Source organism: Bombus pyrosoma, linkage group LG4 (assembly GCF_014825855.1).
Source record: "Bombus pyrosoma isolate SC7728 linkage group LG4, ASM1482585v1, whole genome shotgun sequence".
Taxonomy (NCBI): domain Eukaryota; kingdom Metazoa; phylum Arthropoda; class Insecta; order Hymenoptera; family Apidae; genus Bombus; species Bombus pyrosoma.
In genome coordinates this window covers 3,824,503-3,886,609 of record NC_057773.1, presented here as the reverse complement: position 1 = coordinate 3,886,609, position 62,107 = coordinate 3,824,503, and the positions used below count along the sequence as shown (strand labels likewise).

Here is a 62,107-nt window from a genome sequence, read left to right as displayed (position 1 = left end):
ACATACGTTTGTATAACGTGATACCTGACAGAAGGATATTTCTTATATTATTGAAATAAAGGCATATACGAATACTTTTTACTCCCACTGTATGTACGTTACGCGGTATATACAGATCTACCAATTCCACAAGAAGTTACAAAATCCATGTCACGAACGTGGCATAAATCAGTCGTAAGTCAAATAAAAGTCTACGAATTTCAATAATTATATCGATAAGATAGCATTGGTAAGAACAGAACCGCGACGTGTTTTCCATTATATCCACGACGATCGATAAACGGTCGATCGGCATGAATAATTCATCGAGGCGTATTAATTCGAACGCGTCACGTCGATCGAGAGCTGTTCATCGGCGAATTAACGCAGCGATCGATCTCGATCCGATGATAGCCGAACCGTTTAACGGCGAGAGAGGTTCGATAAGCGCATCTTTCGCGGTATTCCGATTAGAATCGATAACGGATCTCAACTTTGAGTTGCCAGCTTGTTAGGCGACGATAGCTCGGACCACGTCATCGTATTTGCCCATCGAATGAAATTCTTTTTTCATATGAAGCGTGACGAGTCCGATGTTCGATGCACGTGACGAATCGATATAGAGACCCAGAATTTTTCACGCAACTTCGAATAGTTCGGTTCGGTTTAAACCTATGTAGAAGTAACAAATCCGTCATTCACGACAGATGTCGGATTTTCCTGTCTTCGTAATTACCACACTGCGGAGTATTATTCTCTTTCGTGGATTTTTATGAAACCGAAAGGTATAATGATGCAAACAATGCACATGTATAATATGGAAAATGGTATAAATAAATGCAAAATATAGTACCCATTAGAATATTTAGTAAATAAAACAGTCGCCTATCTAGGTTCTATATATCTTTAGCTATATTCATAGAATTACGAATTCGCATACAAATCCATCGTCTGCTAATTAATTAATTAGAAATTAAGTATCTAAAAATCCTCCAGATATTTCTCATATTCGAAAGACGAAATTTACGATCTTCCGCGGCCGAAGAAACAAAAAATTGCTTGACAAATTACTTATAGTTTTATATACTAGATAAGCTATATCTACGAATCCTTTTCGTCATATTTCTTCACGGAATCGAGAAAAGCAAAACTTCGCCCAACAGATATCTTATTCGCGAAAATCTTTCACCGATAGAATCAGAGACCTGACGGAACAGTTTAATTCCTCGTTAATCATCGACCAACTGAAAATATACCAAACTTTCAATTTCCCAAGTTTGTACGCGCGATCGTGATCTCGATGCAATTTAGATAAAACCGTCGGCTTCTCCAACATTGCTGGAGTGCGTGGCGCGTATAAACGCGTTAAGTTTGCCGCTAGAACGAGTGTTCCGGTTTTACTCGGATCGGTAGATCACCGAAAATAAAGTGGCCACGGTGGCACGCAGGCGCCACTGTATAACCAACACGATGGCGCGTATTGTGCGACATAAGGGAGGTAAAAATATACATGTGCATGCATATGGGAGAACGGGTGGCTCGATTTTTGTCCCACGATTACTCGTTCGCTTCTTTCGAATCGAATTCGTTCGAGGGGTTCGTCCCCTATCGTTCAACGAGTATACAGGGTGTTACAAAAAAAGTAGGAGATATTTAGAAGGTGTGATTCTAAACATAATGATAATGTATAAATACGAAAACGTCGTTTCAGCTTTACTTTTCCAGTTATGTTAATGTACATGGAGGTACTCGTTCTCTGTATTTAGCATTTGCCATTTTATTGTAGGTTACGGTGACTGCGAATACTTCTGGCTGTCATTACGACGGATATGTTAGACCAATCGAACGAAGATCTTTCGTAGACAACGCTGTAAGTGCAAATGTTAAAAAATGCCGTTTCTTTGATCGTGTAATGTCCTGCGTGCTTATGGGAATACCGTAGTATAGAATTTAAGAGCAATTTCTATTTGTAAGTAATTACTGGTTGCGTTAAAAGGTAATACCATCGGTACGTTCAATATCTTTCTATAAAACAGCGTAAGTTCCATTAAGCTGGAACTCGTGCATATTAAATATCGGTAGGAATTTTATAACAATTCTTAGTCGCAGCATTACAAAATATTCTTTTCTAATAAAAATAAAAAAGAACATCTTGAACAAATATATGTTTTGTTTTTATATTTACATATAATGCTTGCAAATTTAAGCGAATGACACGTTCGATTTTCTCAACAATCAAGAGGTAGCACGTACAGACTTTTCTACAAATACAATTCTTGTTCCGATGAACTTTGGCTATATCGTATAATAATGAAAACAAATGAAATTTTGAAAATAATTTTATAGTCAGAGAAGCTTTTTCTCTCCGTTTTCACTCTACGAACAAATTCATACTTCAAATACGTAACAGTGACTGGAAGAAGTCTTGACACATAGTATCCATTACAGGATTTACATAACTAAATAGTACGTTGTATATAAAGCAAAGTGTAACAAGTATTAATCGACCAATTTTACTTATTTATTGTTGCTATTGTTAGAAAGCACACACGCATAAACATAATACGTTATTAATGCGAAAAGCGGGAGGTTGGAAGCTCAAAATTCGATGAAATTAAAATAACCTCGGAATATCTAATTCACAATCAGGCAACGTATTTAATTTAACCGGTAAGCTACGCCCGGTAAACGAACTTAAATTTAATCTCTCTGGTGGAAAACGGGGCAATTTAAATTAAAAAACTCCGTGCATTGTTTTCCGCGCGACTTTCGCTAGTAGTTTTCAACTAAAGCGGAAGGATAAAACGAATCACACGTTCTACGTCGATACGGGACGAACGAAAATTTCCAGGCGTGTCGCAAAATTTCGCCTGACGTTTTAGAGATTTTAGAGTCGATGGAGTTGGTGGCTGCCGTGATTTCACGCCGCGGAACGCAAGGCAGCGAACGCGACCAAATAATAATTGTAAACATGTTTCGCTCATTACGGCCGCCTGGATTTCACGATCGATATAGACACGTTTGAACGGAAGCCATTGTAATCGGTATGAAAGCTGCCATAGATTTTCACAAGAGAGAGAGTCGCGCCACGACGTTTCGTCTTCACTGACACGGATAGAGAATCCGGGTGCAGCGGCAATCCTTTTTTTCATTCTCTCTTTTTCCTTCTTTTTCTCCTTCTCCACGGTTACCCATGCTGATCGAACCATTTTTACATACTTTCCAAAGGTACCTCTTGTTACAGAATGTTCGAATGGTAGCCATACGCCGTTTAGTACGTGGTACTTTTCACGTTTCTCGTATCTTTGTGTGTATTTATGGTGCTTCTCGTGCAGGTTAATTGATCGATGCACATTGGATACCGTATGTTCTTCAAACGTTTACTGGAAGTTGAAGTAAATTTTTCGAATTAAAACTATCGTCACTGAAAAGATTAACATCGATATTGTATCGATCAATGCGCATGAAATATCATTTAGCGGCCAGATTTCCAATAGAACTGTAAAACTTTCTCGAGTTAAAGTAATTACCATAAAAGGACTAATAATTTTTTACCGACCAATGCACATCAAATGATATTTACTGTTCAGATTTCCAATAAAACTCTACAAATTTCTCTAATTAGAATAATTATTAAAAAATCGAATATATCTAGATTATCTTCTACCTAGCAATGCACCTTATATGTATTGTTTACCTAAACTTCCAACAAAAGCCCTAACGCTGTTTCGAAGTGGAATAATTAAATCTCGAAAAAAGATAGCGACGCCGATTGTTCCAAAGGTTCCAAACGATCATTCCAAAGAGACGTACAGATACGAAAAACGAATGTAAAAAAGGGACTCGCACATACTTCCGACGAAAATACAACCTATATAACAGTATCCATTTCTCAGCGGCGCTTGGTCCATTTTTACTTTACATCCAGAAAAATGCCTAGAAAGACTATTTCCCGGCTGTCCTCCCTTTTCCAAATAATCACACGTAATGAGAAACACGTGTCTTGTCCCTAAATTTAGCGTAAGTTCATCGACGGGAACGCGCGAGGCGTAACCGGAAGAAAGAGCAGTCGCGTACCAGCGAAAGAGTTGTCGTTCTACGAGAAACAAAGTGCGCGAGTTGTCGATCGCTCGGAGAAAGGGCCGCGTCGATCGGTATTCTCTGACAAAAGCGGACGTTTCCGGCGAACCGGAACCACGAGGAGACCAGCGTCACCGACCGAGCACGCTATTTAAGAAACGACGTGTGTGGAGGAGGAAGTGCGCCGGAAGTCGAGGAGCAAGGGTCTCCTTCGTTCACAAACGCCGCGTGGCCTTGTGCTATAAACGACTTTTAAAGAAAAAGAAGCTGAATGAAGGGAAGGAAGTGTTGGTAAAGGGAATCGTGGGGTGAGAAAGAGTGGAGTTCCCGAACGATTTCTTGGGTTTTGTGAAATAGGATTTGGAATTTAGGAATTTAAATAGCCTGAAGGAAGCTTTGACAATGAGAGTTGCTTACAAGCAGATGGCAAGAACTGTGAAATCTCGAACGAGGTAGATGTATGCGCGTCCGACGCTTTAGGTTGCTGGAAAACAACCCCAAAAAGATTCATCTTGCCCTTTCTTTTCGACAAATTATCCGAGAAATTACGCACTTGGTGTTTCCAGATTCTTATGTTTGAAATGTTTCTGTTGTAATTTCTATCTGTAAAATTGTAGAAATATGAGAGTAATACGATAAGTAAAAACACGCCATACGTCGAAATTCTTTCGGTGCCGTTTTACCATCGACCTAAAGCATCTAATGGCACGTTGCACACACAGCCAGTTCATCCGAGATTTCGCAGCTCTTGCTATCTCCGTGTTAGTCAAATATTTTTAGAAACTGGAATCGCGATGTTTAACGTATTTTCTATTTTTGTAATTACCGAGATACGCAAATGCTGCTAGCAAAATTAACGACGGCTTTTATACCGAAACAGCGATATAAAATAATTCTTAGAAACTGGAATCACGACGTTCAACGTGTACTTTTGCTTTTCAAGTTACTGGAATACGCAAGCGCTGTCGCAAATTAACGAGCACTTTTATATTGAAACAGCGATATAAAGTAATTCCTGAAAACTGAAATCGCCACGTTCGGCGTGTCTTTTTTTTTTCCTTGTTTTCGAAGTTCGCTGAAATATGCAAATACTGTTGCAAATTAATGACGACTTTTATACCGGGACAGCGATATAAAATAATTGCAAATTTTTATTTACATCCATGATACATCATTTTCATTAATCACAGTCATTTATATAGTACAATACATCGAAGAGCGTATTACAGAGGCCGCTCACGAAGCTCTCTTCGTACGTCAGCGAAAAATTGATACTTCGCATTTGAAATGCAATCGTAGATTTTTTTTTATGAATACTAATTTTCAATTTTATTGCTGTTAGGAGGCATTAGAAAATCGTGAAAATCGTCAAATTATTCGATCACGATCTTTTCTCTCGTTTTTAATTTTCAAAGCAGCATCGTGATTTATTCGCAGCACACGTCTAACATGTAATACCGCAAATATGTCCATCGTTGCAGCACACGTAGAGAACCAACAGGCTCGAATACGTGCGATACTTGTCGCGCATGTCCGTCTTCACGTTCCTTCACCTAGGTGCGCAATGTGATCGATACGATTTCGTTGATCCAAGAAAGGATCCGCACAAAGACGTAGCGGTATCTTTCGTTAGCCTTACGTTACTAGAATGGCGTGTTCGTTTCGCACATTTTTACGCTAGCAATTTTTCTTCTTAGCTCTGTTACGATCAACGAATTTCAACAAACTTTTAATCTCTCGTGCATCAAGATAGGGTAAAATTCCAACGAGAGATGCACATTTTTGGCGCGATTCTCTCATATTTTTCTTAAATTGACGAAACTTTTTCAACGACAAAGTAATCGAAACTATCGAATCGAAAGTAACATAAAGAATATAGCAAGAAGCTTCGTCCCATCTGAAGAAATACTATCCTCAGATTTTTGATATCCTGGTATTTTACTATTTGCATTTTTTACATTTTACTATTGGAATTTAATTTCGAACACTCTTCTGTTGTTTTCTACGGCAAAAATTTCGACTTTTGTGTCCCGCCAGAATTTGAATGAAAAATCGCTGAAAGGAAAATCGCTGGAGCGTCGTCTGCTTTTGTGTCTTACAGCTTCTTCCAACGTATTACAACGTCATTGCGGAAGGTTGGGGATAAAAAAAATGGTGGATGCATGTTGTACGTTCTGTTCTGGCGTAAAAGTCAGCTCTCTTTTATTAGTCTCGCCGTCTAAGTGACTCCTTTCACTGAAATAATCGTACGACACCGAGTACCCTTCTAAAACGGCTTCAAATAACCCTCATCCTTTTAAGTAATTTTTCTGAAAGGGGTTCTAAAACTCGCCTATATTACTCGTATGCCTAATTCCACTACTTTTGCCGTAGCATCTCGATTCTGTAAGAACGCGATTCTCGTCGCTTTCCCTCGTTCAACACTATTTCCCGTAATTTTCATAAAATTTTGCTTCTCGAGCCATAACGATTCGCTCTTAAAACGAACAAGAAGAACACACTTTTGCCTCTCAGATGCAATTAAACGCGTGAATAATATTTATCTTTACGTAAGAAAGCATCGATCGTTTCTTTTCCAATCGAATTTCTCTCGATGTTAAGAAAGAGATTTATGTAAGAGTGCGATAAAGTAAAAGTTACTTTCGAAAGGGCAGTTCAGAGGTGATGTTGAAAAATTCGCTGACGTTTCGGCTCTGAAACGTTGCTTTCGTGGCATCTATGAAACTCCAAAATATCGACCTAAAATTAAAGTAGACTTTCATGTTCTTTGAAGAAATCTGCACTACGTCTAAGAACCATTTTTATATACGATATATAATAATCTAAAGAAGAAAAGGAAAATAGATACTTTGTGATTAATTTATAACGAAGCCAGATGTACGTAATCGTATGACCAACATGATTGTGTAACTGACGTGACTTCAAGTAAACATACGATCTTGACTTTTTCTCATTCTATGCTAAACTGAATATCACGGTAATTATACGAGATTACGTACGTCTGAATTCATTATAAAGTAATTATAAAATACAGATAAAGGCATAATTATAGACTAAACCGAGAGTTAACTTAACCATAGACTCGACGACAAATATTATTCAGTAGATTCCGTGAACAATCTTCACGCTTCAGAAATCTGTCCATCTTAAATATACAAATATTTATGCAAATCCCCAATATATCACATGACGGATAACGGAATTAAACAATTATTTGCATATTCGCTAAGCGATGATTTACGATTGAAAAAATTAACTAAGTCGATGAACAACTAACTCAAACCAGATAGAACGAAATATCAAACGTGACTCGTATCTCAAAGTACCCGATACCTGTAGTAGAATAGTAAAAAAACTATTAGATCAGAAAACATCTCTGAAATCTCCTGTGATTCCCACGGAACCCTGGAAAGCTATCGGACCATCGATGTCAGACACGTCCAGCATAGCTGATCGAATCCGGGTGAAAAAGCGAAATAGTATCTATGGATGACAGAAACGTTCGTTGTAGAAACCGACGTCGATCGAGAGGCAACGCTGTTCTATCCGAGTAATGCTAATCGAGCACGCAGAGAGGCCCGGCGTATTATGGTTCGCGTGGAAAAATAATAGGCCGAGCAGGTCACTATGGCGACATTATCCCGTTAGGCTTGAAAGTATATTTTCTACTTGTTGTGGCAATGACTGCGCCGCTGGTTGGTGTGCCGGGCCTCTTTGCAGGCCGCCAGGACAACGTCGAATACCGACACCAAGCCGAGATTACCGCTCCGGTACCTGAGCCTTATTCGGTTAAGTCGTCGACTACCACTTGATGGTCATAGGCGATCCACGTTACGAAATTTTGGAAATCGATGGAAATAAGATAAATCGTCGTGGACTGAAATATGTTCAAAATACCGTGAGTGGCATAGATAGGTCGTTCGAGTCAGATTATTAGAAAAAAGGTAAAAAGAGCAGATGTAATATTTTGTTAAAATTAAACGTTATGATACAGTTCGTTCTAGTGGAGTTTCTCGAGTGAAATATTTAAAATTTGTCGAACAGTCGACGCTTATGTTCATAAGTATGTATGGACATTTTGGTCGATTTTTATCGATATTTAAAGAAGTATTTATGAATATTCATATTCTTATGAATACAAGCAGAGAAATTTGTAGATAAAATTGTATATCGTATAAATTAGAGAATAAAATCAAGATGAATTTTTGGATCTGTAATTAAATTACGTTCTGTCAAATACGTCCGCATACTTTTGAACGATAGCGTGTAAAATATGTAGCTGGTTGCACGCTCCATTCTCGTTCGTATCTACGTTCGCGGTGCATGCATAGAGACGTTAATAAATAATTTTCCTCGGATTCGTTTCGCGTAGTTAACACATTCGTTACCTGAATTCGTCCATACTGAATGCTATAATACACGCACATGCTTATAATGGCGTGCGCTGTCGATGCAACTACTTTGCGTGGGTGAACTTTATGGTCAGAGAATGTGTTCGCGAAGATATTAACGAAATATCCTTCTCATTTTTCTCGAAGTATAATTACAACTCTGTCTTGAACTTTCTAACAGTAGCAATTGCTGCTTTAACGATATTCTTTTATGCGAAGTCATTTGAACGATCGCTTCTTCTTTAAACGATACAAAATTGAATAATAAAAGTAATGCAAAAATTGAACTAACGCGATTGAAATAATTCAAATAATTCAATTTAAATCTGAATAAATTTTGATCTAGGAAACTGGATTATTCTAAATCGACTGAATTTTTTCAACGTGTCGTCAAAATACTTGAACGATGATCGGTCTGCGTCTGTATATTCTGTACATCTCGATCTGCGAAACAGGAAGAATTCATAATAAAAGTATGTACACAGGGGAATCTGTTCCAACGCATCTTGCTACCAAGAAAGATTGTTGGAACACAAAAAGAAAAATGTTAGTAATTCAAAAATAAAGTAAAATAGGGCACATGGATTTTATTATCGTTCTGCGTCCATTCTTCGGCTTAGGTTCACGCGTTACAACAGAGTTTGTATACTTAGAGCTATATTTAAATTACTTCCCAAAAGTCTGTCTCTCATAAAGTCTTCTAAGACCCGCATGTTTGGCGTCTTCTGTCATAATTCCAAGTACCTACCATAACAATGGATACATCCTATTCACGATGTCTCTTGCTTAAGTTACGTTTAGAGGCTTCATCGACACCTTGATATTAATCGCTAGTAGTCACTGTATTAGCAAGAAGTGGCAACATTGAAGGAATTCAGTCCCGATATTGCACGTTCCAAGATACATTCCAATTAGACATTCCATTCTCACAGACGAATACCTATCTGCTGAAGATAGCAAAACAATCCATCGCCGTAAATCCGAATCTGCGAACGTCCATGTACCTAATACCAGACATCCATCTGGCCAATACCCTAATTTCTTTAAATAATTCATCCATCATATTCTATTTTTAACAGACGAACCAACTAAAAATAAGCCCTCTAAATAACCACATGTCAGTTTGCCAGAAACAGAATCGAAATTCACCATTGAATAATTCAAAGTTCTTGCTTTAGGAGACGATTAACTACGTTTGAAGAGAATATTTCTAGAGTATCTCGTAATTTTGTTAAATAATCCTGTGACACGGAAAAAGATATAAGCTGGATATTTCGTTAGAAAAATAATTTACATTAAAACGATGTCAAAATATACTTCTTTTAATCTTCTCTCATGGCTACGCATTGATAAAAAATGAATGCATCGATTAGAAAAATAATTGTATGAATAAATTAAAATTTAGAGGTACTGAAGGATTAAAGCTATCACCATTACATTGTTCAAAGTTTAACGAATATTTCTTATGTTTATCACTATTATAGTTGACTTTTATTATTATTATTATTATAGGTGATTATAATACATTCTGCTGTATACATATACGTTACATATGATTGTAATACGTTAGATACAATGGCGATAAATGTTTCATAATTTCCATGTACATTTTCAGATTGCTTTTAAATTTAACCAATATAATCACCACGGTCGTGTCACATTTCAGTGGCAATGAAATTTCAGAACGTCATAAGTGTTCAAATACTTTCGCGAGCCAGTGTAATTAGCAAAACGATGAGAAGATAAGACCAGAAAATACACGAGCAAACAAACGATGTTACCTTTAAGAATCGTTGCAAGCGGACTCAATGCATGGTGTAATTTAATGTAAAAAAAAGAAAAAAATGGTCCGCGGAGATTATTAACGGGTCGCATAAACGGGTTCTCCGGTCGCTTTCGCGAATGGTCGCGCGACTTCTTCCTCTTCGAGCTTCTTTCCAGCACGTCCTCCTCTTCCTACATTCCCTCCTTGTCAAGCGTTTCCCCGGAACCCGTGTGCACAGCGTACACGGTCTCCTTTCGAAACGAGCCGAGCGGACGCGCGCGGGTTCGCGCGGTTTTACGGTGTTTACCTCGACTTCTGCTATTCTGAGACGGCCGTTGTGTATGAACAGTACCTACACCGCGCTCTCGGATTTTTTCAAACATTCTTCCAGCGTGTCGTGATGCCTTTTATCGTCGGGATTATTTTCAGACCGCGAACCAGACAGTCGCAAGAACAAGCGGGTGGCGACCCGTTTCTTCGCCCGTTATCGAAATGATCGAGCTTCTTTCAAACGACACCCCTATCCTATGTTCTTCTCTTCAGAAGAGAATGTTTCCTCCTTTCTCTTCATTGACGTTCAGAAATTCGCAGTGGTTAGTCGAGAGTGAATTGCTAGTAGAATTATCAAACTCTTTAAAAAACCAAAACTGATGGTATTTTATAGATTTCGTAGTATCAGTTGTGAGAATTTTTTTTCTAGGTTTATCGTGAATCAATTTGCCGATCATAAAAGAACATTTCTGTCGTAATTCGTAAATATTTTGTCTTTTATCTTTTCAAACTTATTGTGAAGAGAGTATATGGACTTCACAGCGTTTATCGTGATTCCCAAATGAAGATTTTCTGTCGTTTATTTCGTGAATGCATTGTAAAACACCTTGAGTATCATAGAAAGAATATCGCATAAGTTTCATTGATCGTCTTCCCTAAATGAACATTTTTCAAATAATTTTTATATCTATTGCAAACTAATTTAGATATCATGGAAAGACATTTGTGTACGTGTCCATTTAGACATAGCATAACATAATCAAATATTCGCTGCTTCTACCCTACACATCCTAAAAAATCATCCTAAATCTCTTATAAAAGCTAGAATATCAAAAGTTCGAAACACCTACTTGCAATTTTCGGTTGATTTTCTCCGCATACTGCGCCGTATCATGAATTTCACCAACGGATACCTAAAACAAATTGCATTCCACGGTGTGCACCGAGTTTCCGTATCAATCGGTCGAACGTCGAGCGAGCCACTTTCAAATCGCAATGTCGTGGCTGGAGGGCGTTTAGTCAGCAATGATCAAATGAATCGAATCGGCGTGCATAGAATGATCACCGATTCATAATCGCGAGCACGCGATCCATCCAGAGGGTTCCTCTAAACATCACCGTAAAAACAGCCTGTGGCTATTCATCAGCCATTCACACATACGTTCGAAAGGAAAATTTCTCTGCTCCAACATGCTTTTTCGTAAATAGCCAGGTACTTCCTTTTAGTGGCTGTCGGCAAAATTATATTTTTAAACTCGTATTTTTCGTTCGAACACGGCACACCATAAATTATCCTGTTTTGGTGACTAGATACCTAAATTAGTAACGACCTTCTTTGCACAATAAGTAGAAAGGAAAAAAACTTTCCCTCTCTTTCATGAAAGGAACAATATTGACAAATTTTCGATGGTAACGGTTGACCATTATTAGGGACAGGTCCGCAGACCTTTCGCGTAGGTAATTGTAGGATATTTCCGAGCAACAAGGCTGTGAAACGTAAGATTCAAAACCGTGAAAAATATCTTCTCGCAAACAAGTCAATCGTCTTGTCACAATAGACGCTACTGTCGCTCGAAGGCGACGAAAGAACACTAAATTATTGCAGATGATTTTTCAGATAGTTCAAAAGTTTAAGACAGATCTTTAAGGTTAGGATCTTTAAGGTTAGGAAAAATACTACAAACGATGGGAACATTAATATTAATATTTTGATAAAAAATTAGATGTAAGAAGGAAACTAACATCGTATAACCATAACTCCTTCTACAACCTAATCCTTTCACGAACAAACTGCAATCATTTCAATGAAGCAACGAACATCCCAACCATATATCATTCGAAAAACAGGAACCCAAGAACCTTCCAAGGAAGAAAAAAGTAAACGATACTGATAAAAGTGATCGAAGAACATCTACTACTACTACTACTATTACTATCGTGCGATAATTCCCTATGACACCGACTACACGTGTATCCCGCGAATGATCTCCGCAGGTGCGGCAAGTGACGTTGTCCAGTTAATCTAAAACTCGTGTCTTCGCCGACCTGAGAATCCGTCTACTGTTTTACGAGAGACAACGAAGGCGACTATGTAGCCACTATAGGGTGTCGTAAGGCTTGGCACGAGATAAAGGCAGACCCTCGACGACTTGTTCAGGCACCGTAGGGTAACTCTCTTTTTCGTTCACGGGAACGGTCGAAACAGGCCCTGACAGCTGGGTCGAGACCAACGAGACACCGTTTCGTTGAAACAGGCCAGCCCGAAATTTTACAGCCAAATATTATCTGCCTATGTACCGCTTCATCCCGTGTCCCGTTCCCGTGTACGATCCGCACATCTGGTCATCGCTCCCGCCTCAGCTATTCGTAGTCTAACGCAGTCTACTCGCTACTGCTAACCAGCCAATAGTAGAGACCTAGCGATGGCATCGAGTCGCATCTGTTTTTCATTGTTTGTGGAAGTTAATAGTTGATTGGTAAATAGGAACTTTGGGATACACTAAATAGAAACTTTACAGATGTTAACTCTAGCGTTCTTGGATCTATATAATTTTAGATAGATTAATAATTAAGTAAATATTATTGAAATATAGACAATTTTTGAAATATGAGTTTAGTCTAGTATGTGATCTTTCTACCTTTTGTGTACTCCACGACTTTTTTGATATTCCGTAAAAGAGAAAATAAATTTCTGACGTTATTAAAATTAGCGTACCAGTTGCTCTCATGTCATTGTTTTCGGTGAAAGCTGGAGACAAGCGACCTTTTAGAGTTTAACAGGTGTTTTAACTTCCAACGGAGGTTAATGACTCTGGCCTGACAAACCATGGATTATCAGAACGTCAAATAAAAATTAAATAATATAATAATAATATTAATTATATTTTACGATTGGTGCATGTACTCGAGATAAATTTGTATCATTAAAACTGACTTCGTTTACTTAAGCCAGAACTGTTTAAAAATGATAGGAATTTTATAGAATTTAAATAGCCTCACATATTACGGTAACAGGCCATCATAATCTTCCTGTCGGTGTGTTTCGCCGATCAATAGACGATAATGCATATAAACAAACATACGTACTACACGCGAATATCGATCATTGAATAAGTTAAATGGGCTCATAACGGAGGTCGAAGAACAATATTTGAGTATCCGATTGCTTAGTTTAGTTACTTAATCATACCACGGTGCACGGTCGAAAATCGAATATGGTTGTCTATCTTGCCTGCGGGGCGAATCAATAGCACTTCACGCACCGAGCATCATCGGGCTGACGTAATACACAAATCAATGTTACATACGTTGTTCCGTGGAACGAGCATTGTTTCTCGTTATTCGATCGATGGATTTAACAATCACGTGACATTAAGCGCACAAAATGCAATCTATTAACCATCAAATAGATTTAATCATTGGTTCCTTAATTAAAAGTGAAGTTCAATTTCCAAATCTTAATTTCTTACATAACATTTATTTATTTATTCATTTATTCGAAAAACCTGTAATATCTAATGAATGAAGAAAAGGGCAAGTGCTTAATTACAATAAATTCAAAGTTCTCGGAAGCCAAACTAATTTATTATATTTTTTGTACGTTTCTCGACTTTATTACGTGGATGCGTGATTAGCGTCTCTCTTCTCGTACCAGAGAACTGTGTAATTTCCATAAGTTCGTTTATTAAAGCAGATGACGTAAAGGACAAAAATATCCAATGTAACGAAACTTTGTACGATATATAACTAATTATAATATTATATTATATATATTATTATAATATAATATTATAATTATACCATATATGTATAAATATTAATATCGTTAACGCTTTTTTGTCTTCCTATTATGGAGTTAATATGGTTTCTAAGTGGCTCAATTGTCAATAAAGATATAATTGTTTAATTACAATTTAGGTTCTAGGGTAAGATACGGATCTATAAGGGCAATCTATATTTTTACCAAAATTTCCTTTATAATTTATAATTCAGCCACAATCGACTACTATAAAACAATATTGAGAATACGAACCCTACGATCCAAAGAAAATAAAAATAATCGCAGTCAATTGAGATATCCTTTGTTACCTATATTAAAACACGTACCAAAGCTACAAACATCAACTGTAAAAGAATGGCCAACCTTGGCATTCGAGGGAATCAACAAACCTAACAAAGGAAAGGTCAGAGGGCAGCGGATTAAAGTCTACAAAGCATATTATAAAACTTCCGAAAGTAAGTGGTTCGAAAGTTTTCTGGAAAGAGGTCTGATAATACAAAATGGTTAACCGAGTAAAATCTTTAATATTGGCTACGTTCGAATTGATAATGACAATAAAATAAATTAAAATTCCTTGATCTTTCAACTATTTGGCTGAAAAATGTATTTGCCATCATAAACATACGTTATACGTAAGTGCTCTCTTTCAGAAAGCTCCTTAATTAATCCTCGCAACTAATCGTTATATCGTGCACGTTAATACATTTATGGAAAATTTAAAGACGCAAAAACGTAGAGAATGGGCGTAACATACAAAATACGCAAAATAAAATATTTGCTGTGTAAAACAAAACTTCATTTAGATCTATCTACGTTCATAAAAGCGTGATATTGCATAAACATCCTCGCAACAATCTAATCCATGGTTCCTCAAACATTGAATAAAAATCCCTCGCATTCGTCGCGTTACCACGTATTCCTAATCGACGATCGATAACCAAAAAAAAGAGAAAAAAAAGAAAAAAAAGAAATAGACTCCGTCAAGCGAAAGCATTGATGGCGTCAGCTGAAGCCGGCTCGCATGGATCCGACCTCGTCGTCAGAGCGACAGCGTCGACGATACCGGCGACGCTCCTCCGTCGTCGCGTCTACGCTCAAGATATCGAACGTCACTCGACTCCCCGGCCATTTCGAAGAAATATGGGGCAAGGCCGGCACCTTGGTCCAAGAAGGGCGCATGTCGACTCGGCAAACTCTATTATCCGACTATACATAGTTAACCCCTGACTATGCGCATCGACGCGCCCGCGTGTGCGCACGTATACACGCTCGTGATTCCTGTAGACACGGATTCCACGGCTGATTGTGAGGTACGAAACGTAGGAAGGATGAAGGAAGATCACGGTAGAACGATATGGAAGAGGAGAAGCGTAGCGGGGAGGGGGAGGGGGGGAAAGGTTGATGCTACTCGAGCGAGTGAACCGGTGAACGAGCAGTACGCTGAAGAAAGGACGAAAAGAAGACGGAAACGGATACAGGCTATAGCGAGAAAGAGAACGGACAGGGGCCATTGAAGGGAGAGGGGGGGGGGTGTATACACAGTTACATAGTTCTCTGGATACATGCGCACGCACGCGCTTCGAATGTGCACCTACATCGGCCTGTTACACATCGGACTCACGAGCCGTATTGAATATTAAACCAATAAACAGGAGAGGAGGAGCGGTTACAGATGGTCGAGGACACTTGGCAACGCCGCCAATAGACGGAGCCGGAGCCAGTTCAAGCCTCGTTCACAGTGGCGCTGCGTGGCGCGAAGGGGAAGAAGGAAGCTGCGCCGACAGCGCCGCCACACGCTCTCCAAGCGCACGCCAGATGAGGAGTGGTTTTTAAGAAAGAGAGGGTAAAGGATTGCCGGTAGAAGGGTGAGGGTGGACACCCGCGCGGAGGGGTGCAGGAACTGGAAGCGGATAAACGAAGGGGCCGACACGAGTGTCGAGAGTAAGTACTACGTGCGCCTCGGCTCGTATACATGCTCGTTTCTTCTAGCGGGTGTACGCGTTGCGGACGGAGCCGTCGCAGCTCTATTCGAGAGAAGAGGGAAATCGATGATGTTTTTTAGACCCGTGCCACGTATTGTTGCGTCTTTTTTTTCTTCTCTTCCTTTCCCCTACGTTCGAGCGACATATGGAGGCTGAGCGCAGAGCTAGAGACGAGACGAGTGGAAGGGGAGAAGCGTTGCAAGCGCCACCGTGGCGTCCAATGCGATTCGAAAATAAAAGAAAGTTAAGGTTGATGAAGTTCTTGGGGAAGTTTACGGTATGGACAAGTCGAATTTAGGAAATGGTACATTTATATTTAGGGACATAGTTGAAACAGTATGATTTAGAGAAATTTTTATTGATCTTTTCGTTGGTACAATTGCTACCTATCCTTGATAAGTTTTTCGTGAATGATAAATATAACGCTATTAAAATATTGAAATTATATGTGTTCTTTTGGAAAATTTAATGTATCTGATCGTTGTTTCGATAGTTTAAGATCAAAAGATTAGAAGGCAATAAAAAGAAACGTGAAAATGTCGCATCCCACATCCCTTATTTCAAAGAACGAGACAAAGAGTGCTGCGACCTAACGGCGGATAGCCGAAGTTCTGAACTGCGTGCAATGTCTGGCGCGAGAAAACACGTTTCGAAAGGCCGGAAGGACGCGCACGTTCAACCCTACTATAATCTTCACGCTAACTTATCGTAAGAACCAGTCGTTAAAGCACGCTGCCTTTCCCTCGGCTCGAACAAATAATTTTCCTACGACTTCGCTGTTCTCATCGAGGCTATACCTCGATTCAAAGTACACCAGCGTGCATCCAAGTAAGTATGTATGATCGTGTGTATTTCACAAACAATGCATACTTCCGATACATCGTCTCCAATTGCATAACGATAAATCGCGCAATAGCTCGTCCCCACCTACAGCTCCTACATTTCCAAACCATCTCGTCGTTTAATTACGAAAGAAGCAGAAAGTAAAGGCCAGACTTCTTAACGAAATGCGAACGTTCATTTCTTTGATCACAAAAAGAAAAAAAAAACGGTTTCTTGGATAAAAGAATTCCCAAAAGCTCCCCGCCCTTCTGGCCATCTACTTCAAAGACACCTATGAACTTAGCTGTTTATAGGTGTATACCATCTATATTGTGCTTTGCTATATACTATGGCTTGTGTGTATACACACAGACATTCTTAAGCGTATATACGCCAACAGCGACGGCAGGTAACCGCCTTAAGGAGTTTGTTTAATTCCTCGTCCTTGCAAGCCACCCTGTATTGCACACAAGCGAGCTACGGATCCGCAGTCGAGAGAGGAGAGCCGCCAAGAACTGTCGCTCGAGAGTGGAGAGCAAAGTGGGGCCAAGAATGAAGAAGGACGGCAAACCGAGCCGAAGCAGATGACAGGAAAAAGAGAGCGTCCCGATGGTGGAAAAGAGAAGACTAGCAAAGGAAAGAAAGAGTCATCGAGAAATCGAGCGGTCGATGAACAAAGACGGAAGAACAAGGGGGCGAAAAGTAGACACCGGGCAGAGGTAAAGACGAGCAAGAAAAGGGAAAGAAAGAAAGAGAAACAGAAGACGGGCAGAGTGGTGGGGATGCGTTCGCGCGCTCTTCGGCTGGCGTGGTAGGGATACATCGAGCGTAAGGGTGAGCTACGACGGAAGGTGGAAGGGAGTGGACGTAAGAAGTGGTAGGTGACGACTCGCACACACAGCTCAAGAGGAGAAGAGGTTAAAGAGGGGAATCAGGCGCGACGTCGACGAGAAGGTCACGCACCGTAGTCGCCACACTATTTAAATAATGTATTATTTCTATCTGGCCGGCTATGTATATCTTGCGCGCGGCTGAACCGAAGAAAGGGAGAAAGAAAAAGACAGAAAAGCGTGGGACGCCGCAGGAAGGTGGTTGGGGGCAGGGTGAGAGGATGCGTCTGCGAGATCCACAGACTCGAATTCCATTGCCCTTCCTCGCGCGGGCCACAAAGCAACCGGGGGAAAGTGAGAGATGAAATGAGCAGAAGCGCGTAGAAAAGGACGTTGCTTGATCGAAATAACAATGAACCATCGACGGTCTGGTTATTGAGCAAATTATGTTAACTGATCCCCGGATCTGTGCGCCAAGCTAGAGATTTCTTTTTTATCGAGCCAATTTCTCTCGGAATTTTCGCACCTCGTCCTTCTACGTCGTTAAAATAATATCACGACCTCGATTGCCGTGAGAAAACCATCGCCGATAATCGATATCAATAAAATATAAAAACATCGTAAAGAAAGTAGAAAGATATCTCTTTTCTATCAGTAATTCCGGTCGCAAGACCCGGGAGACGAAGCTTCGTTCTCGTAAACCATAAAACGCTCTTATTGACGGCTTTATTCGCATACTCGCAGTTCCCGTTGCATATGTTCGTCATTAGCTCATCAACGTCGGGCCATGAGTCAGTCTCACAGCCGATGCCCAACGAAAGGATTCTTTCTCCGTGATTCCGTTCTCCTTCCTCCTCCCCTCCGTCCTGCCCGTCTACCCGTTGCGTCGCGTCGTGTCGTTCACTTAGAAATCACTGTTGGAGCGTGCATGCGGAATACCCGATTTGTGAACGCGCACGCGTCCCTGTGCGTGTGCACGCGTTCACTCGCTCTTTTGCTCTCACGCACGAACACTAGTGTGCGTTCACAAATGCATACGCGCCGCTTCTCTAACATAAATGACCGTTGCTGGCCTGTTGCTACCAGCAGTTTGTTGGCCAGCGGCTAGCTCGCGCTCCGGCGCAAAAGACTTTGTTCTGACAAGCAGCCAGCCACTTCGTGTACCACGGAGTGAACGTTTTCATCCACGTTCAGTAATGGCGCGCGCGCGCGTGCTCACGATGCAAGCCTGATGTAAGAGTGTATTGGTAGAAAATGCATACTTCCATGTAGGAACTACCGTCCAACTGATGCAAGGATAGGTTAGGATCACGATAGGCCGCGGAGACCTCGCTGGCGAACAGCTACCGTGGAAATAACGCGCGCTTGTGTAATTGCCGCGTAACTTTCTACACGAGGCCGGACAATCTTTGGCCCGTGCCCGTGGCTTGTTTGTACACCGGTTAGGTTAGGTACGTTGGTCATGCGGATAATGGTTTCGAGTCTCTCTTAGGGTTGATAATGGGGAAAATATTATTACTGTAATTGAAGAAGTGGAACTTAGGCAGAGATTTGTTTCACTTATAAACATATCAGCTGTTCAGAAGTTACATAGATCGATTTCATAGATTAAGAAGGACATAAAAATGATGCTGTAACAATATATTATTATTATTATTGTTGTTGTTGTTGTTGTTGTTATTGTTATTATTGCTGTTATTATTATTATTTTGTAAAGATAATCGATCAAGAATAACATGCATGGTTTCCAGAAATAGAAATGGAAAATAGAAAGTTCCCATAGAATTTTAATTTATAAGTCATACAAAAATTGTATGTTCATAATATTGGACGGAGAAAAAAGATAAAACTGGAGATTTTGAAGGAAGTGGAAAAAATAGATAAATAATAATATGAATAGGATGATAAATATTTATATACATATATAAATTGTAAAGCATTGGAATGGGCATGTAAATATTTATATACATATTTGTACCTATGCGCACACAATATTGCTACTGTATAAATAGTGCATCCCAATTTTCAAAGAGATTCAAAACTTTTAGACATTATTGGAAGATTGATGAAAGTAAATGAAACCAGTACATGTTTCACGTGATCTTGATGACCGAAGTGAACACTTGTCATAGAAAAACATGAATAGAAACACATATAATACGTCCATAAAAAGTTTTTATATGTGTTCGAATACATTCATGAGCCACGCTGTACATTCCTTGAAAATGCTATCTAGGATGCTTTAAATCGACGACAAAATCTACACGTATACCATTCGATATATCAAGTTTACTCCTAATTTTACATTCAGTCACGGTATAGTTTCCAAGCATCGGCATCACGATTCCGGTATAATCTACACGATCGCCGCACTCTTTTTTTCGTTGCGGCGTTCAAAGTTCACCTAAATAGTCAGCGACACGCTGCGGCCCGTTCCGGCTCGCAATCAATCCATCTCGACAAGGTCATGATTGGTCGTCACGAACGTCGCGGATATCGTGCGCGGTTCGCACGAACGACACTCGCGATAGGAGAGAAAGTCAACGCTCTAAATGTCCGAGAGTGAAAGATCGACCGTGAGAGTCGCGATCGCGTTTTGCTTGGCTCTCAGATCGAAGGACAAAGACAGACATAGAGGGAGAAAGAAAGAAACGGCTCCGGGTTCGTAAGTAAACGTTCCAAACAAAATGGAAGTACTTTACGGTCCACTACTCTTTTTTTCCTTTGCCGTCCCCCCCTCTCTCAAACGAGGAGGGGGGTTTATTGGCCTCGTGCAATTAAATCGTTCAATGCTCTACGTCCAACTCTTCCAACGCTAGCAACAACATTGAAAGCAAACTACGTATGTACATATATACCAGAAGCGATCTTTGTTCGATCCAACCGATACTCTCTCGTCTATTTTCAATGATCCCATACTCTGATTCCAGCTCGAGCAAAACGGCGTACACGCATTCTCTAAAAACTTTCACGAGCCGTTCTCGAGCACATGCGGATCTCCTGTCTCCTTCGTTTCCTCGATCTGGAAACATCGAGGAGAGTCGGACAGGTCTAAACACTCAGCCAATGAACCAAGGCTGGACATCGAGCCACAACGCGTAGGTCTACGATTGTCTCCGTGCGTTATCTAGATAATTGATCTCGCCATCTGTAAGCAGCGTTGTTAACATTGATTGCGGAGGGTGATCAATACCCAGTAGCAGCGTACGGCTATCACTCGTGGCATAAGGGCTCTATTTCTCCTCTCCCCCTCTGCGTGAGAGAGGAGAGACGTGGGTCTGACGTGGAGCGACAAGGACACACGAACATGGTGGAACGAAGAAGGAGTTCGAGTCTGTAGGGGGGTTAAGTAGAAAGAGAGGAAGAAAGAGACGGAACGGCGGGCAACATAGCAGGAAGAAAAGAGCAGAGTGGAGACGATGGCAAAGCCGTGAAACGGGGAAGGGAGAAAGCACGAGAGAAAGAGAAAGAGAGGAGCGCACGCCACGCCATGCCGCGCCACGCGACACGTGAGCCGCCGCTAACAGTGGACAATGAAATTACTTCGGCGTGTATCGCACGGTATTGATCCGTTCCCTCTTTGTCGCTCCCCCTTCGTGGCTATCTCTTGCTCTCCGTCCAAGGAACCAAGCCTTCGTAAGTAAAGCTCTGCGAACATTGCTTCTTACACTGGCGTTCGAGTCTCGAAGCTCTTCCCGATGCCTTTTTTGCTTCGTTATTTTGCTCCAGTTCCCCATGCGTTGGGTAGAGGAAAAGAGGAATCAATAAAGGTTTGAAATGTCGGATGGGTTAAAGAGAAGTTGGATGTTGTTTTCAAGCAGATTGGTTTGAGAAAGATTTGGAAGTGTTGGGTTATTGGGAAGTTGGATTATCGAGTGGCTTAGTTTGTTGACTTCGACGACACTCGAGTCTTCCTGAGCATTCGAAATGGAGCCGCGTGCGCGCCAAACGCCACGCACCGCCGGCTCACGCTGCAGGGACGTGGATAGAAGTCGTGCCGCCCTGTCCAATCTTTTGCTGCGTTGTGAAATTGTATATCGAAATGAAGTTTTAATCGATTTTTTAATTTTTCTTTTTTCTTGGTAATTCATTACTCTGTAAAAAAATGTCTAGAATTCTTGAAGGAAGAAATACTATTTATGGAGAGTTAGAGCTTTTCGATGTGGAAGCGTTCAGTGTACTGTGCTCAATCGAATTTCTTCGCAGTGACGTGTCCCCCGAATAATATTCTTATTCATAAATTATAAATCGTCTGCAGAAAATTAAGATGTATTCATAAATAATTCAACATCATAGAGTCTTGCAAATGAAAAATAATATTGAATAATCCAAACCAGTTGTTAATAAAACATTCCATATTCTATCTCATATAATCTTAAGAGATCTTAATTCATTAATTTGCTATAAATTTAATATCGAACTTTCATTTGACTTCATTTAATTCCTTTTTGTTAAATATCTCTCAGGATCTTTCATGATAAATGTCAGTAGCCGATTTTCCACAAATATTTCTTTACTTGAGCAACGAAAATACTTCATGCTTTTTAAAATCGATTAGAAAACAAAAGAGCTATATCGTACGTGATATATGCTCATGTGTCGTGAACTTTGTTCGGAGTTCGTATACTCGAGAACTGATGGGCGAATAAAAGGAAGTTCATTTATGACAAACCTGTTGTCGTTGCGTTCATCGATCACTCTCGTTGCACGACACGCGACACTTACGGAATTCCCCGGTTGGATTTATTGCCGCAAGGGTTTGAATTCTTCTTTGCCGCTGCCGAATAAATTTCTACGGCAAACACTCTGTTGGAATCGCAACGACGCGGCGCCTGGAATATTGGTCAAAATCGATCAAATTTGCGACTATAGTTCCCATCGACCATTTTCAAGGCCTTTGCTTTAACAAAAGCCACTTGCCCTTTTTCCTTTTACGATCGGATATCGAGTAAAGGATTATGGAAGTTAAAAGTAACAAATTTTACAGAACGGAGAGTGTAATGAGTGTCGTTTTATTGAGTAAGTATACAAATAAAATTTGCAATTTAATTAATTAAAAAAAAGAAGGAATCTGTACAGAACATACGAAATTTAATTTGCAATGATCGCTATCAAAAATACAAAAAGTCGAGTGCGATATCTACATTAGCTAAAAATTTCCTGGTAATAAAATTATTCAAATAATCGATTAAATACGCGATCTTGCGCGGTATAGCAAACCATGCAATGCAGCATCGGCACGCCGATTAAAAATTCCGTAATCCAGAAATTACGATGTTGATGCAAGAATTGATTATTCCGGCGCGCAGAAATTAGTAGAATCGGGCCGAAGCCTTGTCTCCGTCGTTGTTCATAATTTGTCGCACACAAATTGTGTCGCGAGAGAGGACGATTTAAAATGTATGAGCCTTGGCGACCGAGGGGCCCAGAATCCGTGCCGTTTATACACCGCGTGACGAGACAGCGCCGCCACGACCCAACCAACACGCATCTTTCACGAATAATTAGATATTGATATCTACTTGACACGTTGCCCTGTAACACTTTGTTCTGCATCCCTGAATCGATTTAAGGATATAATAGCAACTTGACTAACATACTTCGATTTGTCGTCAAGACCTCTCATTAATATTATCGTTCTACGAATTCTCAATGCTGGAAGAAAAACTTGATAAATACTTTATTACTAATTTTTTATTTTTAATGTTATTTTATGACTAGAAAACTGTATTTTAATACGATATATTTGGAAATGGAAAAAATCTCTTAGGCTTAAAAATAAAGCTTGAAGATAGCTCATAGATTGACAGAGATTGGTAAAAAGGTAAAAATACGACAATTAAGATTGTGGAGAAAGTGAAAAAATATGTTTCGCCTCAAAATCGTAAGGAAATGAATTATAAACAAGTTATCGATAAAATCAATCCAGTTTATAAAAAATATATTGCACCAATCACAGAAACAGTTACGTTAAATCAATCATGCACATTAAATTAATCAAAAAAAAAAAAAAAAGAAAAACGGAAAATCACAGCTCAAAGCCACCGATCAAACATTGAAGTTCATAGTAATTCCGAAACCATAGAATACACAACAAAACTACTAAAGCGATGGTGGATACATCCAGGAATGAAAAAACTCGTCGACTTTTGAAACGATTCCAAGCTAACAACTAACTAATCAAACCTCATACTTCAGCCGACCACTCTTCAAATTTTCATCCGAATCCTCGGTACCACACAGACCATTCCCGGAATCGCTCCAGCAGGGTAGGAAACGTTTGATCGTGGCGGCCACCTGCCACGGCCTCGGGAACGCTACACCTACCCAACGTCATACATGTTTCCAATTTAATTCGCATCGTCTGATGCAAAACGACAAAGAAGGAAGCAACGGCAGCGGCAGGAAAGAACGGAGAGGAAGAAGAAGAAGATCCGTGGATCCCCTTCGGGGATCTCGCAGGCCACGTTACTCGTTACGCCAGAGGGCTCCGACCGAGAGGGCCGCGCAACCGCGTCGATAGCCGCGGATCTTTCGCAAATCTCGTCCGTAGCATCTCGTATCAGGTGCATGCGAACAATTGGCTACGGCCACGAGAAAACTGATGAAATTCTGTACTGAAGTACTGACATTTTTAAATAGTAAAACCTACTAAAAAGAAATCTTTTCATCTTTTCATCATCTTTTCAGAAATCGATACATATGGATTATAATTCTAATTACAATGAAAATCGTGAATTGTCGATATTTCCCGATCCATCGACCCGCCATTGCTCGACATAGGCGTTTTCGGCAGAGGCAGGTGGCAGGTAGTGGTCTGTCGAAAAGGGTCGGAAGAAGAAGAGCGAGTCGGTAGGACTCTCGACCGATTATCGAGAACGCGGTCGGGCTACGCCACTGAAAACGACCAAGACCAAAACGGAGGAGCCACGGTGGTTCCCTTGGCAGACTCTTGAGTAGTCTTGAGAGAGACCTGCCGTGGCCCGCCGTAAGGCACGCCATTCGGCAAAAGGTTGCGCGTGCGGGAGAAACTGTAGGCACGACGGAGAAAAAAGGAGTCGATGATACGGACGAGAGACGGAGAAAGAGGGATAAGGATGGAAGAAGAGTCAAGGGGGAGAGGGAGCCTCGCGGAGGACAAGGAACAGAGGCGCGGAGAGAGAAAAAGAAAAGGAGCCCGGACGGTTGAAAGAAAAGGCAAACAAGCCGGGATAAAGCCCGTTGAACGGTGATGAGTTTCGTGGAAAGAGCCGACAGTGTTCGAGAGGGAAAGAGAGGTTGCCAGAGAGGGGCAAGAAGAAGGGACGGAGCTTAATCCCGAAGCCGAAGACCTTACCGAAGAGTAGAGTCTCACACTCTCTTTGCCTCCTTTTGGACCTACAATCTTCCCAGAGAGCGTTTCTTGGGAATCTCCTAGAATTCGACAGAGAAAAAGGTACGAAACTTTGTTTCTAAATCGACTGACCGACCCGTGTTCAGGTGGTGGACCTGAACTGTGTTACTGTTTAAGTTAGGCCTTCGATCAGCCTGTTTGAGACTGTCACAACACCTTCAGGTAAAACATGGTCGTTTTTATGCTTAGGCGTTTTGTAATCGAACGGACTGTCGCCGGGATAAGCGGCGATGTTGGTTAATTGGGAGCGCTGAAGTGGGGATAGAGGAAGTTGGAAAGCAATGACTCGAACTGGGAAGAGTACGTTGACATGAGGCGCGGTATTTTCGTTAAACGAAAAAAATTCGCCGAGAAAGTATTGCCGTGAGAGGACTCTCGTCCCTCCGCTTCTTCCTCTGGCTTGGCCAACCGTTTAATACCGGCTTGCGTACGAACGTGTGGTAGTTTCCACGCACTCGACGGTGTTATCGCTGGCGTCGCTCGAGATAATGACGCCGTCTATCGCCAACCGCTGGACGAGACAAATAAGAGCGCTCGCTTCACGCGTCACATGAAATTATCCGTTGGAATAATCGTGAGAATAATTGCTGGAATAACCTGTGATATCTTGAACAGACTTTAACGTTACCTGCTCTTCTCATATGATTAATTGAAATTGCTACGCCTGCACTTTTTTTTTATTTAATCGTAAATTACATTTAACCCTTCTTAGGCTGTGGCATCTTATGGCTTTTATATACATTTTCTGATTTGTTTTAAACTTCAGCAATACAATCAAACTTGAAAATGTTTCATGTAACACATATAATACATATATTTATAAAAACGTTTACAAGCGCTACAATACTTTCATAAGCCTTTCCACATTTCATTCGTTTCGTTTTTCAAATGCCTCATTCGTTACGGTAATAATTTGTCAAAAGACATATCCATTGTACTCATTATCTAATACTTGTCAGCATTAGGATGCATCGTGACTACTAGCGCCATCACTGTTACTTGTGAAATAACTTTCCCGCAAAATTTTAGAACATAGTCCTATGTACAACCTTTGCCCCATAAGTACGGAAAAGTCTTTCTTTTTCCACTTATACCCATAGACAACCATACGTACTGTACTCAACATGATTTTCTATGTCGCGATCATAAATTAAATTCCAACGTGGAACAAGCTCCAAGAAACACGTCGAGAGGTTTCGAGGTGTTCCCGATCGAGTCGTCAGCGCCATCGCTAGAAAAAGTGCACGGCGCACGCTCGTGGCCGTTCGAAATCACGCGAGAAAGTTGGCGTATCGCGCGGTGAGAAGCGCGACGAAGGCAAGACCGCGACGACACGACGACGAACGAGACCTCCGCTCTTCCTCTGGACAAATATGTAATACGATCCACGTACGTGCGCACACGGTGCCACATACGTTCACGGAGAGGCACGCACACAGCGGCGAGAGCCGAGTGGCCGCAAGTACAAAGGGGCCACGGCAATATAGTTTTAAAACGGAATCGAACGAACGAGCGAGCCGGCCAGCGCAGGAAGGGCAGAGAGGCAGCAAAAGCGAGTCCCGACGAGTAACAGTGGGCGACCCTGCTGCCGGCTGCCGACAGCATTCCTACAACAACACAACGCAGCCCCGCGAACCCACACATCGTGCACAATACACACGCCACACCACCGATGCCAGTTTCATTCTGTATCTCGTGAGTTTTCGAGCCGTTTTATGGATAAAATCATTCTCATCCTTTAAATATCGAAGATATACAGAAACGTTTTATAATGTATAAATACAACGTAGTATTTTAGATTAGAGATGAGCGGTATGTTAGGCGAGGGTTATACCGAGGGTTATGTCTTTGAATAGATCGATGTTTTCGGTGAGGAATGCCTTTTGTTACGGGGTGCGAGACTCTGGTCAATAACATAGGGCAGGGTGACTAACTAGGGCTGAGGAAAATGATATACAGCGGTGGTTGAATATCCGCTCTGTGTTGAAACTATACTCTATTGGCATGAATAGAAACTCACTTATTTTGAAAGAAAGAGTAGTTGAAAAGTGCTCGAGATTTATTGCGAGGTATTTAGATTCTGTAAGATTTACAATTTAAATTTAGGGATTACAAATAACGTTTGGAGCGAGTCAAAGGTTGCTTATGTCGAAGCAACTGGAAGTATCTTGAATCCATCACTACACGGCACAAACACACGCACAGTGTTGGATCAAGGAACTCCGTCGCCCTTCACGACCTCCGGCGATCGGTACAAATGAGTCATCCTCGTGAATCGAATTTTGTTAACTGATTCCCTTATCCCTGTACTCCAGTCAGCCTATTATGAACACCGAACCATTCGATGTCTGTACATACTAATTGACATAATAGATTTTTGATGCCGATAAAATTATTAAATGAACTTTGAAGGACACGGGATTCCGATTGTCCGGTCTATGTTCCGGTTCAAAAAGCGGGTGAAAGTACCGAAGATTTTGCACGGACCGTTTCACACGTAAGAAAGCACCAAGAATCAGGAGCAGCGACTAGATTAATTTCTCGGGGAAGTAATCGACGTTAACGGGTTTGTGGCACGATTGATCCGCTCCTGGCGCATGCGCAGCATAGACTACATCGTAACTGGTCGTTGAACGATTGCGTTCGAATCAATCGATGTAAAAATACGATACGTATTGATCGTGCACAATATTTACCCTTTGATAAATCTCGGTCTGCATTTTTACTTCGATAATCTTTTGATTCGAATACCTTTCTCCGTTTAAGAACGGTTTACTGGCAACGGGATAAAACAGGATCGACAGAATCCTCGACAGATCAGGCACATGAAAAATCTCGTGCAGTAGTCATGCTTGTCGACTGGCGTGTTATGTGTCGCAAGCAGCAGCAGCAGGCAACACAAAGTCAAACAATTGGCCCGATAAGATCGTCGTTGGCAGCGCGGCTCGAGACGGCCCTGCTGTAAGCGCAACGCGACGTCGTAACACGGTGCAACGCGTCGCGAGATTTCGGACTCGGTCGTCCGTCACCGGGTCGCTTCGGTCGAGTTCGGCACCGTTCGGCTCAGCTGTGTGCAGTCGCGTATCCTATCGCGTTCTCTCTTGTTGGCTGGCTGCTCATCGGTGGCACAAACACAACGCACAGGTTCAAGCCTGCTGCTGCCAGAGAGCCTTGGTTCGACTCGCTCGCGCTCGAGGAGGCTGTGTGCAACAGAGGATGCAGCGACCCCGAATAATAGACCGCTTTCGAATGACGCGGAAGACCGATGATCGACCGGGGGTTAAAGCAGATCGCGGTTGCCACGGCAACTCCCGTCCTCGATAGACCACTTCCGGTTTCGACGCCCCTCGTCGTGGCCCGTGGCGCACGAGGCCTTCGTGTCCGCCTCTCACCGTGCCGACTTCCCTTCGACAGACAGCCTCGACAGCTTCGAACGCACTCTGGACCTGGGTCGTGGAAGGACGATCGCTCGTCCGCGGACCGCGTGAAAGGATATCCGGGAAAATTGAACGGGGAGAGAAACTCGCCGACCGATGAGCCGTTCCCCGTCACCCCGCTCCTTTACTCGGCTGCTTAGCCGCGTTAAGTTATGTTTACAGACGATGCGTGCTCGGACGAACACGTCGTAGTAATCGAATGTGTAAGTACATGTATAAAGTAGACTCCCTGACTCATCTAAATCCTAACTTATGGGACCAGACTTCTATGTCGGAAAAACAAATGGCCGATTAATATATACCAATTATTATTTATTGGTCGTTAATGAAAAAATGCGTATATTTATGTGTCTTACTTATGCATATATAAAAGATATACATTATATATAGATTTACATATATGCATGTATATATGATAAAAAGTATATTTAGTCGGATGAAAAAGAATAATGATGGAATGCGACAATGATTTTTCTGCTGGTCTATTGTTTTCATCTCAACAAAGATGTAGAGTCTGCTATAGATCGTTATGAGTGCATGAATTTCGGTTTTCAGATATTCTCAGATAGATAGATAGATAGAACGACAGTTCATTAGAACACACATCTACTGTAACTATAAACTTTAACGGTTTGTTTCGATATAATGTTAAAATAATGCCTTGCGCAGATTCGGCGAAGTATTTGTACTTTCATACTCGTATACCGGCAAGTTGTTGATTTAGGATGAGGATTCGTGGTTTTTAGACACGAGGATCCTGTAGATGGGTCAATAAATCGATGGAATTACGAATAGATATATTTGTTGTGGTAATATTGGTAATAGTGTCGAGGAAGATGAGGGGTATTGATCGAGTTGAATATCAGTCAGGAGGTCCTTGCGTATTCTGGCGACGTGACTTACTAAGAACAGTTGAGACAAGGATGAGCTTTCGGAGGTTGGATCGATAGATATAAATTTCTTACGATAACAGTGGTAATCTCGCAATCTTATAATCGTATCTCATGTTCCTACAATCGATCAGAAGTGTTTTGTAATCTTATAGCCTGCCTTGAATCTTTAATATCATCCCACTTCCTAGGGATTTTCGTCTAGAGAAATTATTCGATCTCAGCTTTAATTAAACACAAAATGTAAACGTAAAAAATTCTACAAATGAACAAAGATATTTTATAGGTTTGTCTCGGTAGTCAGCCTCGAATCTTTAATATCATTTCCTAGGAATTTTCATCTGGGAGGATCATTTAGTGTTACATAAATCATGCTTAAATCAAAAATAGATTACAAACATACAAACAGTGAAAAGGTATTTTATAATCGTATGATAACACATCCTAGGAATTCTCGTCTAGAGGAATCTATACAACGATTGAAAATAAAGTCTAAACATAAGAACCTACGTCCGATCGAAATAGACAGTTAACCAAACGAAACGCATCATCGATCACGACTAGTAGACCACAGGTTCATATTCTATTTAACGAAACCCATTGAAAGATCGATAACCATTTCCAACCGCAAATAATATACTTTCTGGGACAATGGTATCGGCCATCGTGGGAATTACCATCGAAATTATTGCTGATATTAATATCATTGATTTACAATGTTCTCTTTCCCTCCCTCCGCTCATGGCTCTGCCTATGAGGAAGAATTCCCAAAGCAGATATCGTCGCGCGTGTACACGCCGCTGTTACGATCGTTTCGCGGGGTATTTGTTTGCGCAGCGCGTGGACGGGTCCGGCATAACAAAATAGCCGCGCGCATATGCACACTGGCAGCGAGAGAGATCGCGAGGTTACCTGTTCGCACGCCAACGATAATGCAGTCGAGCGCTCCGGTCTCGTGTCAACGATCGGCGAACGGCCACGAATCTCGACGTGCGCACGTCCGTCTAAATGTACCTACCTGAGAACCTTACGCCACCCAGCTGCCCTCTCCCTTGCATTCCCGCGCAACTAAAGACACGGCCAGATTGTGCGATCTCGAGTGGACCTCGACCGTTTTGTTCGTTTCACTTCTGACCGCTGCGCCGTGAGAGTTGCCTCGCTCGAAATTATAAAAACTCACTGGATTGTTGAATCATGTTTTTTTCCATTATGCGATGTTAAGGTACGAGGTGAGCTGAGACGAAGAAATTTTGCTACGACCAATGATGCAAGCATCGAACGAGGCTGTATAGTAAAGTTTAATCAAGTTGATGAGTAGGAAGAATCGATGACGGGGAATTGACTAGAATGTTTTTATTTAATAAATTTTATTTGTTGTATTTTAGTGTCGCGTTAAATGTATGTAATTTTACAAATGGTTATACCTTACTTTCCAACGAGCTCGCCAGATATTTTTAAGAAAGTTCATCTTTGAACCTAACAGATTCGTTCCATTTTCAGCCATGTCGTACCTAGCGATGTAGGCTGCAGAATAAAACAAAGATTAGAGTTAAGAACAAATTTCAAACTATAAATTCTCGAATACAAAACTACTTTCATCTCTGATTTATCCTTATATGACTGTGAAAATGGATTTACTTTAAACTTCAAGACATAACATACGAACCTGAACATAAGGACAATGTGCCAACAAATCGCGTTATCAACCCGATGGATAAGATCTCCATTCTCTTTCCTTTCTCCACAATGAAATGGCAGGAAAAAAGAGCAAAAGCTGAAAGAAAGGCAAGCACAAATAACGAAACTGTACAGAATCAACGACTACATACACATAAACACATATAGAATGCAACGTTTGGTCTCTCGCAATCCTGGTTGCACGGTGGCTCTCGCAATCTCGTAGCTTCTGTCCGCGCTGGTGCTTGCGCGCGCGTTCGCGTTTGCGAGAAATCGGGCCTCCACCATTAAACCGTCACGTCGCGGAATAATGCGCGACTATACAAACGAGCCGGCTACACCCACCGCGAAGTTAAAAGTCCTTCTCTTCTCCTCTCTCTCTCTCTCTTTCTTTCTTTTCTTTCTTTCTTTCTTTCTCTCTCTCTCTCTCTCTCTTTCTGCCTGTCGAGCAGAAGAGAAAGCAAAAGGAATTTCGCAGCCGCGATATCACCCGCCGCGGTGAACATTATTTTCCCTTCACCGTCCACCTGCCGTCCTCCGACATTGCACGCGATTTTCAGAGGCAACGAACAACACGCTCAAGCAAGAACAGCAACAGAGCAAAGCAGCAGCAGCAACAGCACACCATCGGTGTGCAACGTCGTGGACGTCGAGTATATCCGCTTATTCATACATCTACCACATCTTCATTAGAGGTGCACACGAGCCACGGATGATTTTGCAGGATCTACTTTCTGCCCTCCGCACGAGCCGGATCGTTGTTTCATCGCACACCATCGTGTTCTCCCGCGCTACACGTACTTATGTACACAGTTGCTCACCAAAGTATTCGAACACTTACCATGGGAAATTTTTACCTGTATACCGTTTGTGTGTTATTGAAACATTTTGAGATTTTACTAGTATCATAATGAAACGCCATTGTCATAATTATATCGGTCAAATTTGAAACTATATATAGATATTTGCTACGAACATACAATAATATGTGATAAGAAGTTGGTATACAGAATGAACAGCTATTTTCAGCATACAGTAAGCGTTATTGATGGTCTCAATGAATATCGAAGGTTATTAGTGTCTTGATAATTGATTGTATGAATATTCTTAGAATCTTTGCGAAATATACACTGTCATTAGAAACGTACTCTCATTAGATATCTTATAGTCAATGCAATTTTATTCCATGTCTCGGTAGTAATGAAATTTTAAACTGTTTCCTATAATACACATAATATTTATAAAAGTATCCTGTAAGTTTTTAAGTACTTTAATGTGTTACCGTATAGTTTTTAAGTACTTGAATGTGTTACCGTATATGTGTGTTGACTCTTTAGCTACGTAAGCAAGTACCAAGTACTCTTTCTGTTGCTCTTCCTTGCGGTATCTTGTCGTGTGCACCTTACGTTCGCGCACGCAGTGCTGGTTAACCATCTGCGTTAATTAAGCGTTAACGCGGCCTCTAGATGACCCCGTGGAAGAATGTAATCTGAATGGAAATAGAGCGATAGTCATGCAACGATGTAACTCTTTGCTACTTTGTGGAATTTTTTCATCGATTTCCAGACATTTTTCTCATGGAGAACTGGAATGTCGAGATATTTTTGGTTTGCAATCTAAATTACGAACGAGATTTCCTTTCGAGATTTTCTAGAATAATTTCCTGAAAGATTAGATAAATTTTGTAGAGAACTGGTTTTGAAGACTTGTAAATAAATGTCTAGATGCTTCTTGTTTAAAATTGTTTGAATTCTAGCAAAAATGATATCCCAGTGAATGTTACTTTTCTGCAGTGTAACTTTCGTAGAGTAGGAGATTTTTCTGGTTAACTTTCATGTTTAGACTTTTCTTTTGTTTAAAATTGCCATTTAGGTTATGAACGAAGGAAGTGAAATTTCTCCAAAATTCCTTTCTGAGCTCTTCCGGAATGTTTGTATAGGAGATAAAGAAATATCGCGTAGAACTCGTGGGTTGTAAACTATCACTGTCATCGACTACTTTTTCCGTTGCTATTCATGTGGTATCTTGTCGTGTGCACCTTACGTTCGCGCACGCAGTGCTGGTTAACCATCTGCGTTAATTAAGCGTTAACGCGGCCTCTAGATGACCCCGTGGAAGAATGAAATCTGAATGGAAATGGAGCGATAGTCATGCAACGATGTGGTTCTTTGCTGCTTTGTGAAATTTTTTCATCGAATTCGAGACAGTTTTCTCATGGATAACTGGAATGTCGAGATAATTTTGGTTTGCGAGTCAGATTACGATCGAGATTTTTTTTCAAGGTTCTTTAGAATAGTTTCCTGCAAGATTAGATAAATTTTGTGGAGAACTATTTTTGTAGATTTGTAGATAAATGTCGGGACGTTTCTAGTTTAAAGTTGCTCTAAGAAAAATGATATCCAAATGAATGGTATCTTTTTGCAACGTTTTCGTAGATTAGGAGATTTATCTGGCCAACTTACATGTTTAGATTTTTTAGAATAAAGTGAAACTTCATCAAAATTCCTTTCTGAGCTATTCCGGAATGTTTGTCTAAGAGATAAGATAAATATTGTGTAGAACTCGAGGATTGTGATTTTCTAGATTGAAATAGTTCGGGTTATAGAACAAGTGAAATCGGAATAAAAATGCAGCCACGAGAATGGAAGGTGTATCTGTTTTTTGAAGTGCCTTTCTACAGTAATTCTGTTAGTATCGTACTTCGTTACCAACGTTACTATTGTTATTGTAGTGGTGACTCTCACTAGTTCGAATTTCAATTGTCGCGTACCAATATATCGTATATTGGTTGTTGTAAACTTTCATCCTTCTTACTTTATCCCATTCACCTGGTGAAGTCACGTAGTCGAACATGAACGATATTCGAAATAACTTTTTGAAGTAATATTCGAAGTGATAATATTTTAATACTCGTTGAATAGTGATTTTAGTATTGGAAAATACAAAATGTAGCTACATAAAAACGAAGCAACGAAAAGGGTTGGTATTCTCCTGTATTAATTTTTAATTACGAGCTTGGTTACGTAGTTATATTACTTCCCGACAAATTCGGGTTCAGTAGCGTCTACTTGGTGCTAGTAGCTTCACGCTCGCAAGTCAAGAAAATGCCAGGAAATTGAGCAAACGTTCGATTGCAGTATAATTATTCTTACTACAACATAAGGGTACGCGTTATCGAAGTAGTTTCCTTGTGCTACTACAATTAGGTAGTTACGTATTAACGTTCATACGTTAATATTCTTCCTCGTATTTACCTACGTATATACTACACTAAATCTTCTATCAAATATACAACGTAATTACTCGACAACTTCAAAACAAGCTAAAAGCGATATACTATTCAGTGATTTACAATCCCACATAAAACATAACCTCATCATCATCACCTAACCTATTTGATAGCATAAAGCATTTACCATTATATAAAATCAAAATATACAATAAAATATGCAACTTAACTACTCGATGATTTCCGCTCCAAAATAACAGAAATACCATCCACCAAGATTACCTCATATGAAATTTAACATTACCATTAACTGAATTATTTAAAGCCTACTATCGTTCTCGAAGAATAAAATCTTCCCACAGGGACAGGAAGATATAATTCAACGACCTTAATCCAGGCCGAGACCAAGACATATAAACAATCCAATCACCGAAATACATTCATAAAGCTGTCAATTCCAACAAAATTCCATGATTCCTCTCATCGATACTAGACAATAATTCCCTGAAACGATCCGCAGGAAACACCACAAAGTTGAACGTCTCATATTCCCCATGTAAGCGACCGGAACCCTGTCCAGGCAAAGCGTCGCCCAGTGCGCTACACACACAATCTGCGAGGGCCTGTGGCGCCTGTTCTGAACTCGAGCTTCACCCTCGTGGATGACTCGACCCCACGGGTAACCCCCCTCGGTTCGTCGTCCCTTTCCCATGCGCGGGTTCCGAAACGCGGGAATCCCGCGTCGACGCGCGGTCCGCTGTCGCGGGGACAGCGTGCACACGGCCAGAGCGCGTCTAAATACGCAGCGGTGAGGAGAAAAGATCGAAGGGGTAAAAGAGAAGGAGGAAGGTGCGCGCGCTCGCGCGCACGCTAGCGAGGCGAATTCCCACCGTGGCGCGGCGCTGAGGCTTATACAAGTTCCCGATGCTGGTGTTCTATAATATAGGCAGAGTTGCCGTTCGTCCTGCACCGGGTTGTCCGGCCAGTCCGTGGCCAGGACTCCCACCAGGCCAACCTAGCCTTCTTACGTGCCCACCTACTCCTATCGAGCAATCCAAATGCATTCTTTCTTCCTTTTCCTCGCCCCCTTCACTCTCCTCTCTTGGTCACCACCATCTTACTCCCGCGACTTCTCCTTCTCTTCCCACAGGCACCGACCACGGCCTCTGGCGCGCGCGAGCGAGCTCCCTGTCGATCCGTTTCTCTCTTTGCTCGCCTGTCCACCGCGCTTTCTTTCTTCCTTTTCCTTTACCGTTCGCAGGACGAAGTCCTCCTACTACGTTGACCGGCTCGGTTCGCCCGGTCGTGGCTCCAAGAGACCGAGTCGAGGAGGAGGGTGCGACAGGGTTACGCGTTAGGACATGGTATACGACGGTGACAGATGATCGAAGGTCGATGTTCTGCAGATTAAAGAAATTACGTGCGTGGCGAGGAATAGGTGGAACTGGAATCGGGATTGGACGGTGTTGAATTTTGCAATTTTCACTTAGCCTGAGATACTGGAGCGGTTGTGATCGTTGGATCAGATTAGATCCGTAGATCGTTAGATATTGGTTTTGCAGGAATTCGGTTGAAATATTGGAGCGGTGGTAGGGATGTTTCTGTGATAATGATTTTTAGTTCATTAGAAGTGAATTTTGTAGAAGCTGGAATATCGGACCGGTTGTTACTAAATATGGATTTGGTAGCAATTGTAAAGAACAGATATATCAGCAAGTTTATCAAAAAATACTTTTAGCTTGGAGCTGTTGATCAACACCAAATATTACAACTTTGTTAAAGACAAAAGGTATGATATAACTTTTGAACAGCAATGCATGTACGTAATATCGTACATATAAAGTGGTAGATGTCCAAAAAATAAGGTATGTTTTTTTTCACTCCTTCCATGAACTTTCTCACCGTTTCTCCACTTTCTTCTGTCCCTTTCCTCCAGCGTGTTGCCTTTCTCTCTCGGTGTGACCCAAGAGTGCCCTTCCTCCCACTCGTTCTGTCCAGCGACTCAACGTTAGACCTTACATACTTGGCATACCTGCAAACGACCGCGTAAGTCCGGCGGTGCGCGACAATGCTAAGCACGAAGAAATCTGTCCGAAAACCTGTCGCGACCTCCTGATACACCGCTCCTCCTGTGGCGTGCTTCTCGTTCTGGTTCTGGTTCTGGTTAAGGGAGGAAGAAGTTCTCGATGAATCATCGAATTTCAATCTTTTAGTGTATCTTCGACACTGAAGCAAACCTTTGAATATTATAACTGGTACCTTACCCTGTCTATTTCGGCGTAATCTATGCATTCCGTCAATTTGAAATTCTAATGCTAAAGATGTAAACAATAGTAAATAATTTTTTAAAAGATTGTTTCCAAAGAACAAGGATAAGATTGTAATTTCGAATCTTGTCACTTGCAGCGTCAATGAACAATATGCCAACCAATCGACCATCTTACGTAACTTCTAGATTTTTTTTGATACGAGAAGAATGCAAAGGTATACTAATATCGTAGTAAGTAGAACGAGAGCAGCTTAATTCCGAGACCGTCGAAAACTATGGATTTTATTAATCCAACTGAAATATAATATAAAATAGAATATAAAACAACGATGGAAAACAGAGTATCGTCGTGCTAACGATTCGATTCGAACACGTTTGTGATTTACACAAACATAGCGGTATGTATCGATAAAAGAAAAGGCGCAGAAACAACCTGTCATTACATTGGCAGCGCTTAAATCGATTCAAAGAATCCAACCAAACTCCATTACTACCTACCGAAGCTAGTCGTTGTCGTAGGTCGTACAAACAGTAAGTTACCATTAAAGCTTACCATTTAACATTATTAATTTGCAATTTGAAAAGTATGCTAAAATTCTCTAAGTGTCTTTAATAATCCCCTGAACGAATGCACGAGTCGCAAATGTATTATTTCGTAGGCTGGCCACCCACTTCACGATTTGTCGCTCACGTATAATTTAGAATCAGCCGAAGAACGATTATCGCAGTAATGGTTTCATGGAAAAGCAAGGTTTCGCTTTACTGGAAATTAGAGCGATGCCGATGATGTGGGCTGGCAGAGTGGGTTTGGTCTGGCTACTTACGGGCCAATCTACTACGAGTAGATCGCGAGCAACGAAGATTTTTCGCCAGTTGGAAGGGGATAAATTAATATCGATGATGCGGGAGGAGCAGACTAGCAGACTTACTTGGCCTAATTTTAGAGCAGTTGCGTTACTTGATTACGCGAATGCATAAATGTTGAGAATATTGGAATGTACGGATCTTCTAAAATATTTACAAATACATAGGATGAATCTCAAGGAAAATGATCGAAGAAGTTTGCAAAATTTTAGAGCGAAGATGAAGACTTTTAGAGTGAAACATCTCGAGATAAAAGATTTACTTTCGACGAACGATAGAATTAATAAACATTTGTACGTTTATTTATTTTAACCTCTTTTGTCGATTTACTATATTCTGATATAAATATTTATTGGTATATTTAATCCGTTTGTTTCTTTTTTCCATTTTTACTGATAAAAACAAGACCGCATTGCGATTTGCGTTATTATCGATGTTGTGACAGTGACGCTGATAGAGTGCAAATAGTTGTTCAATTAATGTAAATTAACGAATGTTCAATTGTTAAAAGGCACGCCTTTCGCTAATATAAAGTCGTGTACGTTATCGTACATTTCCATGCCGCTTCCTACAAACATTAGGTAGTTTCTCATCATCGAGTGCGTCGATAAATAACAGTTCATAGGTTGTACGTCAAAAGAACGATCCACGGTAACACATTATTATTGCAACTTTATGTCATGAACGATTATATCTTGTCGGTGGAATAATTTTAAATTAACGTGTTGCTGAATGCATAAATAAACGTAAACAGCCAGCTGTTGGTTGTCGGCCAAATAACCATATGCATTTTAACACTTGGTCCCTTTCGATTTCCTATGTCACACGTATCTTGAAACCGATGCACAAGAGTAGTACGACTTCCACGTAATTTTATAACTCGTAACCTGACAGCCTGTAACTCGTGACTCGTACAATTTCTGCTTAGGTTGTAGTTCTTTATTCGCGTTTATAAAATTACAAATTCTCATAAATATTCGCAGTCCAGCGCCAATGTTAATAATTTGCCCGTTACCAATTCGCCAAAGCGGGATACAAACGATTTTTAAGCGATCTGCATTTGAAAAGAGACTGTTTAACTCGTCATTAGTGGTACGATGAACAATGAAATGTATCGTGTACCTAAATTGACAGCTTGATGACTATGGTTTGCCACGAGGGTATAACTTTTACTCGTCAAAAGGAAAGTTTGTTCAAGGAATGTCAAATTCCCTTCTCTTGTAATCACCGTAATCTATTAGCGCGTGATGACGAATTCTTAGTTGTGAAGTTTCACTGATGATATTAGCTGAATATTATCGGATCGACGACCCTGATAAAAGAAAAACGATAAGAGTGAAGAAGAGAGGAAAAAGAAACGTCTCGCCTTGAAGTCTACTTACCGTCCAATTATTTTAGCCTCCGCTGCAGTGATTCACATCCACGGAATGCATCTAGGCTCGTACGCCCTACAAAACGACAGAGACAGTAACCGGTGAAAAAACACAGAGCAGGATGGAAAAAAGGAAACGAAGTCTCGATTCTCCGGGATACACCATGGAACACTTGTTTGTACATCGCCTCGCTTGATGTTGATTTATCGAGCGTGCGCGCGCGAGCGCACATGTTGTACAATTGATACGTTCCAAGGGAGCAGATACGATCTGCCTTCGCGCAGATCCAGCGCGTGCAAACTGCAAGCTGATCACTAGACAGCGGATTTTTATGCGTCTACGTAGAAGTACGCACAGAATGCACGTAATAAGCGAATGTACGTAACATACCAAAGCTACGATATACTCGTTGTAATGTTTAATAGAAAAATCAATTTTCTAGCTAGCTTCCACATTTTTAATTATCTTGGCAAAATTATGATATTGCATGAGCATATGCGTTATGCGAGTCAATGATGTTATAATTATGACATAAGTTTTATTAATAGCACAAGTCTCCCCAGTCATTTATAGACTATCGATAATCGATACATATTTTTCATCTTTTATTTTGTCTACGTAAAATCTATAAAATGAACTGCTACACGAAGCTTCGATCAGCAAACGTAGTCGCGAAAAATCGTCTTGTCTCCTCTGTTCTTGTCCTTAAACGAGGGGCAACTGTAAACGAATTTTCAGTTTGAAGTATCGAGGCGAGGCCACGCGAGGTGATTCGTCGCTGAATCACTATACGCGCTAGCCAGACGATTCGCAAGACTATTATTCAGGGTTCGTCTCACGGTCGAACGGTCCAGATATTGCTGTGCCCTTGCGTCGTGGCGATTTTTCTTGATAAGGCGAACGGAACCGCGACGTCCTTGCGACAGAGGTCAATGGTGACCCGGGAGAGAGGGCCCCGTCTTTAATTGCACCGGCGGATGTCGCCGAGTGAAAGTTGAAAGTCCGAAGGAACGATGCTTGGATGTGAATTTTGTCGCGATCGTTGACAGCCTTTTCGTTTTTTCCTTTCTGTTTTATTTGGCTCTGAGAAATTGAAAGAAACAGATAAAATATGGAGAAGAGAATGAAGCAGATACTCTGAATCGTTCCTTCACGGAAGCAGGAAGTCGAAGGATATTTTATTGAAGAGAAAAAAAGTATTTTTAATTGCAGTGTCTTATGATTTAACTATTAATGTTTCTACAAAATTTTCATAAAATACCTAGAAAAAACTGACTTATAAAGAAATACAGTATAAAATGTAAAAATGCGTTCGTATCTTCCCTTTATTATTCCTTCAAAATTTATAATGGCGAGGTGAAAAGGTTCAAGAAATGATCGACGCGAAAAGTCGTATAATTATAACCGACGAAAACGATATCTCAGTATATAATTTTCATTAATGTGTTAAAAGATGTTGAACAGAAAATCCATTGCATATACAAATTAGTCATACTTGAAGACGTTGTATTATTTATCAATCAAATCAACTTTGACCTAAATATAAAAAGTTGATATCTTATTGAAAGAGTTAAAACGTTACATAAGTATACTAAAAACAAGATTATTTCGTTATAGTTAAATAAGTAACAAACAAACACTAACAAACTAAACAGAAATATGAAAATTCGAACGAGAACGTCTCCAGTATTTCGGTCGAATGTCGTCCATAGTTTTTCAACGAGCTTTTTCGCGAATAGAAGAGATCCTCTCAGCCAGATGCCTTTTCCAATTTTCACAGAAGCGTTCTCACACGCCCGCGCGCGAATTTTCATGCTTCTGACACGCGCGCTCGAAATAGTTGTCTCCGGCGTCAACCCGTTTTTGCGTTCCTCTCCATCGACCCGGCGAAAAGGTCAATTATTGCATTACCATGCGACGTGGGTGCGCGGAGGGAGCACAGCAGATAAATCCGCTCTTGGATGAACTGCCTGTTATATGTGCGTATATATATACACACGACCACATCTAACCATCGGTATCGCACATGCGTTTCGCACTAAAAATAAGAACTCGTTACTGCCCACCAGAAATTCGTTCGTCGATATAGACCTTGATAGATGTTTATTGAGCCGAGCTAAAAATGGGTTTAGAATTTCGAATTGTGGCCTGAAAGAATTTGTAATTCCTTGAAGAATTATCATTTTTCGAAGTTTCGCAACTGTGCTAAAAATTGTCGAAATAATTTGAAAAAGAAGAACATTCGTCATCTTATGAATATCGTTGGAAATTTAGAATAAAAGTTTTCAATAAAGATCAAAAGAGGAAAAACGTATGAAATTCAACTTGCTGTTACATCGAAGCAATATTCATTATCGAACATATTTCACCGAAAACTATCCAATTTTTCAATTTCGAAGTCTAGAAAATTCTCATCGAACACTTTTGGAAATCAATTTCTATCAATTCCCAGTTCAAACCTCGGACAAAACAAGCCCAACGCTTTGAATTCAAGCTCGACTTCACCATAGTCTCGAAAAACACCATCCTCGTCTCATTCAGCACTAGAAACCCTATAAATTCTAAAAAATTCCTATCAACAACCTTATGGAAATCCATTTTCATTTATAGAACATTCTTCAAACTGTAAATGAATCGGATCCAACGCTTTGATTCCAAACTCAACTGCACCGTAGCCTCAAAAGTACCGTCCTCGCGTTATTCGGAACTAGAAACCCTAAAAATTCTCGAAAACTTCTTCAAAAATACTCTCCTATCAACTACCACGTGAAAACCCATTTTTATCCATCGAATTTCCTTCAAATTCCAAACGAACCAAACTCAACGCTTTAATATCGACCTCAACTTCACCATAGCCTTGAGACCATCGTTTCCGCCTCGCTTAGGACAATCCTGCGCCCTCAAATACGCGCTAGCGACGTTCCCCCATGAACGTCGGACAATATCTTCGTAGCATCCTCCGTAAAGGCGACTTTAACAGCGTCCTCCGCTTCCTCCAGCCTAATAAGCGCCGAAGTCGCGCCTTTGCCGACCTATGGAATGTTAAGAACCCTATGGTGGTTGTGTTCGCAGGTCGTCCCGCCGTCAGCTTGGCACGTCACCCATTCGACGCCGGTAATATACGCTCGCCGTTCGCGGCGATAAATATTACAATATAATATTCCTCGGCGTGAGACGAAGGATTCCTGACAAGCCTTGCAGGACGAAACGGAAAGCCAAGCGGCGAAAAGGTCACCGACGGAAGGGATATCGCGTTACTGGAGACAACGAACAACTTTGCTCGAAGGAGGCATCCTTTTACGATTCACCGAATAGCTCGTGGAGCGATTTTTTCATTCAAAGGCGAGGAATTATTAAAACGCGTATTCCCTTCGGTCACACCGAGGTAAGTCTGTGAAATACTCGTGGAACATGTTGGTTCGAGCGTTCAGGGAAATAGCAAAGGGCGATGAGTTGGTTAACCCCTTCGCGCGAAACATGATGCAACGAGAAAGGCTGGAAATATAGAACGGTATCTCCTTCGTTCTTTTTTCGTGTGTATTTTTCTTTAGGGATAAGTTCTTTTTTTTTTTAATGTAATCTTTGTGCGTATTTTTAAATATTGGAGACTTCCTCGATTTTGGAAAATATATATAAATTGCATCCGTTTAGATATTCGATCAGATAAACATTGTAAGGACATTTCCTTCTTCGTTGGTTTTTGTTTTTAATAAAATTGAGCAACGAATGTGTTAAGAAGTATGAATATTATATCTTTTCCAATTTTTTTTTTTTTTTTTTAATGTAACGTGTGTATCTTTTTGTAATTTGCGGCTTTTGGAAAGTATGAATGGTACTTATCTGGATATTGTATTCTTCGAGATACTCTTCAAAATATTCTAGGGTAGCGCGTAATATATTTTTTTACGTAATAACTTTCTTTTATTGTCCGTTTATCGACACGTTGGATCGGCGAACAATGAAGCAGTTAGGGCTTTCACTATCATTTTACTCACACGGTTTTATATAATAATAGTATATAATTATGGCGGAAGCATTCCTTATTCGTTCAATATGTCTTAAAACATACTCTGAGTGCAAGTATGCAAGTTTTATGAGTACCAATTTTAACTTGTAGTGGAATACATTTTGTCCGAAAGTATGTTCACGTATGTGGGAGAATAAATTTACTGCCTAGTTTTTATACATGCACATATCTGATTGAAGTTTCTTTAGAAAAATTTAGAAATACCATGTCTTGCATTTGAATAAAGAATTTGTGAAATGGAAAGTACGCTGTAGCCTAAGAATTGTTTTGAAAACTTCGTGAACAAAATCCCACGAAAATCACAGATTCCGTTTGCATTCCAACAAATCTTCAAACCTTAATCAACCTATCAGCCTGCCGAAATGTACTGGTATTTACAAAATTACCAAATCTTCCATATAAAGCGAATTTTTTTATTCATTAAATCAGCCCTTCCTCTTAGTATAAGGCTTTCTAAAAAGCTTCTACCTTCGTATTTACAGTAAATTAATGATATAAAATCCATCCACCTAATGTTACACAGTTGGAATATTAAGTTACTACACGACAAACGTAACATCGCAAACATAAACCTTAAGACGTTAATTATCCGCTAAAGAAATCATAATGCGAAGGGGGTTGAACGAACTCGTTTAGAAAGCCAGATTCGCAGCTTCATAGTTTCATAACTCAATTACGACGTAGAACCTTTTCGAAATCCTTGTAGCTCGGAGGCCGATTCCAATCGGTCGCGTCTTACGAATGCAAACGGTGACGCAGAAATACGTGGTCGACGCCGAGATGCTCCGCCCTCACCCTCTCGATTTGCTGCGTTTGGTCGCAGGTCGTCCCGGCGCGGCGTCAGGCTGGAACGTCAGCTCGCCCGCTTCCTCCTCGTTCTCCTCCTATGAGAGCCACCTACACGGTTCTCACACCCAGAACCGACTTTACGTTCATATACGTATACTCGTGGACTGTGTTCCCTGGAAGAACCGCAGAGAAACCACTACCTAACGGACCGAGCAGTCCGTTTTTGTCCACGTACCACTACGCCAAGGAAACACTGTGCACACGTACTTATATACTCACATTAAACTCAAACGATTCGACTGCATAGAGAGGGCCAAGAGAGTCGTCCCCCCCCTCCCCCTTTACTTAATGTGCAACGCGTAGAACCCGAAGGTCGAAATTTTAATGCGCCATTTTTCTGCCACAGAATGATTTATAGTTGGCGCTTGTATTAACCCTGTCGTGGTTCCTGAATTTTTTTTCTGAATTACGTTTCAATTTTACTTTAATTAAATAAAATTGCTTTCAATAAAGATAGTAAGGATTCTTTCGTATCTTCTTCGAACGAAGAAAAATTTTCTAACGATAGAAAGTTCCGTTTGTAACGAATATGATGCAACAGGCATTCGCGTAATTGCTTGAAGATTATGTACTAATTTCTCCAACTATGGGAAAAACACAAGTTATCTGCAACCTCCAGCTGCCACCCGTATTCTATAACATAAGCAACATATACTGTTCGAATGAATAAACCTGGCTAGTAATGTTCATCTGTCGACAAGTTCAGATAAATTACTATTACGCTACGATTGTAATATTCCTAAATTCTATAGAAATTCATAAACGTAAAACACGATCGAATGCGTTCACTTTCAAATAATTTAAAAACAGCGACACCTGTTTACAAGCTTCGCGAAAATATCTAAACACACGACAGGACAATTCGCGTTTGCCGCTAAACGAAATTCCAATCGGCGATCCGCATTCTACCTGCGCATTCGTGTCGCGCAGCACGTGACCAGGCGTTAAGGTGGGGGCGGAGTGGGGGTAACCAGGTTCTCCCACTTTTGTTCGTCTCGCTTGCGAATCGTTTCAGCGCGATGTACAGTGCTGGAGGATACGCGAAGTACCGAGGAGAAGGAAAATAGGCGAGAAAGAGAGACAGCTACATAAACACGAAGAGCGGAATACGCTCGGGAGAGGAACGATATACAATACGTGCAAGCTACACGTATCCGTGAGTACGTGTTCTTTACTCGAGACGTCTATCCTATCCTCCGTAAATTGAATGTGTGAGTGGTTAGGAGAAATAAGGAGGGTTACAGAAGAGAGAAAAAAGGTATAGGTGAATCTTGACATTTATATGTATGTGACCTGTCCCGAGGAGGCATTCGTCTACTACGCATTAGAAACATGTATGTACGTGTTGGTGCCCGCACGTATTATTCCGAAGATTTCTCTATCCTTCTCACTCTCGCTTAGTGTTTTATGCTTGCGGCTTCTAGCCGCTACGTTTACCGTATACGAGAGATTTAAGCACGCTTGTGCACCGTGCAGTGTGCATAGAATGGCTGTGTGTATTGTATGGGAAAATTGCTGTAGCTAGAACCATAGAGGCGTGCTTGTTCCTAGTGTATCGTGTATCCTTGCTCTCTGTAAGTACTTTTTGGCGCGTGCGTCCAATAGGTACGCTCGAAATGCATTTATCAGTTTGTTGAAATAAATAAATGTAATTTCACGAAACTGTTTCACAGTATCGATTTTGCAATTTAGATATCCTTTCCTATTTGCAAACTGATTACTTACAAACATATCGAACATTGCGGTAGGTTATTTTTTAGAGACTCATCGTCGGTTGAAATTGTAGGCTGATTTTTGTGAATTTTTGGAGAAGATAGGACAAAATTTTGATACATTGTCCGATGTAGATAGAAATTACTAGATTTAAGATCCAATTTATCGTGTTCTTGCTCTTCCTGTCTTCACCTTTTTGTCCCGACAAAAATCAAAATTAATTTTTGTTCTATGCTAGGAAACTAAATTCTTCGTGTTCGTTCGATATCTGGTTCTCGCGAATTGCTCGCGATAGGAAAAGGTTGGTTGCGTGTGTGGGCAGAGGCGGCGTGCGTCCCGTCGATTTGTCGTTTTCCCACAGGCGCGAAGGTTTCCGCGTAGGAGCGCAAAGGACGGAATCGATGACAGCCATGAAGGCAGGAGAAAACCAAGGAGGGGAGGTAATCGTGCATTTACATACGCGGAGGAGCGCGCGAGCGCGTACCGATAACGTTGCGAGCGCCCGTTAAACTTTATTGCGTTCAATTTAAAAATAGAATTCTATCTAGAAGGAAGAGACGTTACGCGCGCATAAAGAATGTCTCGCTAAAGATACGCCGGCTGGCGGAGGCTTGTCCGACTTGTCCTCGTCTCACGAAGTTACTCTTCTTGGAATATTTTCGTTTTCGATCATCGAAGAATAATTCAGAAACTCAACGAATACCCAGAACGGGGATTTCCTTTTTTACAAATTGATAAATAAAGATAGACAGTTACCACACATTTGTGGAAGATTTCGTTCAATTATAGAAGGTATTTGTAGTAACGTGTTATAATGTTTGGAGTATGAAGTATGCAGGCTTTTCTGTTCCTTTTGAACTTCGGTTACGGGTCTTTTAAATTAAAGGTGTCGTCGCCTGTATCGTTTTTGACCTATGGCCTCCAAACGACGAAAAACAGTTCCACTCGTCAATCAGAAGACTAGGCAATTGTTCTGCAATTAGCGTTTAGGTATAGTTCTAGTCTCATATTTATGATTCTTAATCGTATGTTCAAATACAAGTCCATAGGATGTCAAAACATGAACGACGACACATGTCAGAGCAGTTTAAACTAGATTTAACGATGTGTGTAGTCTAGGAAAGATTAAAGTGACTATAAGACAAATCTAATATATTATTGAAAAGAACGTAAGGCAATAAATGTTGGAAGCCGGGATACTTCGAAAACTGTTGTGTATATACAGTTCCGTATTATGTCCAGAGAAACTTCAATACGATTCTTCGAAATAAACGAAGATTGGACGTTATTATAAAAGTTTCCTATCTTATCTGAGACAAGTATTAAACTATATATATATATTACACGTAAATGTATGCTCGGAAAATATGCTACAAATTATTATTACACTTATCGTATTTCAAATTTCTAAATTTCTAAATATAATTTTCTAAAACAAATTAAATTCCGCTTTACCATTAATTCGTTATTAAACGATAACGCAACCTAATCAAGAATCAAAGCTGTCAATCTTCGAGTCAAATACCGATCAACCAATATCACCGGTGTCCGTATCTCAAGAACAGAGACATCTATCGTCGCAGTCATTTAAAAAGCTCGTTAGTTGTGTTTATTTCAACAACGCATCGATGACCGCATCCACGCCAGAAACCTGCTATCCAAAGATAAATATCAAAGTCTAAAACATACTATAAATTATAAGTCGTCCCACGATCGCGAAATCCCATGGCTCGAAAGCAACGAAAGAGTCACGGCCCGGCGCGCGCCATTTAAATCCGCGCCGATAGATCGAGGCCCAGCCGTATTATTACCATCTATAGGAGTCGTTCGCGAGCCATCGAAAGGTCGGTGATTTATGTGGTTAACCCGTGTGCAGACTACGCCTTGGCTTTTGCTCGTTGTTTGTGCACGCGCGTAAGAAAGTGCGTACGCTCTCGCGTAGTCTTCCGACTACGAAGTGACGTGGAAAGGGAACGTTGGGGACCAGTGCATCGTACAGGAGAAACAGAGAGATCGAGGGGAATGAAGGAGGAGAATGAAGGAGGATGGAGAGAAAGAGAGAAAACTCCTCCGGACGATCGGGATGCTAATTCGTTTTGCTCGCTTCCTCGGCTTCTTCGTCCTTTTCTGCGAATGCAGATCGTCGGCGGACGACCTCGTGGAATGCGTTGCTCGTCTCGTCGTGGCGAGCTCGGCTCTCGGCTAAAGGGACTCGCAGGATCATCGAAGCGTTCGTTCCTTCGTTCATTCACCACTCAAAACGATGATGTTTAGGGCAGACGACCCCGGAAAATCTGGTTTATTGGCGAATTGGTATCGTGCTAGATGATCTTGTACTAGCTGAATCATCGAGTGTACTCTGGCAATAGGCACTCGACTCGTGAAAATATTCGAACATGTACGGTAGACAATTTTTACGAATGTATCGTGTGTAGCACGCGAAACTTGTTGAAATTTAATTAGCAGACACGACTATCATGATTCTATTGGCTCGCGAAGGTATTCAAATACTTGTAGGGACCTTTTATGAATATATTATGCCTATTATACGAATATCTTTAAATTTCATTAACGTATCTCATTAACAATACGTTCGTATCGACTCAAGAAAGTACTTGAACTCTTATAGAAACTTTTTACGAATATATTGTGTGCATTATACGAAATATTTTAAACTTTTATCAACACTGTCATAATTATATTGATAAAGTTGGAAACACATCTGAAGGTGTACCTAGAAGCTGCAAGATATTTAGCGCAAGTACATACATATCTCACAGTGATCGCAGAAGTATTTAAATAGTCGATTATCCATTATATTAATAAGCCTGGATATTCAACGAGACCATCTTTAACACTCGTTACATGTTTAAAGCGACCATTCATGTTGTATAATTTTATACTAGATCTACCTACATTCGCGATAAATATCTTATAATTTCATTATGCATTTTCAGATTGAACTAAAATTTTGTTTCATAACGACAGCCGTGTCTATTTGCAGCGATAATGAAATTTCAGAACGTTATATATAAGACGCATATACCTAACTTTTCTGATCCACATTTCAACAATCGGACAATTGGAAAGCGTGAAAACGGAGGAGAGTTTAGTTTCGGCTGGCAGATCGTTAAAATGCTGCAAATTGGGACACGCGATTGGATAAGAGGCCGATGGAGAGAAGATTTCGATGATCGAAGGGTGAATTTAAGTTAAGGAGCAATTTTTCGAGCTTTAACGACAGTCAAATCGTAATTTCGAATAAGATTTTTATCGTTGAAGGTGGAATGGTACTTTTACTTGTAAAATTGAAGCTGATTGCTCTCGAAAGGAACACGGGTAAAGGTGCAACATTCTTCCACCTGCATTTTTTTACATTCTCGAGTCCTTTCACAAATCTGACTTCGCTTCTGTTTTTCAACGGTGAAAGATCGAGGGATTCTTCAAAATTAAGTTATAAATAACTTGTAACAAAACACGTGAAAACGAACATATATAGAATGATTCGGACTTTAATAGCCAAATTTTGTAGTTCTGTTTTATGGCTATAATCAAGCAAAAGACGTTATATAAACATAAATCGCTTAAACCTCGACTAAAAAGTCATATGTACAACAAAAATATGAAATATGAAAGGAATAGTACTATATTTGCTGTTACCATGCTATAAGAGTAGGTTTCAAATTAACACGATCATTAGCTGTTATACTCCGTTCCAAAATGTTCACCGTTCCTCTCAATTCGAACGTGATCATAAAAAAAGTAATAAAAAAAATTGAATTTATTCTCCTACGGAGATCATCTTGATCGTGTTTCATCTCGACGAATCGATCCAATAAATACTCGCTCGATATATCCATCTCTCAGAAGTTTTTACAATGCTTGAAATGACCCGTATTTATATAACGCGTGTTGCATCATTATCTCTATAGAATGTTTCCAAGAACTGTTAAACTGTTATCTCTGAGACATCCTGTATAACATAAAACACAAAGGAATAATAGTTAGATCAATAGCGAGAGATTTACTTCGAAACCTTCGAACATTAATTACTCGAAATCTTAATGTAATAGTAAATTAGACGCGTAAGAACAGGAACAGAAAGAAATTAATGAACAAAAGAACGAAGAGAAACGTTTGATTTCCGTTGGTACGAGAGGCTCGGAAGGTAGAACGGAGTTTCTCAGACGTTCTGAAAAATTAATCGTATCACTGACTGACGATGGAAAGTGTCAGTTCACGAGGCTCATCGAGGTGCGGATATTTCTCTTTATAGGACATCGATCTCCCATCTGGGCGTCGATTTCTCTTTTTTTTCCGCACAGTTAGAGAGCATTTCCCCTTTCGCTCTATGCTTGTCCGCGGTCATCGAGTATCGCGGCGATGTCTATGAACGCTCGACGAGGATAACAATACCACGGTGTCGTAGCTAAAACGTTCAGTGCCCGACGAACAACCTTCCAACGACTATAGGCGTTGAAATCTACACGATTTTCTTGCTGCGGAATCTTTAAATAGAGAAAGAATCTACGAGGTTTGGAAATATAGAAATTTGGAAATTTAAAAACATGGAAATTCGAAGATACGGAATTTCGAAAACTTGCCTCCTACGTTCCATCTATTGTATCGAATGAAATACAAATATTATTAACTTTTGGTAGCTATAACAACCTGTTCGTCTTCAAAGTTCAAGCAGCTTATAACACTCTCGACAAGTGACATTAATTTAATGCCATTCACAGTGTTTTAAAACTACCTCTTGATGAATGTTGGATAATTTACGATCTCTTGCACCAACTCGATCGGGTCCCGACGTTCATTATCATAAAATTAACTTTCCATTTCAAGGAACAACCCAATATACGAAATCAACAAACGTGAGAAATCTAAGCTTCCAGGTTTCATTTATAAAGCAAATTGTATGATCAAATTTGTACTTATCAAGCGAACGTAAAATTCAACATTTCAAACACAGTGCTCGAGTTACGAGTAAAACAGAGCCTCTGCATGTTCGCGACAAATGTCTTGCCATTTCTATACAGACTTTCGGTTCGGTTTCAGCGTTAACGAATCATAGCGTTAATGAAATTTCAATTTCAAAACGTTTTATATAACGCACGAATATTTTCTACGCCGAGTGTTCAAATACTTTCATGAGCCAGTATATAACAAACGATCGAATCATAACGAAGACGCGTGAAAACGAGAACGTCTCGTAAGATCTCGCGTGATCCGTGAAAGAGACGAGAAACCTCGCCGCGACCCTTTCGCAACGCGTTAATATCATACACAGCGGCGTGTATACGGTTCTCCCGATAATTGTAAAATTAGAGAGCATGCATTCGCACGGCTGCCAAGAGACACAAGAGAAACGAGTTTACCGGGGCCTTTCGCGGTCAAAGAATCCAGAAAAGAAACTCGAAGACTCTCGTACGTGGCGTGAATTTCAAACCACTCCCACGATCACTTCAAATTAATCTCTTCGTTAACACTGGACTTTTAGAAACTTCGTTCTAGAACCTCCCGTTATTTCGTGCGCATTTTTAATAAACATCAGATACTCAGTCTTGACCAGATTACCAATAAGCAAATAATATGTAATATGTATTATTATATTATTTTCTGTCTTTATTTTCAATAAAATTTCTTCGGTAATTCGACTACTTACAGCGATATGTTCTAATATTTAAAAGCATGGAAATCTCTCTGTTAAAACGTACATACTTCTAGCCACACTTTCTTCGAATCAAAGCCTCATCACCTGCACCAGCGGTTCTTAACCTGCAGTTTGCCGGCCCCCAGGGGGTCCTCCGAGTCCTCCCACACGCGAGTTATTAATGTATTATTCGAATGAAAAATATTTAGTACGTGTATTTATTTATCTATAGCGAATATTTCCACTCCAAAATTTAAAGATTGTTGACGACCAGTTGACGAGCGCTTCGAACATACATGGCACGTATAAACGTGTTTGGCACGTTATAGATTTCAATTTAAGTCGAGTCTCGAGACACCGCGACGACAAAAGATGATTTAAAAATAGTCTGCGGTAAACGAAAGATTAAGAAACGTCGGCCTACGCCATTTTCTCTTAAATTCTCAATTTCTTTCGAACGATAGGAAGTTGAAAATACAGCATCGACGATTTCTGGAAATAAAGTACGTAGGAGCGCGAATTACCGCGCCATCCATCCACAATATGTTAACTCCGTGCGTGGAAACTATCCAGGTTGAGCGTGATTTTTCCTCGAACGTATCGTGCGTACCTCGTCCGTGGTGGATTCGTTTATCAATTTCGTGACGACGCGAAACTCCTCGACAGAGGCCATACGTCACGCTTGTATCTGTTATGGCGTAGGAACGCGAAGGGAGAGGCCCGTTGCGAGGATCGCGAAATACCGAATGGTTTTTCGCGATAGTCCGCGCTGAACCGCGGCGAATATCGGCGCAGCGTTATGTCCTACATAGTGCGCATTCCAACGGCCAAGTCATTTACTCCTCGTCAAGATGGAATATTAGCGGCCTGGCTGGCGTTGCGTTTCACTTCGCGAATCGGTTAAACGCGTTGACCGCCGGCGTATAAGGACTGAAATAAGTGAATACCAGTTTCCGCGTTGCGCGGCAGACCGTAATTTCGCGGTATCTGCCTGGCACCGTGCGTGCACTGCCCTTCGAGCGCGACTTCACAAGGAAAAAGGGTCTTTCCCGCGACTGTCGCGGAAAATAGACTTACGCACGATCGAAGCGACGTCGTTGGTGAAATTTTATTAGTCGAATGTTAGTCGGTGTTAATGAATGTTGTATATAGTATAGCGATAAGGATAGGGCAAGTAACGCTTTGTGTGTGAATTTTTAAATGATAAGCCAATCTGAGATTTATCCGATTCGACGTAACAGAGTTTACCAACTTTGATTGTGAGATTTATAATCTGCAAGTTACCATTTATCAATCTACTGATGTTGCTACGATTGGAATAAAGTTATAGCATGGCAGATGTAGAATTACTTTATTTTACGAATTATTCTACCTTTAATTTCATTATGGTAATTATGGTAAAGAAGATATTGAATGTGAGATAATGATGTAGCATGCCGGTATTTATTCCTCATCTTTTATTACGCAGATTAAACGGAAAATTATAGTTAGAAAGAAGATATTTAAAGTGAATGTTGTTTCCAGTAGTCTGTGATTTCTCAATTTCTGAATCGCGCTGTAGGTTATTTTCACGCGATCTTGGCCAATTACCGATTTCTCTAATCAAAACAAGCGTCGTGATTAAATACCACGAAGAAAAGTACGGACATTAGCCTTTCATTAATTTTACATTCGTTTAACGTTGAACTAACCAGTCGCCGCTTTTCTTCCAATTTTCCATTTTTTTTTTTTTTTTTTTTTTTTTTTTTTTTTTTTTTTTTTTTTTTTTTTTTTTTTTTTTTTTTTTTTTTTTTTTTTTTTTTTTTTTTTTTTGTCTAAAGATATATCCGATTAATTTCGTTCTTGAAGAAAACGAATTTAAATATCTTTTCCTTAAAGAATAAACGTGTCTTTTACTCGATACTCGTTTGGAAATCATTAATCTAGACAGGATAATTTATTGATATATACATTCAAATTATTAATTAACGTGACAGAAATAATCTTACTTGTGGTCATAATTTATATACAAGAATGGAAGCTAATTAAAATGATATTTGCCAATTACGAACATTATGATTCAATTATGTAAATCAGCAAATATATCAGACATTAAACTGAATTATTTGCATATCAGAAAGACTTAATTAAAAGACTGAACGAACAAACAATACTATACTCCTCAAAATTAGACAAAACCTATTTCTTCGCTCTAACCAAATAGAATGCAACTAGGAGCCCCGATCGAACCAAAGCATTCAAACCAAACTTCACCGAGAACGAAACAGAGAAACGAAAGAAATCCTGTCTCTCTCTATCATCAATTATCTTATTTAAAATCTCACCATCATTTTATAAAAACAATCACCTTAGACATTGTGGTTAGCACCAAGACGACGAACTTTACTCTACACGCTTTTTTCAATAGAATTTCGTTTATTGGAACGAAACTGTCGTCGATGTCTCATTAACCGAACGTCTGCTGCTGGAATTCACTATGCAGCCGAGAGCTCTTGTTACATAAAAATTAACGAATAGCATTATACGAACCTATTACGTGAACGCCAATTGTATAAGCCGTTGGTGCCCCGACGAGTTCAGAAAAAATAGAGTTCCACCGATGATACGAAGCCGGATGATCCGGAACGCGTTCGTCCCGGTTTGCCTTAGCGAGTCATTTAAAAGGCGGCGATATCCGTCACCGTGGCCGTAAAACGTTAGCCACAGTCTATAGCCATAAACCAGGCTGCGAAACGCGTGCGCGAACGTTCGAGCTTGGCTGAGTTGGCTGGCGCTCGCGCGCGAATGTTTCAGTTTCGTGAGTATAGACTCGGTAGGAGTAATAATCGTATACCGTTACTTCTTTCGAAAGGCCGTTGACTCAATTGCGCCCCGGATAAAAGAGGCGGTTCACGAGTCGTCCAAGAGCCATGCACGGGATACATCGGCTATGTATAATCTATCCATTTACACACCTACGTCTCCGTGTTCCCCAACGAAACTCGTGTGAGCAATCGTTGGTCAGTCGATTAGGATTCGACCACCCAGCTTTGAGATCTCGAGATCGGCCAACGAACGAGCCTCCGGTTAGAATCGCTTTGGCTCACCAAAGGTGCACGGCATTCACTGGCGAACACGTTCGCGAACACGTTCGCGAACAGCGTTCGCGAACAATGGTCGCGAGCTGTTTGCGAACGTTTCATCATTACGCTCGCGATCTTTTCCAAATGAAATCAACATTGGTTCTTACGGTTAACGATCGCTATTGCGTCTAGGTAATTATTTTATGAATTATTGGCTTGGCAATTAAGTGATTGCGGATTTTGTCATTAGGCGGTATTGACAAAATCCGCAATCACTTAGTTGCCAATCCAATATTTGATGAATATTGCGACATCAACTTTTGTGTATTTTATGTATCACGCGATTAAGCGTTTGGAAAAGAAATTGTAAAAACGATTTGTTTCGTGACGTTGGGTTTTACGTAGGTTTTACAAAAGATTCGAATCTAACTCGTGTAAATATTAATGGACCAGTATATATAATTTTTCTGAGACGCTTGATTTGACACATCAACTTAGATTTAATTATTCAGTCGGAGAATCTTAGAGTTTCTTTGTTATCGATACGATATTTTATAGAAAATGGAAATAGTTTTTCTTTAACTAAACAGATAATTAGCGCATAAGAAAGTTTAATTAGAATTGGAATTGTTTGTGAAATTGACGAACGAGAAAAAGTAAAACGTTATTCTCTGTTTAAGAAATAGCGGCAGTAATGTGTATTTAGTAGCGTTCTTTTGTGTTTTATATTAGACACTAGAAGTATACTAATATTCCAACTGGTCGAACACATACTTTCTCTTCCTTTAAATTTTTCCCTCGATCCTAATAATTTCTAATAACTCTTTGAGAAGCTATCATTCTCTCTAACAAATTAGTCTAACATTAGTATAACAACAAAAAGGATAACTAATATTACGTCGCATTTTTTGTCACATTTCATTTCACATGCTGAAACATGTCGAGCGTTGCAAACACACTCTAAAGACACTTTCTTTCTTCCAACGTTTCCCTACGACTTTTATAGCCCGGACTTAATAGAATCTATTATAACTGCTCGGCTACCTGGCCCGAACGTGCTTCCATTTAGGTTTAACTTTAGGGGACTTAAAAATCCATATTTCAAATTTCAAGAACATTTTAACCATCTCTCTGCTTCGAGCAAACCCAAACTAGCAAACCCAATATTTCTTAATACTCGGCCAAAAAGATCGACCCAACCAGACAAATTAAACAACGTTTCTTTTGTAGAACAGATAATTTTTGGTGCTGTGCGTTCGTTTGCGAAATAAATCTTTTATATAAAACGAGAAAATGAACGCATTTCGAGATGGAATATTTTAATTTTCCAATGGTACCATGGCTGAAAGCTTAAATCGTACCATATTCTAAAGCGCAGTTTTATTTCTATGATTCAACAATTAAGTCAGTGTCCATTAGTTGAACGTGTTTAAAAGAGAATATAATATTCACATTATTTCGAATCGTACAATTCGAAGAAATAATTAAGATCATAATTCGATTACGATTCGTTATGGGAATTCCTATTTTTATACACCTAATTAAACACGTGAAATCTAAGTAGAAATTTATTTCGTTTACTGAATATTATAATAAGCACGTGCTACACTTGCGATAGTTTGCATACGACCTACACTCGACATTTGACGTCAATTCCCTGCATTTTCGCAATTTTAAACCTGTAAATGCGTAAAAATTCCCCAGTCTAATTATAATATATTAAACTCTACAGCTTCCTAACCCTTTCTCTTCGTTCTAACGATAGCCCATTACTTCAACGCGCTGTACAAAAATTCACCAGCGATCTCATCCTCTTTTCAAAGCTTCCGCGCGTTTTTCCAGTCTTCTTCGTCCTTTCGCGTTACAACACACAGGAAGACGAAAGGCGTCGTCGTAATTCAGCTAGTTCGTCTCGGTTCTCATTGATTCGGCGAGACATCGTCGCGGTGATCGTAGTTGGAGAACGCAGTGCGTAAGAAAGTGCACGATGTCTAGCTCGTTTAGCACGCGATCGTTCACGATCACGCGTATTCGGCTGCTATTTTCTCAGCCAAGTGGCGCTACAACGGCGGGTGCATTTTGAAAGTTGAAACACATTCACGACCGAATTCATCCTGATTGCTCGCTGCTGCGCGCTAAATACCTGTTTAGTGATTCCGCCGCCGCGTGCCACTTTCACAGCAAAAATCTGTCGAACATGTTCGAGACTCGATTTCCAAGCCAACGGGGAACGTGCACGCGACAATACCAGGCTTTTCTGACCGATGACTCTATTAACGTTGTCACCGTGTTCCGTCACGATCATTAGGTTCGACAGAACTTTTCAACTAAATGGGAAAGTTTCACGTTTTAGCTGATGAGATGCGGATAATTCATTGTTTGAGAAACGTTTCTAATATTTCTTTAAAATTGTTTCTATGCCTGTTCTTTATACGTGTTCCTTTTATATTGAATTTGTTATTATACAGCAGGACGAAGATCATAGCGGCGTAAGTCAAGATTTCACGAATTTCGATCTAACCACGTGTTTGAGCTCTTGAAAGTTCCTTTTAGTTGTACAGTTAAGTTATACTTTTATCTTCTGACATTGTGACACGTTTTCACGAGTCAAAGGAACACGGTGAATATATTTTTCTGATGGTAAACGCAAGCAGACTGACTTGTAGCTCCATATTTTGTAACTCTTCCATAGAATCATACACGCAATTGACAAAAAGGTAGAGAAAAGGAGATTTGGACAAATTTTGTGAAATATAGTTATATCAGAAATGCAGGAAATCTTGAGAATTCCGAATTCTTCCTCCCGGCAACTTGCTGATTAAATGAAATTTGTACAGCGCATAAATATTCCATATTAGTACAGACTACGTCGATTTGTACATGAAAAATATCTTTAATTACGAAGATACCATAACGAAAGGTTTAATCGAAGATCTTATATCGTGAAGAGGATTCACCCATTGTTCAAATGTTAAAACCGGTATTAAGACTAGTACAATGCAAACGACATTCGTTAATTACGTCAAACGTAAATTCAGCAACTGCCATTACACAGTAGCACGTATCCCCATTTTCAACAAAGTATCGTTCTACCAGGTTCTACGTATCATTTTTGCAATATCAAATTTTTCTAATAACATAAAAGCACCACTAAATGATACGAAATATAATACCCAATTAATTAACTCGAAAATGCTGCAACAAATACACCGATGTGTCCATACTTCCTGTAATTACCGTACGAACTATTCATCTCTCGATAGCTTCGACTAAATGAAATTCCATTGTAATTTCGATCTTCCTCGTATCTCCAATCCCTTTTCTTCCTTTTTTTTTTTTTTTCTTTCTCTTTTTACCAATCTTTCCCTCGTCGTAACGACTATATCGATCTGAGAATAACCTAACCGAGGTGACAGGGTCGCGTCTTGGCGTGGTTGCGCAGGTATAAGCGCGGCGTGTGCTCTCGTCTAAATTCATCCGTGATTCGTCGCCGTCCTAAACGAACAAACATACATACGTGGCCCCGCGCTCAGTCTCCACGGAGTTACTTCCATGACAAAGGCCGGTCAAACCTGCCTGACAACCTGTAAAATTCCTATGAATGAGCGCAACCTTCTCTTCGTCTCTCTGGTGACCAGCGGCGTGTGTCCGGAGTCCGGGCTCTCATTTTCGAGAGTGTGCGCGAGCGACTTCGACCTCGTCCGTTATTAAATTCCTCGACCTCAAGAAGCCGGGACACACGCGGCCTCCGCTACGGGATAAAAGGGGAGGACCCCGATGCCACGTGATACCATCGAGCTTCGATTCTTTTCTGTCCGGACCATGAACAACGGTCCACAACATCCTCTGAGATCAAAAATCAAATTTTTCTTTAAATATACAATTCTTATGTATGATGTATACTCGAAGCTGAAAATCAAAATTTTCTTTCTATAATTGTCAATTGGATTTTGACCGATTCGATTGTGGATAGATAAATATCCGTTCTTATTCAGTATTAGATTGTCCGAAAAGTTTCTTTCGTTTTATGAGGAAATAATAGACGCACAACGTTTTTTGTTTTATGTTACTTTGTCGAATTACGTACGGCCGATTTTGTTCTGTTGAGATAAACACCGCAGACATTCCGCAGATTTGAAGGTGCACTGTTGTAAAAGACACGTTTGCGAGAGAAAGACACTTTTCGGATAACCTAATATATGGAAGAACCACATTAAGTATGAGATGATCGAATAAATATGTATGTAGATATAAAATTTCGTCTTACACGTTTTACAGCTAAGATACATTTTATTTCGAATGGATAAATGCTCAGTTTCATTTAATATAGTGTATATAATAATATAGTGTCGTACACTATTTACGAAATAGCTTAATATAATGTAAAATTTCATTTTGCACGTCTTATTCCTATGTGAAATACGAAATTTAAGACATGGTGTTTTCTACATTTAAACATGGTAATCGAAGAACATGTATTTTTCGTTATATTTTAAACGCGTGTATTATCGGAGAATATACGTTATTTATATAAAAATATTCCTTTGTAAATCGTCCGCTTCGTCTTTAGCAGAGCCAATGATCGATAAGAATATCGAAAATGTGCTTCCGGGCGTTGGAACTGGATAAGAATCGGAATGTTGAACAGCGTGTTTGGTGTTTGGTGTCGTTAGATTGGTGAAGTGAATTTTAATTGACTCCGAGGGAGAGCCGTTTTATGATGATTCTATGGTAGTAAAAGTAATAGGCGGAGAACAAATTGGTTGCGAACAGAAGTGTGATTCTTGGCAGGTCGTTTCTCTCTTCTCTCTCTCTCTCTTGCCTATTATATTTTCAACGTAATTTATTTTTCTTCTCCTTTTGCATTAATGCAATCATTCTTTAAACGAATCCAATTAAGATCGTTTTTTATATTTTTCCCTATTCTTCTGGTCGATGTAAGATCATCCTTAATAAATGGAACTTCGTTTTGGAAGTTTATCTGTAGCGTAGCAAGTTTTATTTTAGTAATATCAATATAGAGAAGAATCGAATTAAAACGTATGAATGTAACTTTAATGCCAACAAAATACTGATGATTTGAATCAAGATTAATTTTCAGCATGGTCATAAATGAGTAACAAACTACAAAGCAGGAAAAAAAACGAAAATCATATTAAATAAAAATTACGGTGGAATAAAATAATAATTGTATTTACAACGAACAAGTAATCGAGCATCGATTACTTCACTGTTAAAAGAAGCAACATGGACTCTCCATACAACCCTTTCCATGTAACCATAGCAGTTTTATCAACTTTTAAGCAACTATTATACAACTATAGTTTCTAACGTAATCAAAAACAAACAACTATCAAGCAATTGCTTTTTCACGATTAATAGAAAATCCAAAGCAAGGCAAGAGAGCGGGAGAGATCAAAAGAAAACAGCCATAACCTCCAAAAAGCAACCCAAATCCATAAACCCAACTCCTAAAGTAAACGCAAACAAACAAGCTACGTACTATCAACCAATTTCTTTTTTACGATTTAAAGCAAAATCCAGAGGAAAGCAAGAGAACGCGAGTGTTCAACAGAAAACAGTCATAACCTGCAAAAAGCAACCAAAGAATCGTAGCGACTCCTGAAATAAACCCAAACAGGCAACCTACATACTATCAACCAATTTATTTTTTTTACGGTTGAAACGAAAGCCAGAGAAAAACAAGAAAACGCAAGAGATGAAAGGAAAACAGCCATAACCTCCAAAAAGCAACCAGAGATCCATAACAGTTCCTAAGATAAGCCCAAACAAACAACCTACATACTTTCAACCAATTCCCTTTTTCGTTGACACAGAAGTAACAAGTCCAGATGAAAAAAGAAGCGAAACTTAATAAATAAATAAGTAAAAAAAAAAAAACGAAAGACCAAAGAAAAAAAGCGCGAGAGCAATGGGTAAAGAGGCGATGGTTTTAAGGACACGCGAGGCATTAACGAGGTGGCGAGGAGCAGGATTATCCGCGACGAGGAGGTCAAACACATTCTCGATCGTCAAGGTTGCACAAGCGGTCGCCTCTAGCTTTTACAGTACGCTCGCGCGTATCAGCTCGCACTGCGCTTACGTTCGCTCGAACGTTCGACAGTGTGTTACGCATTTGCATAGACTCCGCGGCACTTTGCGTTCTTTAAAATTTCTAACTCGGGTAGAAGCCTGTGGCCGTCCTTGTCGGATGTCTCAATTTTCCGTGCGGTATGCAGCGCCTATGACTAATACGTCCGCGTATCGCAACAAGCCAGAAATGGCAATCGCGCTGCGTTGCGACAGTCGATGCTGGCACCGAGAAAAAAAACAATGTCCGAGAGACGCGCGCCGTTCGAACGAACGCCTGCCTTTCGTTGGCCGTTCGCCTGGAAACGCGATGCCCGATCCTCTTTTCACGTTCTCGTTGTTCGCGCTATCGTTTGTCAGATGTAGCTGCGATTTGATTCGGAAGAATCTCGAGGAAAATGGAACCTAAAACGTGATGACGAAATTGACGTCTGCATTGCCTTGGGATTTCGCTTCTAATTTTTTTTATTTACCGTTACACGGCTACGTTCGTGTTGATTGTTATAACGGCTCTTTTTTTAAGGAATTTTCTTATTTAATCATTTAGATAAGATTGTGGAGATTTCTGAAAGGGCAAAACAAATTGGAATTTTCGGGAATATGTTAAACGAATGTTTCACTTCTAGTTTCCTGGCATTAAATACGTTCGAATCGATAATCGTAACGAGCCCTGAAGAGTTTTCGTATTTAGATATTTGCAGAAATTGAGCAAATTTCTGGCAACAGGATCCATAAGACAAAATGGTCATTTTCGTAAAGTTGTAGATGCTTTCAGATTTCTAGTGTTATCTATGTTCATTTCGAAATAAACGAGAATGTCATAGTAGTTCAATTTTCGCTACTGTTTTCCTCTTATCGAAGTTTAATCGACGTTAAATCGTAACGTTAAGTAAACGCAAGGTAATTTTGTAATACGAATGCGTGTGCGTCTCATTTGAGTCACGTCACTTTTGAACAGTATGTACAGTGTTGTTAATGATTTTTCTTTACGATTACAGTTTAGCGTATTTCTATGTGTTCTGTTGAAAATTCAATACATTATTGGTAGGTAATCTGTCTACTAACGATACACAATTCTCCGTAATTGCTTTTACCTTTGCGGTTTACTGTTTTTCGTGGTATTAAATGTAATTGGCTGAAGTGTTTCTAATAAACCACATTGTATAAGAGTATGACGTACGACCATGTAATTTGTTTGTTCTACGAATTGAATGGATATTGATTGTTGGCTATGTATTAATCAACTTAACGTCACTATATTGTACCCCTTACAGCGTATCGTGTCACCTTGAAATTAATTAAGAATCGAATAAACTAATCTTAGAATTCTACTTTTTCATTTATCTCGTCAGAAAAATTTATTTCGCGTTTGTTTCACAACATTGGGGAATTTCACAGATAAAACTTTGGACTATTTATATCTAAACTTGATCTTGTTCTATGTTTATCTATCTATATTTATCTATATCTGTATGGAAAAATCTTTGATAAAAAGTGTGAGACATTTATTGGATGTACAAATTAAGTTGGTATGTTTAAAATTATTTGTCTCTATTTTATGTTCAAACATTCTCCTAACTCGTGCAAGTTTTTAAAAATGTCACCTGCATTTACGTAATTTCACGCTTAATTAGATAACGAGGACCCTTTCGATTCAATTAAATTTATATTACACGTT

At 40.1% G+C, this 62,107-nt stretch overlaps 2 long non-coding RNA genes across 2 annotated transcripts; one reads left to right on the top strand and one right to left on the bottom strand.

Moving 5' to 3' along the window:
* Positions 1-26,059: 26,059 nt before the first annotated feature.
* LOC122566434 lies at positions 26,060-46,604 on the top strand. Its single transcript, XR_006316515.1, has 4 exons — positions 26,060-26,988; positions 42,105-42,417; positions 43,766-45,482; positions 45,860-46,604. It is a non-coding gene; the product is annotated as an uncharacterized LOC122566434 (long non-coding RNA).
* On the bottom strand, positions 38,667-39,450 carry LOC122566435. Its single transcript, XR_006316516.1, has 3 exons — positions 39,042-39,450; positions 38,782-38,971; positions 38,667-38,713 (listed from the first exon to the last, which is right to left on the bottom strand). It is a non-coding gene; the product is annotated as an uncharacterized LOC122566435 (long non-coding RNA).
* Positions 46,605-62,107: the final 15,503 nt, after the last annotated feature.